This window comes from Vigna angularis, chromosome 2 (assembly GCF_016808095.1).
Source record: "Vigna angularis cultivar LongXiaoDou No.4 chromosome 2, ASM1680809v1, whole genome shotgun sequence".
In the NCBI taxonomy this organism is placed as follows: domain Eukaryota; kingdom Viridiplantae; phylum Streptophyta; class Magnoliopsida; order Fabales; family Fabaceae; genus Vigna; species Vigna angularis.
This window is the reverse complement of record NC_068971.1, coordinates 18,889,511-18,961,599: the sequence shown is the minus strand read 5'-3', so window position 1 is coordinate 18,961,599 and position 72,089 is coordinate 18,889,511. Positions and strand designations below refer to the sequence as shown.

Genomic DNA, 72,089 nt, shown 5'->3' with positions numbered 1-72,089 from the left:
ACGACTCACGGCCTAGTTAGTTATATGATTTAGTGATTATTTAATACTTGTGAACAAATTCTTGTGGTTTCAAATGCAAAAGACAATAATTAAATATGTATGCATGAGTTTGATCAATGGAAAAGAGGAAAACAAACACGGAATGAATTATATGGATGAGTATGTTGTTGGGGAAATCAATTTCATCTTACCCACTCTCATATATTTTAAGAATTCATCATTCTTTTCATCAATGTTAATGTCACTCTCTAAATCAGCTTGCGGAGAAAGCCTATCCTTAATTAGAAGTTCATACAATTCCTAGCATCCCTAATAATTAATTCTGAAGCACAGAAGCTTAAAGGCAACCAACCCTCATATCCTATGTCTAGGTGATATTACTTTTTGGGAGAAATTCCCCGGATCTAGATTTTACCGTATGTGTCTGATGAAAAATTTATGAACACCGAAAAACGGCGCCACAAACTTGTTTAACAATCGGCAAGTGTGACCGAATCGTATCAAGTAATAAAACTAGGTAAGACCAAGTATCGTTTTCCCAAAGGACTCACGGCCTAGTTAGTTATCTAATCTGTTGATTATTTAAGACTTGTGAACGATTGATTGTAGGTTTTTAATGCAAAAGACAATAATTAAACATGTATGCATGAGTTTGATCAATGGCAAAAAGAGTAAAACAAACACGTACTGAATTATATGGATGAGTATGTTGTTGGGGTTATCAATTTCATCTTATCCACTCTCATATACTTTAGGAATTCATCAATCATTTCATCAATGCTAATGCCACTCTCTAAATTACCTTGTCAAGAAGGCCTATCCTTAATTACGAGTTCATACAATTCCTAGCATTCCTAGTAATTAGTTCTGAAGTGCAGGAGCTTAAAGGCAACCAATATGCTATTGGGAGAAATTCCCCGGATCTAGACTTCCCCATACGTTCCCATATCGACAAAATCAATGATCATGGCAATGAATGCGTTAAACAAAGCAAGCATTAAGCAAAGAGGAAAAACCCTAACTAATGATGAAAGAAAGCATGTATCTTAAAGTAAGATGTTAAAACATTAATTCCATATATGAGAGTTTCACAAGACTACATTGATTCCCCAACAACAATACAAGGTTTAGTTCACCATATTCATGGTGAAACTAGATGAATAATAATGAAAGAATGAAAGATAAAACCCTAGAAGGATGAAGAGGTAGCCTGAGCATCCAAGATCTTCCTTCAAAGGGGTGGAAAAGAGAGTGTTTGCTTCGTCCCAGCCGAAGATACAAACCCTAGGAACACCTAAAGCTTATATATTGTTTGTAATAATAAAGAAAATTAGGCCCAAGCCCAAAATAGTGTCGCTCAGCGGTAAACTACCGCTCAGCGGTAAGTGCGTGAGTTGCTTTCCTCCCCTCAGCGGCCTTTGCACCCCTCAGCGGAGCCAACGTAGGTTTCTGAGTGCCGCTCAGTGGTAAACTGCCGCTGAGCGGTGGTTGCGGCTTCTCCTTTTGCACTTTTTGATGTCTTTTCTGATTCCATTTCTATCCTTCTTCACTTCTTTCACCAAATTCACCTTAAAACCTGCATAAAACACTGAAATCAAGCATAAACCTGTCCAGCTCTCTTATTTCTAAAAATATAACCAAAAGCATGATTTCAAGCTAGTTTCTAAGTGTTAAAGGTTGCTTTTATTATCAAATTTAAGCATGAAAATAACAGTTTTTCAATTGTTATCACAACCCCAAACTTAGAACTTTGCTTGTCCTCAAGCAAACAAAATGTAACTCAATCTTCTACCAATCTGTACAATGGTTCATTCATTCAAAAATCCTCTTTTCAAGATAAGTAAAAACTTCAATTAAACTCATGACAAAGATTTCAATCAAGACATGCACATGCTATGGGTGTTCACAAAATCACTTAATATCCAACAAATGCTATTTTTCATGAATGATCAATCAACTAAGCATGGATGTTCATGTTCTCATGGAATCTTTCCTCACTAGGTAAAGTGTTTCTCTCAAACACAAGTGTATAAGAGGTAATCACTCATTCACTCTACTATCACAGTGTCACATGAATTGACTTTGCCTTTCATTTAACCACAATCAAATAAATTCACAAGCATGCATCATCACAAGGACTTTTTCTATGGCTTATAATGTGGCTGGGCTAACAAGAAATTTGGTTTTTCTATATCACAAAACCCTTCAGTTAAGAGAATCATATAAACACAATCATTCTTACTTTTCCCAACTTTCCTTTGCATTGAGCTTTGTTTTTTTTCTTTTCTTTTCTTTCTATTTTCACATACTTAATTCTTAGCTCTTAGCTCAATGCTTTCAATTTCCCTTTCTATTTTCCAACAACCCCAAACTTGAACATTTATCAATACCACAAAATATTTTCTACTTAACTCAAGGTAAAGCTCTCAACAAGGGTTTTAAATTTATGTTCAAGGCTAAGGGTTCAAATGATAGAACACATAGTGTTCTCTTTTAGTGGCTTATTTCATGCAATTTGGCTAATATAAGGGTTTCCAACAAACGGCCTTGATCATATAATGCAAACAAGCAAGTAATCCAATCATAGAAAACCGGGGCAAAGTTATTCATGCTTCCAAAGTAATAACTTCAAAGTAATAACTCTGGAGCTCAAAACCTCACATAAAAGCTCATTCACATTTGACATACACATCCTGCTTAATATCACAATCACAATCATAATAACTTGCATTTGTTCACAAATCTTGTGAACCACCTGTATAAGCATGTAATATGCACATCTCAACATCAATCTATATCAAAGCATCATTCAAGCATTACTTATCAAACATTCACAATCATCAGAAAACCATCATAACAGATAAAGTTTCCAGTTGAGTACATCAAACCCTATTCTAATAACAATGAATGATAAAACAAATCCTGCTCTATTGCTTTGAAAAACTCATCCCCATCAATGATGCTCTCTCCCAACCCCAAACTTAAATGGACAACAAGTGAGAAAGTGAGTGGAAAAGAAATTTTCTCAAAAGGGATGAGGGAAAAGTTGTAGAAAACCTTGGAAAAGTGTTTAGGAGTGTGCAGAGAAGAATCTGAAAATAGAGGCCAGGGCGCAGCTTAGAGTATAAAAATACCCCTAATGGGCTCGGGTTCCGCTGAGGGGCAACCTAAGCCCCTTCTGCGACACCACCGCTCAGCGGCACTTACGGGAAGTGCTCTCCTTCTTCTTAGCTTAACCTAAATGCGTCCTAAACATACCCCTCACTGGCTCCCTGCAATACAATTCTCAGATCACTCATGCACAACCCTATTATGCAACCAAAGCAGGATCAAAACAAAAAATACAGAAAAATCAATCAACTGGGTTGCCTCCTAGGTAGCGCTTGTTTAACGTCACGAGCCTGACCCAAAATCCTCCAGCACCCTTCAGTAAGTGCAAATCTTCCTTACCAACACCCATTAGTAGGTGTATACAAACATAGTATCCTTCAGTAGATACTCTTCCGCCTAACATCCATCAGTAGATTTGAACCCTGTAACAAACTTATAACAAAAACAAAAATACCCAAAAGTTCAAAATTACATCACCAAATCAAAAATTAAAAGTTCTTAAATCACTGGGTTGCCTCCCAGCAAGCGCTCTTTTAACGTCATTAGCTTGACCCAATAAAGCTCATGTTCTTTCTTCTTTTTCTTCTTTCTACCGAACTTCTTCAGAAATTTAATCAAACCAGGAACCTGTTGCAATGTCTCAATCATAGGAACTTTAATCTCCAATTTCTTGAACATTTCCATAAAGCACTCAAATTCCTTCTTCCTATGATACTTCTTTGGATGAGGAAGAGGTTTTTCATATGATTCTTTCTTTTTTTCTCTCGTCCTCTTTTTCTTTTCTCTCACTTTCTTTTTCTTCACACAAATTTTCTCTTCTTCTTTCTCTTCTCTCTCTTTTCTCTCTTCTTTTTCCAACTCAACTTTTTCAACATTTACACTCACCAGCACTTGACATTCTTCCCTGGGGTTAACCTCAGTATTAGCACCAAAATCCGTGTCAAGCCTTTCTTCCAACTGCTTGGTCATCTGCCCCATTTGAATCTTCAAGTTCTTAATAACAGCTTCAGTGCTCTTTTGAGAAGATTCAGTTTTCTGTATAAATTGCTGAAGAGTTTCTTCCATCCTTATTGATCTTTCATTAAGTATAGAAATCTGTGGCCATAAGGTTGGTTGTTGTTGTGGCTTGTTAAATTGCCCAGTTTGTCCATGACCAATGCTTGGGTGTGGTTTCCACCCTTGATTGAAATTCTCCTGACTGTATGGAAATTGATTGGCCATGAAGTTAACATGCTCTAAAGCTTCTGCTGGAAAGGCGCATTGACCATTGATATGGTCACCCCCACATAATTCACACATCAATTCACACATCTGTGGTTGAACCTGTGCAACAGTCTTTAACTCTTTTGGCACTTGTTCAAGTATCTTTGTGAGATTCTCCAATTGTTGAGTTATTAACTTGTTCTGAGCTATCAAGGCATCATTGGATTGCAATTGTAGAACTCCTTTTTGTTGAATAGGAGCTCCTCTTTCACTGTTCCACTTATTGTCATTAGTAGTCATGTTTTCAATTATTTCTGTGGTTGCCTTTGGAGTCTTCCATTTGATATTGCCTCCAGCTGAGGCGTCAAGCATCATCATGGTTTGTGAACCAAGACCTCCAAGGAAGATTAGGACTACTTCTCCTTCGTCAAATCCATGCGTGGGAGTCTTTCTTAATAGGCTTTTGTACCTGTCCCATGCATGACCTAGTGTTTCCTCCATGCCTTGTCTAAATGAAGAGATCTCTTGCTTCCCTTTGTTGATTTTAAAGCTTTGTTGCTGCCATTGTTGTTGTGGTTGATTCTCAAATTGTCCGGCAGCTTGCCAAAATTGGCTTTGATCCATGCTTGAGTCAGGTTCCCACTAGTGGTTGAGATTACTTTGGTAGAATTGAGTGCCCATATAGTTAAATTCTTGACCAAATTGCATTCTGCAGACATTAGGCACAAAACCCTAAAAACAATTGCTAGCACAAAAAGATATAAAAGAAGATATAAGATCAGAGAAAAGAAAATAAAATAAAATAAAAACAGAAAACAGAAAAATAAAAACAGAAAAATAAAAACCGAAAAAAAAACAGAAAAATAAAATAATAACCAAAAAATAAAATAAAATAAAATAAAAACTGAAAAATATAAACAGAAAATAAAAATTCGAAATTTAAATTAAAAATTCAAAAACAAGTCAAAGATAATCAATAGTCAAACAAATAAACCAGTTAAACCACGAGTCCCCGGCAACGGCACCAAAAACTTGATGACAAATTTATGAACACCGAAAAACGGCGCCACAAACTTGTTTAACAATCGGCAAGTGTGACCGAATCGTATCAAGTAATAAAACTAGGTAAGACCAAGTATCGTTTTCCCAAAGGACTCACGGCCTAGTTAGTTATCTGATCTGTTGATTATTTAAGACTTATGAATGATTGATTGTAGGTTTTTAATGCAAAAGACAATAATTAAACATGTATGCATGAGTTTGATCAATGGCAAAAAGAGTAAAACAAACACGTACTGAATTATATGGATGAGTATGTTGTTGGGGTTATCAATTTCATCTTATCCACTCTCATATACTTTAGGAATTCATCAATCTTTTCATCAATGTTAATGCCACTCTCTAAATTACCTTGTCAAGAAGGCCTATCCTTAATTACGAGTTCATACAATTCCTAGCATTCCTAGTAATTAGTTTTGAAGTGCAGGAGCTTAAAGGCAACCAATATGCTATTGGGAGAAATTCCCCGGATCTAGACTTACCCGTACGTTCCCATATCGACAAAATCAATGATCATGGCAATGAATGAGTTAAACAAAGCAAGCATTAAGCAAAGAGGAAAAACCCTAACTAATGATGAAAGAAAGCATGTATCTTAAAGTAAGATGTTAAAACATTAATTCCATATATGAGAGTTTCACAAGACTACATTGATTCCCCAACAACAATACAAGGTTTAGTTCACCATATTCATGGTGAAACTAGATGAATAATAATGAAAGAATGAAAGATAAAACCCTAGAAGGATGAAGAGGTAGCCTGAGCATCCAAGATCGTCCTTCAAAGGGGTGGAAAAGAGAGTGTTGGCTTCGTCCCAGCCGAAGATACAAACCCTAGGAACACCTAAAGCTTATATAATGTTCGTAATAATAAAGAAAATTAGGCCCAAGCCCAAAATAGTGCCGCTCAACGGTAAACTACCGCTCAACGGTAAGTGCGTGAGTTGCTTTCCTCCCCTCAGCGGCCTTTGCACCCCTCAGCGGAGCCAACATAGGTTTCTGAGTGCCGCTCAGCGGTAAACTACCGCTGAGCGGTGGTTGCGGCTTCTCCTTTTGCACTTTTTGATGTCTTTTCTGATTCCATTTCTATCCTTCTTCACATCTTTCACCAAATTCACCTTAAAACCTGCATAAAACACTGAAATCAAGCATAAACCTGTCCAGCTCTCTTATTTCTAAAAATATAACCAAAAGCATGATTTCAAGCTAGTTTCTATGTGTTAAAGGTTGCTTTTAGTATCAAATTTAAGTATGAAAATAACAGTTTTTCAATTGTTATCAGTGTCCATATCACTAAAATCAATAATCATGACATCGAATGAGTTAAACAATGCATGCTTTGAGCAAAGAGGAAAAAGCCTAACTAATGATGAAAGAAAGCATGTATCAAATATATGATGTTTAAACACAAATTCCATATATGAGAGTTTCACAAGATTACATTGATTCCCCAACAACAAGAAGAGTTTAGTTCACCATATTCATGGTGAAACTAGATGAACAATAATGAAATAATGAAAGATAGAACCCTCGAAAGATGAGATGGTAGCCTTAGCATCCAAGATCTTCCTCCAAGGGGTGGAAAGGTGTGTGTTTACTTCGTCTCCAGCCAAAGATACAAACCCTAGGAAGTCCTAAAGCTTATATACTATTCGAAATATTACAGAAAAGTGGGCCTAAGTGATAACAGTTGAAAAACTGTTATTTTCATGCTTAAAATTGAAACAAAAAGCAACCTTTACACTTAGAAACTAGCTTGAAATCATGCCTTTATCCATATTTTCAGAAATAAGAGAGCTGGACAGGTTTATGCTTGATTTCAGTGTTTTTGTGCAGGTTTTAAGGTGAATTTAGTGAAAGAAGTGAAGAAGGAGAGAGTTGAAAGTGAATTTAATGGTTTTGTGCAAGATTCCCTTGATTTTGTAGGGTAATTGAATGATTTGAAAGAAGAATTGAAGTACCGAATGATTGGAATGCTGAAAAGTCAACCAGAAACCAGAAAAGTCAACCAGTCAACAAGAATACGAAAAAAGTCAACCAGACGAGTTTTGGGCCAGGTTTATGCGATTTTATGATCTATTTGGGCCTGGACCCGTTTTCTATTATTTTTATGTCCTATTTAAAGACCTAGATGTCTTAGGGTTGATATCTTTGGCTGGAACGAAGCAAACACTCTCTCTTCCACCCCTTTGAAGGAGGATCTTGGATGCTCAGGCTACCTCTTCACCTTTTTAGGGTTTTATCTTTCATTCTTTCATTATTGTTCATCTAGGTTCACCATGAATATGGTGAACTAAACCTTGTATGTTTGTTGGGGAATCAATGTAATCTTTTAAAGCTCTCATATATGGAATTTGTGCTTGCATCTTAATCTAAGACTTATGCTTTCTTTCATCATTAGTTAGGGTTTTTCCTCTTTGCTCAAAGCTTGCTTTGTTTAACTCATTCAATGCATGATTATTGGTTTTGTCGATACGGAAACGTACAGGGAAGTCTAGATCTGGGGAATTTCTCCCAATAGGTATATTGGTTGCCTTAAGCTCCTGTGCTAAATAAACTAATTATTAGGGATGCTAGGAATCGTATGAACTCGTAATTAGGGAGAAGCCTTCTTTGAAAGGTAATTTAGAGAGTGGCATTAACAATGATGAATTGAATGTTGAATTCCTAAAATATATGAGAGTGGATAAGATGAAATTGACCCCCAACAACATACTCATTCATTTATTCCATTGAAAGTGTTTGTATTTTGCTTTAGCCATTGATCACCCTAATGCATACATGTTTATTTTCGTCTTTTGCATATAAAATCCAATTATTTCGTTCTTAAGTCTTAGCTAATCAACGAATCACATAACTAAACTAGGCCGTGAGTCCTTTGGGAGAACGATACTTAGTCTTACCGAGTTATTACTTGAAACGATTCGGTCATACTTGCCGATTGTAAAACAAGTTTGTGACATCAGATTTTGGTGTTCATAAATTTGTCCATGATGTTTTTGGCGCCGTTGCCGGGGACTCGTGGTTTAACTGGTTAATTTGTGTGATTATTGATTATCTTTGACTTTAATTTTGAATTTCTGTTTTTATTTTCTGTTTTTATTTTTTCGGTTTTTATTTTATTTTATTTTATCTTATCTTATTTTATTTTATTTTATTTTATTTTATTTTATTTGATTTTATTTGATTTTATTTTATATTATTTGATTTGATTTTATTTTATATTATCTTATTTGATTTTATTTTATTTTATTTTATTTTATTTGATTTGATTTGATTTTATTTTATTTGATTTTATCTTATTTGATTTTATTTTATTTTCTGTTTTTATTTTATTTTCTGTTTTTATTTTATTTTCTGTTTTTATTTTATTTTTTTGTTTTTATTTCCTATCTTCTTATCTTTTCAATTATATCCTTTGATTTTTTTATCTTCTCCATCTTTTTGTGCTAACAAATATTTTCTAGAGTTTTGTGCCTAATGTTTACAGGATGCAATTCGAACAAGAATTTAATAGGCACTCAATTCTACTAAGGTTATTTCAACCACTGGTGGGATCTCACTCAAGCATAGATAATGATCAATTTTGGCAAGCTGTGAAACAATTTAAGAATCTACCACCACAACAAAGGTAGAAAAAACCCTCTCTATCGGGAAGAAGGATAACGTTGGAGGAGGCAGTTCAACAGTACATACAGATACCTGATTGTGATCACAAAACCACTCAAGCTGCCGAAGAATTTGATAGGCCGCCACCACAACAATGGCAGCAACAACCCTCTCCATCAGTAAATTTGGATGACACCCTTCAACAATTTTTGAAAAATTCTGACTCTACTCAAAAAAGCATTGAAGAATCATGTAAAAGGATGGAGATGCACCTTCGTTTCATTAGTCAAAAATTGAATGTTAAGGTTAATACTGAAGTTAACCTTAAGGAGGAAGGTCAAGCCATTGTCACTGAAAGTGACAAGATTTTTGCTGAGAAAAAAAATAGAGAGAGATGAGGAAAAGATAGAGAGAGAAGAAAAAGAAGAGTTGAGTGAGAAAGATAAAGATGATGAAAAAGAAAAAGAAGTGGTTGAGAGAGAAGAGATGAAGAAAATTTGTGTGAAAATAAAGAAGTTGAGAAGAAAAAGAGAAGGGAAGAAAAAAATAAGAGAAAAGAAAAAGAGAAAATTTGGGGAGAGGAAGCATAAGAAAAAGAAGATGAGAGGAAAGAAGAAGGAATCATATGAAAAATCCCTTCCTCATCTAAAGAAGAATCATAGGAAGGAAAAGAAATTTAAGTGCTTTATGGAAATCTTCAAGAAATTGGAGATTAAAGTTCTTATGATTGAGACACTACAACAGGTTCCTGGTTTGATCAAATTTCCGAAGAAGTTCAATAGAAAGAAGAAAAAGAAGAAGGAACTTGAGCTTTACTGGGTCAAGCTAATGACGTTAAAAGAGCGCTTGCTGGGAGGCAACCCAGTGGATTTAAAAACTTTTGATTTGGTTTTGTAGCTTTTAATTTGTGGACATTATTTTGTAAATATTTTGTTGGATACAGCATCTACTGAAGGATGCTAGGTGGTTAAGTATCTACTGAAGGATACTAAGTTTGTAACACCTACTGATGGGTGTTGGTGAGAAAATTTTGCACCTACTGATGGGTGCTGGTAAGTCTGTAACACCTACTGATGGGTGTTGGTAAGTTTGAAACACCTACTGATGGGTGTTGGTGGATTTTGGGTCAGGCTCGTGACGTTAAACAAGCGCTACCTGGGAGGCAACCCAATTGATTGAATGTTTTTGTTTGTTTTATTTTAGTTAGGGTTTGCATAAGTATTTTAAACATTGAATTGCAGGGAACCAGTGAGGGGCATGTCTAGGAGGCACGTAGGTTAAGAGAAGAAGGAGAAGAGCACATCACGAAAGTGCCGTTGAGCGGTACTCTCCCAGATGGGCTTTAGTTCCCCTTAGCGGGACCCGAGCCCATTAGGGTATTTTTATACCCTAAGCTACGCATAAGCTTCTATTTTCAGGCTCTTCTCTGCACACACACTCCCACATACCTTTTCCAAGGTTGTCCACATCTTTTCCCTCTTCCCTCTTGAGAAAATCTCCCTTTCACTCACTTTCTCACTAGTTTTCCATCTAAGTTTGGGGTTGGGAGAGAGCATCATTGAAGGGGATGATTTCTTCATTGTGGTTTACTAATGCTTAACAATGTATCTTTTGGTTTTGTGAATTATGTTTGATGCAGGGATGGCCTCCTCATCGGGCAAAAGGAATCAAGACTATAAGATCCAAGAAAAGGAGGATACAGATGATAGCTCAGATTGATGAGGAGCTGAGATAGCATTTACTGATGAATGCTATCATGAACTTATGCTTTTGTTGGTTTAAGTTTTCTGAACTTATTTATTTTTGTTTTAGATTAGGGTTGATGTACTCTATTGGAAACCTGGTTTGTTATGATGGTTTGCTATTAACTGTGATTGTGTGATAAGTAATGCTTGATGATGATTATTGATTGATTGATCTTGAGATAGATGTGCACATAAAATGCTTATACAGGTGATTCACAAGCTTTGTGAACAAATGCAGGATATAATGATTGTGATTGTGAAATTAAGCAGGATGTGTATGTCAAATGTGAATGAGCTTATATGTGAGGTTTTGAGCTCCAGAGTTGTTATTGATTGAATGCTATTACTTTGGAAACATGAATGATTTTGCCCAGGTTTTCTATGATTGAATCAATTGCTTGTTTTGCATCATATGATCAAGGCCGTTTGTTGGAACCCTTTTTATTGGCCAAATTCATGAAGTTAGCCCACTAAAAGAGAACACTTTGTGTTCTATCCTTTGAACCCTTAGCCTTGAACATACACTGAAACCCTTGATTGAAAATCTTTACCTTGAGTTAAGTAGAAGATCTTGTGTGGTATTGTTAAATGTTCAAGTTTGGGGTTGTTGGGAAAACATGAAAAAGGAAAAGCATTTAGCTAAGAGCTAAAAAGTAAGAATATGCAAAGAAAAAAAAGAAAAAGAAAAGAAAAGAAAAAGAAGCAAAGCTCAATGCAAATGCAAAGGCAAGTTGGGAAGAATAAGAATAATTGTGTTGTTATGACTCTCTTAACTCAAGGATTTTGTGATCCAGAAAAACCAATTTTCTTGTTAGCCAAGCCACATTATAAGCCATTGAAAAGTCCTTGCGATGATGCATGCTTGTGAATGTTTTTGATTGTGGTAAAATGAAAGGCAAAGTTGATTCATGTAACATTGTGATAGTGGAGTGAATGAGTGAAACACTTTACCTCTTATACACTTGTGTGTTGAGTGAAACACTTTACCTAGTGAGGAAATATTCCATAAGCACATGAACATCCATGCTTAATTGATTGATCATTCATGAAAAATAGCATTTGTTGGAATTTAAATGACTTTGTGAACACTAAAGCATGTGCACATCTTGATTGAACTCTTGGTCATAAGTTTGAGTGAAGTTGTTACTTATCTTGAAAAAGAGGATTTTTGAATGAGTTAACCATCATATGAATTGGTTGAAGATTGAGTTACATCTTGTTTGCTTGAGGACAGGCAAAGTTCTAAGTTTGGGGTTGTGATAACAGTTGAAAAACTGTTATTTTCATGCTTAAAATTGACACAAAAAGCAACCTTTACACTTAGAAACTAGCTTGAAATCATGCTTTTATCCATATTTTCATAAATAAGAGAGCTGGACAGGTTTATGCTTGATTTCAGTGTTTTTGTGCAGGTTTTAAGGTGAATTTAGTGAAAGAAGTGAAGAAGGAGAGAGTTGAAAGTGAATTTAATGATTTTGTGCAAGATTCCCTTGATTTTGTAGGCTAATTGAATGATTTGAAAGAAGAATTGAATTACCGAATGATTGGAATGCTGAAAAGTCAACCAGAAACCAGAAAAGTCAACCAGTCAACCAGAAAAGTCAACCAGTCAACCAGTCAACCAGAATACGAAAAAATTCAACCAGACGAGTTTTGGGCCAGTTTTATGCGATTTTATGATCTGTTTGGGCCTGGACCCGTTTTCTATTATTTTTATGTCCTATTTAAAGACCTAGATGTCTTAGGGTTGGTATCTTTGGCTGGAACGAAGCAAACACAATGATGAATTGAATGTTGAATTCCTAAAATATATGAGAGTGGATAAGATGAAATTGACCCCCAACAACATACTCATTCATTTATTCCATTGAAAGTGTTTGTATTTTGCTTTAGCCATTGATCACCCTCATGTATACATGTTTATTTTCGTCTTTTGCATATAAAATCCAATTATTTCGTTCTTAAGTCTTAGCTAATCAACGAATCACATAACTAAACTAGGCCGTGAGTCCTTTGGGAGAACGATACTTGGTCTTACCGAGTTATTACTTGAAATGATTCGGTCATACTTGCCGATTGTAAAACAAGTTTGTGACATCATATTTTGGTGTTCATAAATTTGTCCATCACTAAGCCCAAAATACCACCGCTCAGCGGTACCAGCGCGTAGTCAATTCTCCCCTCAGCTGCACTTTCACCCCTCAGCGGAGCCAACGGGTGTTCTTGAGTGCCACTCAGCAGTAAACTGGCACTGAGCGGTACTTGCGGCTTCTCTTCTTTTGCACTTTTTGAGTTCTTTTCTGATTCCATCTCTATCCTTCTTCACTTCTTTCATCAAATTCACCTTAAAACCTGCATAAAACATTGAAATCAAGCATAAACCTGTCCAACTCTCTTATTTCTAAAAATATGAACAAAAGCATGATTCTAAGCTAGTTTGTAAGTGTTAAAGGTTGCTTTTAGTATCAATTTTAAGCATGAAAATAACAGTTTTTCAACTGTTATCACAACCCCAAACTTAGAACTTTGCTTGTCCTCAAGCAAACAAGATGTAACTCAATCTTCTACCAATCAATACAATGGTTCACTCCATTCAAAAATCCTCTTTTCAACATAAGTAAGTACTCAATTAAGCTCATGACAAAAACTTCAATGAAGACATTCACATGCTTTAGTGTTCACACAATCACCTAATATCCAACAAATGCTATTTTTCATGAATGATCAATCAACTAAGCATGGATGTTCATGTGCTCATGGAATCTTTCCTTACTAGATAAAGTGTTTCACTCAAACACACAAGTGTATAAGAGGTAATCACTCATTCACTCTACTATCACAATGTCACAACAATTTACTTTGCCTTTCATTTAACCATAATCAAATACATTCACAAGCATGCATCATCCCAAGGACTTTTCAATGGCTTATAATGTGGCTGGGCTAACAAGAAAATTGGTTTTGCTTTGAGTTAAAAGAATCATATGAACACAATCATTCTTACTTATTCCCAACTTTCCTTTGCATTGAGCTTTGCTTTTTCTTCTCTTTTCTTTCTCTTTTTCTTTTTCTTTTCACATACTTAGTTTTTAGCTCTTAGCTCAAGGCTTTCAATTTCCCTTTATAACTTCCCAACAACCCCAAACTTGAATATTTATCAATACCATCAGATATTTTCTACTTAACTCAAGCTAAAGCTTTTCACAAGGGGTTTTCAAATCATGTTCAAGGCTAAAGGTTCAAATGATAGAACACAAAGTGCTCTCTTTTGTGGGTTAAAATCATGCATTTGGCTAATACGAGGGTTACCAACAAATGGCCTTGATCATATGATGCAAACAAGCAATTGATTCAATCATAGAAAACCTGGGCAAAATCATTCATGCTTTCAAAGTAATAGCATTCAATCACAAAAACTCCGGAGCTCAAAACCTCACATATAAGCTCATTCACATTCCACATATACACATCCTGCTTAGTATCATAATCACAATCACAACATCTTGCATTTGTTCACAAAGCTTGTGAATCACCTTTATAAGCATATAATGTGCACAACTTAACATCCATCATCATCAAATCATCATTAAGCATTACTTATCAAACAACAATCATACACAAACCATCATAGCAGACAACGTTCAGATTGAGTACATCAAACCCTATTCTAAAAAAAAAAAGTAAATAAGTTCATAAATATAAAACCAAACAAAAGCATAAATTCTGCTCTAGTGCTGATAGCATTCATCAGTAAATGTTATCTCAGCTCCTCATCAGTCTGAGTTGTCATCTGCATTTTTCTCTTCTTCCTCATCATCATTAGCATCATCTTCTTCCATCTCCATAGCTGAAGCATCAGCTGCTCCAGCTCTGCCGCTTTGGGCCTGCTCCTCTGGCCAAGCTACTACATTATGGAACTCCTCCATAGTCCACATGTGTGCTGGAGGTGTATCATACATTCCAACAATCATCTCAGTTGTGGCCACTTGCCCTCTGTGGATAGACTGCAACTGTGCACCTATAAGAGACATATACATGTCCCTCATTTGGAAAGGTTCTGCTTCATGTGTCTCTGCAGATGCCTGACTCTGTGCTTGTCCTCTTTCTCTTTGAGTACGCATGGTGGAACTGGCTGAGCTGGCTCCTCACCTCCACAGTATTGTCTATAATAGGCCTCATCAATTGCTTTCCTTGGCCTCTCAAATGGTGGAGCAGAAGTATCCACCCCAGCTATTTTGCATAAGTGTTTTATCAAAGAAGGATGTCCTAATGGTGCTTTGCTGTTTGTTGTGTTAGCACACATACTTATCTCATTTGCTATTACCTGTCCAATATTGACATTCAAATTCCTGATCGCACAGTAAAGGAGGAGTGTCATGCTAAGAGTGATGTCAGAAACATGAGAACATGGCTAAATATTGCCATGCAAAAATGCCATCCAATACTTTGCAAGAGGATTCAAATCAGTCCTCCTAATGCTTACCACAGAACCAGTTCTGTGGCTCTGAAAATGTCCTCCATGTACACACAAAACACTCTCCACATGATCAAAATCACTGCCCTCTTCCATACATAGAGCAAACTGGCACTGCTCACCAGCCCATACAGTACCCAAGAAGCTGTTGATAGAGTCAGGATCATACGTAATAGCGTGGCCTCTGACATAGCCTAGGTAATCCTGAACCGGATAATCACCAATCTTCCTTGCATTGGTGTAAAATTCTTTCACCACAGCTATATTGGCTGGTGCTGGGTATGTGGCTAGCTTCCCCCAATTCCTTCCCAACAATTGCTCTCCAAACTGAGGAGCAAAGTTAGGTATCATTCCAACTTTCCTCTCCAAAAGGAGCCTCCTATCTTGGACCACCTTAAAATTCTTTTCATGTTTGGGAGATAGGAACCTACTAGAGTGGGGTTGTTCTGGTTCCTTTTCTTTCCTTTTGGATGCCATGGTCTTCACTCTTTTGCCTGAAGAGGATGCCATTACTACATCAAACCCAGGTTACAAAACCACAAGACATGTTGTTAATCATTAGTAAACCACAAACAACTCCCTATTTCCAAGCTAAACCACCGCTGAGGGTCAAAATCACCCCTTAGCGCCACCAGTGCGTCAATGCAGTACACAATTCAGCAAAAATTTAAACTCTGTCAGAATGCCGCTCAGCGGCAATTTACCCCTGAGCGGTGATTCTGCAGATCTTTGAAAAATCACTTTTAACCTTTCCTAACTCCACCCACATAAAATTTTCATGCTTCCAGATCAAAATCAATCAGTTCAATTGGTTCAAACATCAATTTATTCATCAAATCATGCATAGGAATCAAAACCGCTAAAATTTTATGCTTCAACAATCAAATTCATGCTCAAGAACCCTAGAATGAAAAACGCTTGACTTACTTGGGTGGAGATGCTAAATGAGTAGAGAATGCTTTCAACTTGTGAAGAACAATGATGCTCTCTCCCAACCCCAAACTTAGATAGAAAACTAGTGAGAAAGTGAGTGGAAAGGAGATTTCCTTCAAGAGGAATGAAGGGGAAATTGTAAAGAACCTTTGGAAAAGTATGAAGGAGGGTGTGTGTAGAGAAGAATCTGAAAATAGAGGCCAAGGCGCGAAATACCCTAATGGGCTCGGGTTTCGCTAAGGGGCAACCTAAGCCCATCTACGACGCTACCGCTCTGCGGCACTTTCGTGAAGTGCTCTTCTTCTTCCTAGCTTACCCTAGGTGCCTTCTACTCATGCCCCTTACTTGCTCCTTGCAATAAAACTCTCATATCACTCATGCATCCTGATAGACGGGGCCCAAGCCCAATTAGTTTAATGTAGTATTTCTTTTACTTTTATTAAAACATGTGTAAAAGGTGTTAGACATGTGCTAGATAGGAGGGATTTTTAGTCCTATATATAGCCATGTCACCACCTCTTGTAAGATACTTTTGTAGATAATGAATTGTTATTCTGTTGAGAACACTCCAGAGCAATTCTACCTTGAAAGTCAAGGCTAGAGAATCCCAAAGGATCTCCTCTAGCCACCTTCCCTCCACCACGCAACCATTTTTATTCCACTCTGCCTCAGCCGCGTGCATTGCTTATGCCATCGCTGCCACGCAAGCTTATTTCCTCGCGAGTTTCCCTCAGCACAACACTGCATCTTCATTTCGCGAATCTTCATCTACTTCACTCTCGAGAGAAAGCTCTTCCACCACGAACCACATCGTTTCCGCAGACCTCCCCGTAAATCATTTTCCACCGATTAATTCCCTTCTCGCCGACTAAAATCACTTCCTCACCGTTTAAATCCGCTTCCACATCACACCCTAGGTTTTCCACCGAACAAACCTCCAATCCTAGGGATCCTAATTCTTCCGCTGCCTCATCTGTTTCTCCTTGGCAGAATCTGAGGATTCACGGGTCAAATCGTTTCTTCAGCTGCTTCTCGGTATTTCCTCTCGATCAAATCCAGATTTCACGTCGTCTCCGGATTCAGCTCAAGCCGTCAGCTATCACATCCAAAGCCCTATCATGCAACTAAAGCAGAACAAACAAAAAATATAAACAATCAACTGGGTTGCCTCCCAGGTAGCGCTTGTTTAACGTCACGAGCCTGACCCAAACATCTACCAACACCCATCAGTAGGTGTCAAACCTAGTATCTTTCAGTAGATACTTTCATCTAGCATCCTTCAGTAGATGCTATATCCAAAAATTTACAGAAGTAATGTCCCAAATTTATAAAAATTTACAAAACCAAAATAAAAACAAAAGAAAAATTGTCCTCAAATCACTGGAATGCCTTCCAGCAAGCGCTCTTTTAACGTCACTAGCTTGACCCAATAAAGCTCATGTTCCATCTTCATGGTTGATGTTCATATCACACCAACTCATCAACTGCTTTCGGTCCACTTTTCTAACTCTTCTGGAATGTGGTGATTCTATCTCTATCATCTTATTTTCTTTGTAGTCTTTCACAACCCACAACTTGTTTTTGAATTTCACAGGTTAACCAAGTTGGAGTCGTTCTTGCATCAAGTCATCATGGACCTTTCTTTCTTTCCCAATCTTTTCTTCTTCCTATACCTGAAACAAAAAACAATGTTTACCTTTGACCTTTGGCTTTTCATCTTGATGGCTAGTCATGAGTACATCTTGATATGTAGCTTTATGACTAGCTTCTTCCTCCTGGATTTGCTCCTCTTCTTTGAAGACATCTACAACAACTTTTTCTTCTAGGTCTTGGAATACCACTATGCCTTCATCCACATCAATGATGACTTTGGCCGTTTTCATAAACGGTCTTCCGAGAATAATGGGTATCCTTTCATCCTCCATGTCCATCACCACAAAGTCCACCAAGAACTGTAGTTTGCCTACACAAACTATATCATCCTCTGCTATACCATAGGGATTCTTTGAGGATCCATCTGCCATCAATAAATTCATCTTTATAGGCTTCACATCAAGATCACTAATCTGCTCAAGTAAGGAATAAGGCATCAAGTTAACACTTGATCCTAAATCACGAAAAGCCTTACTTATCCTTTTCTTCCCTATAACGCATGGAATGGAGAAACCTCCTGGATCCTTTGCTTTTGGAGGGAATGGCTTCTTTTTAACAACTTTATACTTTTTTGTCTCATCATCTCTACGTCTTTTCTTTGTAGAGACTTCTTCCTCAAGCTTTGTATAAACTGCAATGTGCTGTAATACCTCCTTAAAAGGTACATCATCATCCAACATCTTAAAAATTTTTGTAAAATCAAATTGTTTCTCATGATCTGTTGGAAAAGGGAGAATGTCTTCACTCTTTATCTCTCTTATCTCTTCTTTTTCTGTTCTCTCTTCTTTTTCTTTTTCTCTCTTTTTTCTCTCTTCTTTTTCTTTCTCTCTTTCTAACTCAACTATTTCAACATTTGCACTCACTAACACCTTACATTCTTCCCTGGGGTTAACCTCAGTATTAGCCCCAAAATTTTTTCCAGGCCTTTCTTCCAACTGCTTAGTAATTTGGCCTATTTGCATCTCCAAGTTCTTAATAGCAGCATCAGTGCTCTTTTGAGTGGATTCAGTTATCTGTATGAATTGCTGAAGAGTTTCTTCCATCCTTATTGATCTTTCATTAAGTGTAGCAATTTGTTGCCTTAAGGTTGGTTGTTGTTGTTGCTTATTGAATTGCCCTGATTGTCCAGCTTTCCCACTTTGTCCTTGACCAATACTTGGGTGTGGTTTCCACCCTTGATTGAAATTCCCCTGACGGTATGCATATTGATTGGCCATAAAGTTAACATCCTCTAAAGCTTCTACTGGAAAGGCGCATTGACCATTGATATGGTCACCACCACATAATTCACACATCTGTGGTTGAATCTCTGCAACAGTCTTTAACTCTTTTGGCAATTGTGCAAGTGCCTTGGTGAGATTCTCCAATTTGTTGAGTTATTATCTTGTTGTGAGCTAGCAAGGCGTCATTGGATTGCAACTGTAGAACTCCTTTTTGTTGAATAGGAGCTCCTCTTTCATTGTTCAGCTCATTATCATTAGTTGCCATGTTTTCAATTATTTCCGTGGCTTCCTCTGGAGTCTTCCATTTGATATTGCCTCCAGCTGAGGCGTCTAGCATCAACTTGGTTTGTGAACCAAGTCCTCCAAGGAAGAATAGGACTACTTCCACTTCGTCAAATCCATGCGTGGGAGTCTTTCTTAATAGGCTTTTGTATCTATCCCATGCATGACCTAGTAATTCCTCCATGCCTTGCTTAAAAGATGATATCTCTTGCTTCCCTTTATTTACCTTGGACTGTGGGAAGTATTTGTTCAAGAACTTTGTCACTACATCTTCCCACTCTGTAAAGCTCCCTTCTGGAAAAGAATTCAACCAAAGCTTAGCGTTGCCTCCCAATGAGAATGGAAACAGGCTAAGTTTGATTTCTTCGTCAGGCACGCCATTTATCTTCACTGTATTGCAAATTTCATTAAATGTTGTGAGGTGCTTGATAACAGTTGAAAAATTGTTATTTTCATGCTTAAAATTGATACTAAAAGCAACCTTTAACACTTAGAAACTAGCTTGGAATCATGCTTTTGTTCATATTTTTTGAAATAAGAGAGCTGGACAGGTTTATGTTTGATTTCAGTGTTTTATGCAGGTTTTAAGGTGAATTTAGTGAAAGAAGTGAAGAAGGATAGAGATGGTATCAGAAGTGAAGAAGGAGAAGTCGCAACTACCGCTCAGCGGCAGTTTACTGCTGAGCGGCACTCAAGAACTCACGTTGGATCCGCTGAGGGGTGAAAATGCCGCTGAGGGGAAGAATCAACTCACGCACTTACCGTTGAGCGGTAGTTTACCGCTGAGCGACACTCTTTTGGGCTTAGGCCCACTTTTCTGTAATTTTACGAATAGTATATAAGCTTTAGGTGTTCATAGGGTTTGTATCTTTGGCTGGAGATGAAGCAAACACACTTTTTCACCCCTTGGAGGAAGATCTTGGATGCTTAGGCTACTTTCTCATCTTTCTAGGGTTCTCTCTTTCATTCTTTCATTATTGTTCATCTAGATTCACCATGAATATGGTGAACTAAACCTTGTGTTGTTGTTGGGGAATCAATATAGTCTTGTGAAACTCTAATATATGGAATTAATGTTTTAACATCTTATTTTAAGATACATGCTTTCTTTCATCATTAGTTAGGGTTTTTCCTCTTTGCTTAAAGCTTGCATTGTTTAACTCATTCAATGCCATGATTATTGATTTTGTCGATATGGGAACGTACGGGGAAATCTAGATCCGGGGAATTCCTCCCAATAGCATATTGCCTAGGCATAGGAATATGAGGGTTGGTTGCCGTTAAGCTTCTGCACTTCAGAATTAATTATTAGGGATGCTAGGAATTGTATGAACTCGTAATTAAGGATAGGCCTTCTTGCAAGGTGATTTAGAGAGTGGCATTAGCATTTGATGAAAAGAATGATGAATTCATAAAGTATATGAGAGTGGATAAGATGAAATTGATAACCCCAACAACATACTAATCCATCTAATTCATTAAAGTGTTTGTATTCCTCTTTTCCATTGATCAAATTCATGCATACATGTTTAATTACTGTCTTTTGCATTAAAAACCTAAAATCAATTGTTTACAAGTCTTAAATAATCAACAAATCATATAGCTAACTAGGCCGTGAGTCCTTTCGGAAAACGATACTTGGTCTTACCTAGTTTTATTACTTGATAGGATTCGGTCACACTTGCCGAGGGTTAAACAAGTTTGTGGCGCCATTTTTCGGTGTTCATAAATTTGTCATCAAGTTTTTGGCGCCGTTGTCGGGGACTCGTGGTTTAACTAGTTCATTTGTGTGATTATTGATTATCTTTGACTTGAATTTTGAATTTTGAAATTTGAATTTCTGTTTTTATTTTTCTGTTTTTATTTTTTCGGTTATTATTTTTATTTTATTTTTCAGTTTTTATTTTTTTCTATTTTTATTTTCTGTTTTTATTTTATCTTCTTATCTCTGATCTTATATCTTCTTTTATATCTTTTTCTGCTAACCAATTCTTCTAGGGATTTGTTTTCTTGTGTATGCAGGAAGCAATCCGAACTAGGAGCAAGAAAACTGTAGAACCTCTTCTTGAAGGCTTAGACGAGAGTAGACGGAGGAGAAGAATCCGTACATCTAGAGAACTTTTTCCTTCTCCGGAAACTCTGTTACAACCATCACCACAAAGTTCTGACCATAGCATTGAGGAGATGGAGAATAATAATATCAGACGAAATCTTGCTGATTATACTAATGTAGCTGGACCTCAGTATTTCAATAGCATAGCAAGACCAAGAGTCAATGCGGCTAATATGGAGGTGAAACCAGCATTAATCCAACTGGTTAAGAGTAACCAATTTAATGGGTTGTCTCACAAAAGCCCATATGAGTACCTCACAACGTTTAACGAGATTTGTAACATAGTAAAGATAAATGGGGTGCCGGACGAAGCAATTAAACTGACCCTGTTTCCATTCCCATTAGGAGGCAACGCTAAGCTTTGGTTGAACTCTTTCCCAGAAGGAAGCTTTACAGAGTGGGAAGCAGTGGTGACAAAGTTCCTAAAGAAATACTTTCCACAATCAAACGTAAATAAAGGAAAGGAAGAGATTTCATCTTTCAGGCAAGGTATGGAGGAATCACTAGGTCATGCATGGGACAAATATAAAAGCTTACTAAGAAAAACTCCCACGCATGGTTTTGACGAAGTGGAAGTAGTCCTGATCTTCCTTGGAGGTCTTGGTTCACAAACCAAGATGATGCTTGACGCCTCAGCTGGAGGAAATATCAAATGGAAAGCTCCAAAGGAAGCTACAGAAATAATTGAAAATATGGCTACTAGTGATAATGAGCTGAACAGTGAAAGAGGAGCTCCTATTCAACAAAAAGGAGTTCTACAGTTGCAATCCAGTGATGCCTTGCTAGCACAGAACAAGATACTAACTCAACAACTTGAGACTCTCACAAAAACACTTGCACAACTGCCAAAAGAGTTAAAGACTGTTGCACAGGTTCAATCACAGTTGTGTGAATTATGTGGAGGTGACTATATCAATGGTCAATGCGCCTTTCCAGCAAAAGCTTTAGAGGATGTTAACTTCATGGCCAATCAATTTCCATACCGTCAGGGGAATTTCAATCAAGGGTGGAAACCACACCCAAGTATTGGTCAAGGACAAAGTGGGCAAGCTGGACAAACTGGGCAATTTAACAAGCAACAACAACAACCAACCTTATGGCAACATATTTCTATACTTAATGAAAGATCAATAAGGATGGAAGAAACTCTTCAGCAATTTATACATAAAACTGAATCTTCTCAAAAGAGCACTGATGCTGCTATTAAGAACTTGGAGATTCAAATGGGTCAGATTACCAAGCAGTTGGAAGAAAGGCCTGACAAAAATTTTGGGGCTAATACTGAGGTTAACCCCTGGGAAGAATGTAAAGTGTTGGAGAGTACAAATGATGAAACAGTTGAGTTAGACAGAGAGAAAGAAAAAGGAGAGGAAGAAAAAGAAAAGAGAGAAAATAGAGAAAAAGAAAAAGAAGAGAGAAAAGAGAAAGGAGAGAGAAGAGAGATAAAGAGTAAAGATATTTTTCCTTTTCCAATAAATCATGAGAAACAATTTGATTTTACAAAATTATTCAATATGGTGGACAATGATGTACCTTGGAAGGAGATATTACAGCATATTGCAGTTTATACTAAACCTGAGGAAGAAGTATCTACAAAGAAAAGACGTAGAGATGATGATACAAAGAAGTATAAAGCTGTTAAAAAGGAGTCATTCCCTCCAAAAGCAAAAGATCCAGGAGGTTTCTCCATTCCATGCACAATAGGAAAGAAAAGGATAAAGAAGGCTTTACTTGATTTAGGATCAAGTGTTAACTTGATACCTTATTCATTACTGGAGCAGATTGGTGATGTTGATGTGAAGCCTATAAAGGTTAACTTAGTAATGGCAGATGGATCCTCAAAGGAACCCTATGGATTAGCAGAGGATATTATAGTTTGTGTAGGCAAACTACAGCTCTTGGCAGACTTTGTGGTGATGGAGATGGAGACTGAAAAGATACCCATTATTCTCGGAAGACCGTTTATGAAAACAGCCAAAGCCATCATAGATGTGAATGAAGGTATAGTGGTGCTCCAAGACCGAGAAGAAAGGGTTGTTGTAGATGTCTTCAAAGAAGAGAGGCAGATGCAGGAGGAAGAAGCTAGTCATAAGGCGGCATTTCAAGATGTACTCATGACTAGCCCTGAAGATGAAAAGCCCAAGGTTAAAGGTAAACATTGTTTGTTGTTTCAGGTACAGGAAGAAGAAAGGATTGGAAGAGGAAGAAAAGTTCATGATGACTGGATGACAGAACGACTCCAACTTGGTACACCTATGAGATTCAAAAACAAGTTGTGGGTTGTGAAAGGCTACAAATAAAATGAGATGATAGAGATAGAGTCTCCACATTCTAGAAGAATCAAAAAAGTTTACCGGAAGCAGTTGAAGAGTTGGTGGGATATAAACATCAACCATGAAGAAGGAACTTGAACTTTATTGCGTCAAGCTAATGACGTTAAAGGAGCGCTTGCTGGAAGGCATTCCAATGATTTGAGGACAATTTTTCTTTTGATTTTATTTTTGTTTTGAAATTTTTGATCAGTTGGACATTATTTCTGTAAAAATTTTGGGTATAGCATCTACTGAAAGATGCTAGGTGGTTAAGTATCTACTGAACGATAATAGGCTCGTGACGTTAAACAAGCGCTACCTGGGAGGCAACCCAGTTGATTGATTATATTTTTGTTTGTTTTACTTTAGTTGCATAATAGGGTTGTGCATGAGTAATCTGAGAATTTTATTGTAGGGAGCCAGTGAGGGGCATGAGTAGAAGGCACCTAGGGTAAGCTAGGGAGAAGAAGAGCACTTGCCGAGAGTGTCGCTGAGCGACAAACTACCGCTGAGCGGTAGTGTCGCAGACTGGGCTTAGGTTGCCCCTTAGCGGAACCCGAGCCCATTAGGGTATTTTTATACCCTAAGCTGCGCCTTGGCCTCTCTTTTTAGATTCTTCTCTGCACACACACTCCTACAGACTTTTCAAAGGTTTTCTACAACTTTTCCCTCATCCCTTTTGAGAAAATCTCTTTTCCACTCACTTTCTCACTAGTTGTCCATCTAAGTTTGGGGTTGGAAGAGAGCATCATAGCTTGAAAGCATTCTCCATTCATCTAGCATCTCCACCCAAGTAAGTCAATCATTTTTCATTCTAGGGTTCTTGAGTATGAATTTAATTGGTGAAGCATGAATTTTTAGGGGTTTTGATTTTTATGCATGATTCAATGATTTAATTGTTGTTTGAACCGATTGAACTGGATGATTTTGATCTGGAAAACTGAAAATTGCATTTGGGTGGAGTTAAGACAGGTTAAAAATGCATTTTTCAAAAATCTGCAGAGTCACCGCTCAAGGGTAAACTGTCGCTGAGCAGCACTCTGACAGACATGCTGTTTTTGCTGAGTTGTGTACTGGATTACTGCACTGGTGGCGCTGAGGGGTGATTTTGACCCTCAGCAGTGGTTTAGCTTCGAAATAAGGTGTTGTTTAATGGTTTACTAATGATTAACAATAGGTTTTGTGGTTTTGTAATTTGTGTTTGATGTAGGAATGTCATCCTCTTCAGGCAAAAGAATGAAGACCATGGCTTCCAAAAGAAAAGAAAAGGAACCAGAACAACCCCATTCTAGTAGATTCCTATCTCGCAAACATGAGAAGCACTTTAAGGTGGTCCAAGATAGGAGACTCCTTATGGAGAGGAAGGTTGGAATGATCCCTAACTTTGCTCCTCAATTTGGAGAACAATTGTTGGGAAATGATTGGGGGAAGCTAGCCACATACTCTACACCTGCCAATATAGTTGTGGTGAAAGAATTCTACGCCAATGCAAGGAAGATTGGTGATTATCCAGCTGAGAATTACCTAGGCTATGTCAGAGGCCATGCTATTAGGTATGATCCTGATTCCATCAACAACTTCTTGGACACTGTGTGGGCTGGTGAGCAGTGCTAGTTTGCTCTATGTATGGAAGAAGGCACTGATTTTGATGATGTGGAGAGAGTTTTATGTGTACCTGGAGGACATTTTCAGAGGAATAGAACTGGCTCTGTGGTAAACATTAGGAGGACTGATTTGACTCCTCTTACAAAGTATTGGATGGCATTTTCTCATGCCAACACTCAGCCATGTTCTCATGTGTCAGACATCACTCTTAACAGGGCACTCCTCCTTTACTGTGCAATCAGGAACTTGAATGTCAATATTGGACAGGTAATAGCTGATGAGATAAGGGTGTGTGCCAACACAGCAAACAACAAAGCACCCTTAGGACATCCTTCTTTGATTACACACCTCTGCAAGATAGCTGGGGTGGATACTTCTACTCCACCATTTGAAAGGCCAAGGAAAGCAATTGATGAGGCCTATTACAGACAATACTGTGGAGGTGAGGAGGCAGCTCAGCCAGTTCCACCACGCCGTACTCGGAGAGAAAGAGGGCAAGCACAAAGTCAGGCATCTGCTGAGACACATGAAGCATAACCTTTCCAGATGAGGGACATGTACATGTCTCTTATAGGTGCACAGTTACAGTCTATCCACAGAGGGCAGGTGGCCACTGTTGAGATGATTATTGGAATGTATCTTACACCTCCAGCACACAGGTGGACTATTGAGGAGTTTCATAATGTGGTAGCCTGGCCAGAAGAGCAGGTACAAGGAGACAGAGCTGAAGCAGCTGAAGCTTCAGCTATGGAGATGGATGAAGATAATGCTGATGATGATGAGGATGATGCATTTGAGGATGCTGAAGATGAGGAAGAAGAGGAGGATACAGATGACAGCTCAGATTGATGAGGAGCTGAGATAGCATTTACTGATGAATGTTATCATAACTAAAGCAGGACTTATGTTTTTGTTTGATTTTCTGAACTTATTTGTTTTTGTTTTTAGAATAGGGTTTGATGTACTCAATTGGAAACTTTGTCTGTTATGATGGTTTGCTTATGATTGATGTTTGATAAGTAATGCTTGATGATGCTTTGATATTGATTGATGTTGAGATGTGCACATTATATGCTTATATAGGTGATTCACAAGCTTTGTGAACAAATACATGATGTTATGATTGTGATTATGATACTAAGCAGGATGTGTACATGTGGAATGTGAATGAGCTTATATGTGAGGTTTTGAGCTCCAGAATTTTTGTGATTGAATGTTATTACTTTGAAAGCATGAATGACTTTGCCCAGGTTTTCTATGATTGAATTAATTGCTTGTTTGCATCATATGATCAAGGCCATTTGTTGGTAACCCTTGTATTAGCCAATTTCATGAAATGAGCCACTAAAAGAGAACACTATGTGTTCTATCCTTTGAACCCCTAGCCTTGAACATGATTTGAAAACCCTTGTTGAAAACCTTTACCTTGAGTTAAGTAGAAAATATTTTGTGGTATTGACAAATGTTCAAGTTTGGGGTTGTTGGAAAATAGAAAGGGAAATTGAAAGCATTGAGTTAAGAGCTAAGAATTAAGTATGTGAAAAGAGAAAGAAAAAGAGAAAGAAAAGAAAAGAAAAAGCAAAGGTCAATGCAAAAGAAAGTTGGGTAAAAGTAAGAATGATTGTGTTTGTATGATTCTCTTAACTCAAGGGTTCTTGTTAGCCCAGCCACATTATAAGCCATTGAAAAGTCCTTGTGAGGATGCATGCTTGAGAATTTATTTGATTGTGGTTAAATGAAAGGCAAAGTCAATTCATGTGACATTGTGATAGTAGAGCGAATGAGTGATTACCTCTTATACACTTGTATTTGAGTGAAACACTTTACTTAGTGAGGAAATATTCCATGAGCACATGAACATCCATGCTTAGTTGATTGATCATTCATGAAAAATAACATATGTTGGATATTAAGTGACTTTGTGAACACTAAAGCATGTGTATGTCTTGATTGAAGTCTTTGTCATGAGCTTAATTGAAGTTTTTACTTATCTTGAAAAGAGGATTTTGTAATGGAGTAAACCATTGTATTGATTGGTAGAAGATTGAGTTACATCTTGTTTGCTTGAGGACAAGCAAAGTTCTAAGTTTGGGGTTGTGATAACAGTTGAAAAACTGTTATTTTCATGCTTAAAATTGATACTAAAAGCAATCTTTAACAATTAGAAACTAGCTTGGAATCATGCTTTTGTTCATATTTTTGGAAATAAGAGATTTGGATAGGTTTATGCTTGATTTCAGTGTTTTATGCAGGTTTTAAGGTGAATTTGGTGAAAGAAGTGAAGAAGGAAAGAGATCGAATCAGAAAAGAACTCAAAAAGTGCAAAAGGAGAAGCCGCAAGTCCCGCTCAGCGGCAGTTTACCGCTGAGCGGCACTCAGAAACACTCGTTGGCTCCGCTGAGGGGTGAAAATGCAGCTGAGGGGAAAATTGACTTTGCGCTAGTGCCGCTGAGCGGCAGTTTACCGTTGAGCAGTGGTCTTTTGGGCTTAGGCCCACTTTTCTATAATATTACGAATATTATATAAGCTTTAGGTCTTCCTAGGGTTTGTATCTTTGGCTGGAGACGAAGCAAACACACATTTTTTCACCCCTTGGAGGAAGATCTTGGATGCTTAGGCTACCTTCTCATCTTTCTAGGGTTCTATCTTTCATTCTTCCATTATTGTTCATCTAGATTCACCATGAATATGGTCAACTAAACCTTGTATCGTTGTTGGGGAATCAATGTAGTCTTGTGAAACTCTCATATATGGAATTTATGTTTTAACATCTTATTTTAAGATACATGCTTTCTTTCATTATTAAGATACATGTATCAATTTTAAGATAGCTGGGGTGGACACTTCTGCTCCACCATTTGAAAGGCCAAGAAAAGCCATTGATGAGGCATATTACAGACAGTACTATGGAGGTGAGGAGGCAGCTCAGCCAGTTCCACCACGCCGTGCTCGCAGAGAAAGAGGGCAAGCACAGAGCCAGACATCTGCTGAGACACATGAAGCAGAACCGTTCCAGATGAGGGACATGTACATGTCTCTTATAGGTGCTTAGTTACAGTCCATTCATAGAGGGCAAGTGGCTACTGCTGAGATGATTGTGGGGATGTATGATACACCTCCAGCTCACAGGTGGACTATGGAGGAATTCCATAATGTGGTAGCTTGGCCAGAGGAGCCGGTGCAAGGAGGAGGAGTTGAAGCAGCTGAAGCTTCAGTTAGGGAGATGGAAGAAGATGAAGCTGATGATGATGATGCATTTAAATGTTTGGGGTTGTGATAACAGTTGAAAAACTGTTATTTTCATGCTTAAAATTGATACTAAAAGCAACCTTTAACCCTTAGAAACTAGCTTGAAATCATGCTTTTGTTCATATTTTCATAAATAAGAGAGCTGGACAGGTTTATGCTTGATTTCAGTGTTTTTGTGCAGGTTTTAAGGTGAATTTGGTGAAAGAAGTGAAGAAGGAGAGATATGGAATCAGAAAAGACATAAAAAAGTGCAAAAGGAGGAGCCGCAACTACCGCTCAACGGCAGTTTACCGTTGAGCGGCACTCAAGAGTTCACGGGGGATCCACTGAGGGGCAAAATGGCCGCTGAGGGGAAGAAACCAACTCACGCACTTACCGCTGAGCGGTACTTTACCGCTGAGCGGTACTTTACCGCTGAGCGGCACTTTTATGGGCTTGGGCTTAATTTTTCTGTAATTTACGAATAGTATATAAGCTTTAGGGTTTCCTAGGATTTGTATCTTTGGCTGGGACGAAGCAAACACTCTCTTTTCCACCCCTTTGAAGGAGGATTTTGGATGCTCAGGCTACCTCTTCACCTTTCTAGGGTTTTATCTTTCATTCTTTCATTATTATTCATCTAGTTTCGCCATGAATATGGTGAACTAAACCTTGTATTGTTGTTGGGGAATCAATGTAGTCTTATGAAACTCTCATATATGGAATTTGTTTTTACATCTTATATTTAAGACCTATGCTTTCTTTCATCATTAGTTAGGGTTTTTCCTCTTTGCTCAATGCTTGCTTTGTTTAACTCATTCAATGCATGAGAGTGGATAAGATGAAATTGATAACCCCAATAACATACTCATCCATATATTCCATTGAAGTGTTTGTATTTTGTTTCAGCCATTGATCAAATTCATGCATACATGTTTATTTTCTATTTTGCATATTAAACTCCACTTATTTCGTTCTTAAGTCTTAAATAATCAACGAATCACATAACTAAACTAGGCTGTGAGTCCTTTGGGAGAACGATACTTGGTCTTACCGAGTTTATTACTTGAAACGATTCGGTCACACTTGCCGATTGTTAAACAAGTTTGTGGCGCCGTATTTCGGTGTTCATAAATTTGTCATCACCGCACGATAGTCGTTAGTTTTCCCCTTTCTTTTCCTGAGCTAAGTTTGGATAACATATCCGCCCGGGTATTTTCCTCCCTCGGGATATGCTGGATGTCGATCTGGTCGAACACCCTTGCCAGCTCTGTCACGCGATGAAAGTATCGCATCAAGTGTTCTTCCTTCACCTGAAAGTCACCGTTCATCTGGCCGACGACCAGTTGGGAGTCCGTCCGACAGGTGATTCTTTTCGCCCCCATGTCTCTTGCCAGCTCTAGGCCGGCCTCCAGGGCTTCATACTCTGCTTGATTATTGGATACCTTGAACTTAAATATCAAGGAGTGCTCCAACAGGAATCCGTTAGGGCCCGCCAACACGACGCCGGCCCCACAAACTGATCTGCCGGACGCCCCATCCACGTACCAATTCCACTCGTCCCGGCTGGTGGGAGGTAGCTCGGCTGCGAAGTCAGCGAGGTGTTGGCCCCTGACCGACCCTCTCGGTTCGTAGCGTAGGCCGAACTCGGACAATTCTACCGCCCATGCCACCATGCGCCCCGCCAGGTCCGGCTTCCTTAGGATTTTTGAGATGGGGAAATCAGTTCTGACGACGATTTGGTGGCTTTGGAAATATGGCCGGAGGCGCCTTGACGCATTTAATAAAGCGAGCGCCACCTTTTCCGCTTGTTGATATCGGGTCTCTCGGTCCAGGAGCGTGCGGCTGACGAAGTATACCAGCTTTGGTTGGGGCCGTTCCTGCGTTAACACGACACTGATGGCCGATTCTGACATGCTCAGGAAGATATGCAAGTCCTCCCCTAGCGCCGGACGGTTCATGACGAATGGGTTAAGTAGGATGGTTTTGACATCCTGGAAAGCTCGTTCGCACTCGGCGTCCCATACCGAGCCGACCCCCTTCTTCATTCTCCGTAGGATGGGTCTAACTCGTTCGGCTAACTTTGGAATGAAACGGGACAATGCTGTGAACCGTCCAACGAGTCTTTGTACTTCTTTAAGGGTGGCCGGGCTCTGCATCTGCAATATCGCTTCGCACTTGTCGGGATTAGCTTCAATTCCCCTAGACGTAAGCATGAAGCCTAAGAACTTCCCGGCGGCTACCCCGAACGTACATTTGGCCGGGTTCAAGCGCATCCCGAATTTTTTGACTTGGTGAAAAACTTCCTCGAAGTCCTTTATGTGGCCACTACCGTCCGCCGATCGGACGACTATGTCGTCCACATAGACGTCCATGCATCTGCCAATTTGCTCTTGGAAGATTCGGTCCATTAATCGTTGGTAAGTGGCCCTGGCGTTCTTCAGGCCAAAGGGCATCACCTCGTAGCAGAAGTTTGCCCGCTCCGTCATGAAGGTCGTCTTCTCTCGGTCAGGCCCACACATCGGTATCTGGTTATACCCAGAATATGCATCCAGGAAGCTTAGTATCCGGTGTCCGGACGCGCCGTCTACCAACGCGTCAATGCTAGGCAGGGGATGAGAGTCTTTCGGGCAGGCTTTGTTTAGGTCAGTGTAATCCGTGCACATTCGCCACTTCCTGCTGGCCTTTTTTACCATAACCATGTTGGCCAGCCAAGTGGTATAGGTGACCTCTCTGATAAAGTCGGCCGTCTTTAGTTTCCCGATCTCCTCCTCGACAACTTTTCTTTTCTCATCTCCCAGCCTTCGCTTCTTCTGTGCCACCGGACGGGCCTCTTTAAACATTGCTAGCTTGTGAGACATGACTGATGGGTGAATCCCCGGCATGTCGGCGGTCGTCCACGCGAACAGGTCCCTATTCTTCCACAGGAGCGACCTAAGTTCTTTTTCCATCTCAAGTTCCAATCCTCTCGCCATGATAGTCGTCTGAGTGGGCTCCTTTCCTACTAGGATCGGCTGGGTCTCTCCCATAGGTTCCAGCCGGTCTTCCGTGTTCGTCCTCAGGTCGAGGTCGGCCATGGCGACTTCGGAGCCGGTTGCCCTCCTTTTCCTTTGGTGGGTGTACAGCTTCAGACCGGCGGCATAGCATTCCCGAGCCGTCTTCTTATCCGCTCGGACCGTGCATATGGTTCCCTTTTCGGAAGGGTACTTCATCGTGAGGTGGGGCGTGGACACGATCGCCCCAAACGCGTTCAGACATGGCCGGCCGAGCAACACATTGTACGAGGTGTTGGCTTCGACCAAAAGATATCGGACTCTCTTCTCTTCGCTGGATCGTCCGGTTCCCAGCCTCGTCCTTAACTCCACATAACCACGGGTGTCAACCCTCTCTCCCGCGAAGCCTACAATTTGGCCGTTGTAAGGGACGATGAGATCCTCCGAGATATCCATCTGCTGGAAAGTTTTCCAGTAGAGGATATTCACTGAGCTCCCCTGATCTACCAAGACCTTGCTGACGCCGTAGCGGGCGATCTCGGCCGTTATCACCATTGGGTCGTCCTGGTCGGGATCGGGTGCGTGGAAGTCTTAATCCGAGAACGTGATGGGAGGCATAGTGCGCCGGGGCCTATCTACTGAGTGCACGGACTGTAGGGTCCTTAACTCCACATAACCACGGGTGTCAACCCTCTCTCCCGCGAAGCCTACAATTTGGCCGTTGTAAGGGACGATGAGATCCTCCGAGATATCCATCTGCTGGAAAGTTTTCCAGTAGAGGATATTCACTGAGCTCCCCTGATCTACCAAGACCTTGCTGACGCCGTAGCGGGCGATCTCGGCCGTTATCACCATTGGGTCGTCCTGGTCGGGATCGGGTGCGTGGAAGTCTTAATCCGAGAACGTGATGGGAGGCATAGTGCGCCGGGGCCTATCTACTGAGTGCACGGACTGTAGGGTCCTTAACTCCACATAACCACGGGTGTCAACCCTCTCTCCCGCGAAGCCTACAATTTGGCCGTTGTAAGGGACGATGAGATCCTCCGAGATATCCATCTGCTGGAAAGTTTTCCAGTAGAGGATATTCACTGAGCTCCCCTGATCTACCAAGACCTTGCTGACGCCGTAGCGGGCGATCTCGGCCGTTATCACCATTGGGTCGTCCTGGTCGGGATCGGGTGCGTGGAAGTCTTAATCCGAGAACGTGATGGGAGGCATAGTGCGCCGGGGCCTATCTACTGAGTGCACGGACTGTAGGGCTCGTATATGGCGCTTTCGGGCGGACGATGATGATCCTCCCCCGGCAAATCCCCCTGATATCGTGTTGATGTGCCCCCGTAGTGGACGTTCGCGACTTCTGTTGCGGCTTCGGCTTCGTCTTCGCTCGGAGCGAGGACGTTCAGTCCGGTCGTTCCTAGGTCTGTTGGACCTGTATGCTGGTCGTCTAGCAGTCCTCTCGGCGGGCGCCTGAGGACGGTCGTCCCGTATATACTTCTTTAGCTTTCCCGCCTGGATCAGCTCTTCAATTTTGTCCTTCAAGGTCACACACTCCTCGGTGGTATGACCCATATTCTTGTGGTAGGCGCAGTGTTTACTTCCATCCGCACAGGATGGTGTGGGTCTCTTCATAGGTTCTGGGAGCAGATCTGCGCTGAGCGCCTTGATAACGGTTGAAAAACCGTTATTTTTATGCTTAAAATTGATACCAAAAGCAACCTTTAAGACTTAAAAACTAGCTTGAACTCATATTTTTGCTTTAGTTTTGTGAATAAGAGAGTTGAAAGTGAATTTAATGGTTTTGTGCAAGATTCCCTTGATTTTGTAGGCTAATTGAATGATTTGAAAGAAGAATTGAAGTACCGAATGATTGGAATGCTGAAAAGTCAACCAGAAACCAGAAAAGTCAACCAGTCAACCAGAAAAGTCAACCAGTCAACCAGAATACGAAAAAAGTCAACCAGACGAGTTTTGGGCCAGTTTTATGCGATTTTATGATCTGTTTGGGCCTGGACCCGTTTTCTATTATTTTTATGTCCTATTTAAAGACCTAGATGTCTTAGGGTTGGTATCTTTGGCAGAAACAAAGCAAACACTCTCTCTTCCACCCCTTTGAAGGAGGATCTTGGATGCTCAGGCTACCTCTTCACCCTTCTAGGGTTTTATCTTTCATTCTTTCATTATTGTTCATCTAGGTTCACCATGAATATGGTGAACTAAACCTTGTATGTTTGTTGGGGAATCAATTTAATCTTTTGAAGCTCTCATATATGGAATTTGTGCTTACATCTTAATCTAAGATTTATGCTTTCTTTCATCATTAGTTAGGGTTTTTCCTCTTTGCTTAATGCTTGCTTTGTTTAACTCATTCAATGCATGATTATTGATTTTGTCGATACGGGAACGTACGGGGAAGTCTAGATCCGGGGAATTGCTCCCAATATTATATTGGTTGTCGTTAAGCTCCTGATGAACTAATTATTAGGAATGCTAGGAATTGTATGAACTCGTAACTAGGGAGAAGCCTTCTTGAAAGGTACTTTAGAGAGTGGCATTAACAATGATGATTTGAATGTTGAATTCCTAAAATATATGAGAGTGGATAAGATGAAATTGAACCCCAACAACATATTCATATATATTTCATTGAAAGTGCTTGTCTTTTGCTTTTGCCATTGATCAACCTCATGCATACATGTTTATTTTTGTCTTTTGCATATTAAAATCCAATTATTTCGTTCTTAAGTCTTAGCTAATCAACAAATCACATAACTAAACTAGGCCGTGAGTCCTTTGGGAGAACGATACTTGGTCTTACCGAGTTTATTACTTGAAACGATTCGGTCATACTTGCCGATTGTTCAACAAGTTTGTGACATCACATTTTGGTGTTCATAAATTTTTCCATCACGCCTCCCGAAGGATCTTTTCTCGGGGGGCGTTCAGAGGGGTGTATTGCTGGAAACAGGGCCCTCAGCGCGGTTCCTTCTGCCTGTTGCCGCCCGGTTTTCCTACCGAATTACCGGGTTTCCCCCCGTCCGCCTTCTCGCTCCTCAGCTCCTGACTTTCCTTTTTGTAGGATAACTTCATCTCCTCAACCCTTATCTCGTCTGTCGCGCGTTTCCTTAGCTCCTCCATAGTCTTAGGGGCTCGCCGACAAACGCTGTCTTTGAATGGTCCGGGCTTGAGGGCGAGCTCCGGACTTAACGCCTTCACTCGTCGTACGATTTTCTGATACCGGTCCATGAACGCTCTCAGCGTTTCTTCCTTTCCCTACTTCAGGGTGACCAACTCAAACACGGTCAAGTCTTGTGTGCTGTTAGCCGCGAATCGCCGGATAAATAGCTGCTTCAGTCCGACGAAATTTTCTATGGAATTGGGAGGCAGAGTGTTGAACCATTCGAGGGCCTCGTCTTCCAAAGATAACGAGAACGCTCGGCACCAGATGGCGTCATTCCCCGTTCTGAACGCCATCGCGTTCGAGAAGGTTTTGATGTGGGCCTCAGGATCGGTGGTCCCATCATACATTTTGAATTGCGGTGCAATGAACTGTTCAGAAATTTGCACGTCCATTATGTTTTGGGCGAAGGGGAGTAATAGCGTGGAGGAAGGCTCTGGCTTGACCACCATCCGCCTATCCTCGGCCGCACTCTCCGCGTGCACTGACTTGGCCTTACTACCTTCGGCCTCGGTACCAGTCGGCCTCCAGGTTTTGTCGCGTCCGGTATTTTGTTCCGAACGTTCCTCCGCGGCGGCCTTCCCCTTCTCCTTCGCCAGCTCGCCCCCGTCTCTCCCGGCAATCTCCCGGCTTATTCGAGCTTCACAGTCGGCCTTTACCGCCGCCATTTCGTCTTCATGACGCTGTTGCATCTCGTCCATCTTTTGTTGTAGAACTCTGATCATCTCAATCGGGTCGTCCATGCTCATATTTCTCGTGGTCACCTTTGGATTTTTAAAATCACACGGCCCCATGGTGGGCGCCAAATGTTTCGGATGTGAGGGGCTGTGTTGGTCCCACGTCTCCACGTCACTCTCTGCTCGTATTTCGTACGTCTGATCCTCTGTACTCACTCCTCGATTATCTCCTCAGTCCGCTGGTGGGAGACCTGCAAAAGATTCTCCGATGCCAAAGTCAGTTGAGAGCTATGGCGTTTTTCTCAGATAGTAATAAATGTGCAATAAATGCAACCTATCTACCACTCACCCTGGATCTGTATTTATAGTTTTCGCTATGGCTTGGGATTAGTGAAAAGTTAATCACGGCCCAATTCAGCCCAATAGCTTTTAACCCCTACTTACCTTAAGCTAAGTTGATTAGTAACGCGGCCGGCCGTCCTCATAGGTCTTATCCTCATGACCGGCCGGCCCTGACGGGTCCACGGTCTGGGCGGCCGACTTCGGGCGAGTCTTGATTATGGGCACACGGGCGTCCGCCCTACACTAGTGCAGCGAGGGGCTTTTACCGCGGTTATTTTTCACTATACATCGCGGTTTACAAACCGCGGCATATGCAGCCGCGGTAGTAAGTTAGAGACTTTAGGCCGCGGTTATGACAGCGGTATATCGGTTGTGGAATATGCCGCGGTTGTCTACGGAACCGCTGCCTAAATTCAATTTTTTTTTAAAAAAAAAAAATTATACACTATATGCCGCGGTTCAACCGCGGCAAAATACTCACGTATATGCCGCGGTTAGTGCTAAAACCGCGGCCATATGTCTGATTTTTTAAAAAAACGAAACACTATATGCCGCGGTTGTGGTTAGAACCGCGGCATATTCCCCTGCAGTTTTTTAAAATTGCAGGTCTGTTTTTGTGATATCCACTACCACAAAAACAGACCTGCATATAAAAACATGTACACAGATTCAATTTGAACATAACAAACACATGTTCAAATGTATTTCAACATCAAATAAAGTACAAAGTCTAAGAAAATTCAATCTAATCAAATGCAATGTTTAAATCTAAGAGCTATTGTATAATCTAATTATATACTTCGCAGCAGCGTTCCTAATGAATAATAGTGACTTCTCAGGAACTGGTGTAGTAGTCTTGAATCTCTGCAAAAGACAATTCATATTAATTAGTGTATATGAATTCAACATTTGGGAAAAAATCAAAATTTGTTAAAGTTAAATATTACCGTTTCCCAGCGACTTGTGATGTGAGAACGAACAATATGGGTCATCCAATACATTACATAGTATCCACACTCATATGACCCATTTTGTCTGTTACACTACAATATATCATCACAGTTGATAATAGTTAGTGAATAACATTAAAATAAAACAATTATAACAAAGTATGACTTTAGCATATGTCAAACCTTGAGAGAAATCCAAGCAATCTTTCTACTATTAACAATTGATCTCCCACCCATCATCATACTTGCTGGAATAGAACTGTATATAAAAAAAGGTTTTAGCATTCATTTATATAACAAAGAAAGTCCAAACATTGAGGTTCTTACCAATCAATTGCTTGTTTGAGTTGTGTGGGAGGAGGCCTGTGCAATGAGCAGAACCACAAAGCATAGTTGTCTTGCATAGACATAACAAGAAGTTGCCAATGGCGCCTGAAATTCATAATAACGTAACTATTAAATATTAAAATCACATATGGAACATTATTATGTTAACAAAGTTCACTTACCCGGATATATAAGGCAAAAAGTATATTTTCTTGCCCCTTCCAAAACTCCTTATCAGACTCATGTTGATATGCTCAAAATCATTTGATTCATGAATTGATTGAGGATCAATGAATCCATAATCATCAGAACGCCCCAACTTATTACTGACCCCAGACATATACCTGAAATCAAAAATTAACTTTGATATAAGGATACTTGATATATAAATCATTTTTATATATAAATAATTGGTCATAAACTTACATCGTCCATAGTTGAATAATTGAAATATTCAACTCTTGTGTTCCCGACGCAAGCTCACGGACATCTTGGCTATTAAGGTATATTGGGACCTCAAAGCCTGTCCCAAATACATTAGCATCATACTCAACCTCCAAAGGATTATCATCAAGGATGTCAGCAAGTAGATGCAATGAAGAAAGAGGGTCACCTCAGATAGAGGAATCTTCTGTTGTGCCCGCGTCTGTTGTTACATGAAAAGATAAGTTTTGACATCAAAAACCTTTAAAATTGAGAAGTGTAAAGAAGAATTTCATACCGAGGGGTCAGAAACTGGTTTAACCAAAAATTTAGGCCAAGTGATAAACGAATTATATGCTTGTTCCATAGTGAAAATCTCTTCCGTGGACAGAGGAACCGAGGCATCTGGTATGATCATTTCATCCACTGAGACCTTCACCTCATCCTCTAATAGTTGCATACCATGACATACAGTCGCTGACCTAAACTCTGTTCCACGAGCTACCAGCACCATCTCAGTATCCTCTAAAATGTATAGCAGACATGGACTACCATCGTCCATGTCATCCTCTGGGATGGCTGATGCGGAACAACTTCCTTTGCCGCTTCTCCTTGTCAGAGTAAATGTTAGATTATACAAGAGATAGAAATAATTGCACATAAATGTTTATTAAGTTTACCTGTGGGAGGGGGAGGGATAACATGTTCCTGATCAATAGGAGATGGCACCGGGCGCATGCTCTGAAGCTGCTGCTGGTATAACATCTGGAATTCAGCCCTCACCTCGGCCCTGATCTCCTCTCTAAGGTCTTGTCGGACCTTTTTTGTGATCTCTTCTGTCATCCTTTGTGTATCGCTGTATGAATATGAAGGCTGACGAGAAGAGCTCCCAAAATAATCTGTAATTCCTACTCCAGGACCTGCAGCACGTACACGTCCAGGGTGCTCAAGTCGTCCAATTGCAGCAGCAAGAATATCCTGGCGACCCTCTGGAGTGAATTGGCCTTGGGAGCTCTGCTCAACCAAGGCGTCCTGTAACATTACAAAACACCATTATTCTTTAAATAGTTTAATGTAGTATTTTAGGAACAGTGATAACTTACAATTCTTTCAGAAATCTCTCGTGCAGTGTCGGAAGAGTAGGTGCCCGATGGTCGCATACGGGCCAACTTCCATTTCTCATGTCTAGACGGTGGAGAAGGAGGCTGAGGAGGGCTACCACCCTGAGATGGTGGTATAGCATCTGCCTTTTGCTTGAGGATTTTCTCCTCAAGCTTCCTATACCCACCACGAGATAATAGGTGGGGGTTTTTGTTGTGAGCACTTGTTCCTTGTGCTTTGCTTCTAATTGACTGTCACATACACATTAATTAATTAGTTCATATGATATATATTTGTTAATGAGGAATTGAATAATATGAACTACACTAACCTGCCATTCCTCTGACATCCGACTCTCTTTAAAAAGCCGCCAAGTCTCCTCATCAATGGACTTATATGCACTACATGGACTTTTATGTTTAAGGTGTCCAAAGATGTATCTTGATGTCAACTTGCTTTTAAAGTTTCTGAAATTTTCTGCAACAGTTGACAAACACTTATTTCTAAGTGTTGTGACATTTGGAATGTCAAATGTCAGCTGAAAAAAACATAATAAAGTTGTATTAGTACAAAATTATCAATATAAACAAATTTTAATTCAAATGCTATTAACTAACTTACCAATATATCTTTCCAAATAATGTTCCGATCAACCTCGGACACATGATCAAAAGATGGAATGAGAATGCTAATCTTATCACGTGCCACCACCCCAAGGTATGATCGGAAGTCATCTGCATGGGGGCCAGTTGCCACACCCGTGGTGACATTCACATTCACCGGAGTTCTTTCACCACTATTTTTCCTGATCAATAGTTGTTTCATCCTAGTGGGTCCTCTAGTGGATCTGGTTGGGGGAGCCTCATCCCTTGAAGAATGTGGATGATCATCCATATATCTGTCAAAATAAATAACAACATTAAATTTTATTTCAAGACTTATGTAATATCATATAAATTAACAAAACATGTAATAGTAATCATAGGAAATGTATAAAAGGAAAACTTATGTTATATTAATAAAATACTTATACAGAAATTGAAAATTCATACATAAAGATATGGATTCATCATATGTATATTCCCTCATCATGATCTGACCGAATTGCATGTACATCATCGTCAACTAGAGATTGGTCATCCAAATTTGTTGTAGTTTGAAATGAATGGTTGTCAGCAATATAAATATTAATCAGATTGTCTTCGTTAACTTCAATTTGTTTTTTGCCTTGAAGAGCAACATACCAATGGTCAGACGCAGGATCTTTGACATAAAAAACTTGAGATGCTTGATGTACCATGATAAACGGTTCGTCTCGGTAACCCACCTTGCGAAAATCAACCAGTGTCATACCCGAGTCATCTATTTTCACACCACTCTTATTGTCAAGCCACTTACACTTGAACAATGGAACAAAAAAACTTGGTGTAATCAACCTCCCATATCTCTTCTATTATACCATAATATCTCATTGATCCAAGTACAGGAGATTGATCTTTTGATGTGGAAAATTGAAGTGACTCAGCTTCTAAACTGACTCCACTATTTTGTACTGTGCTTTTATCATCCAAAGTCTTCGTATAGAATGTGCAATTATTGACTTCATAACCTGTACAACACACGACATCAAACTTCAAACCATTTGCAAGCCACAATAAAGTTTCAGAAGAATGTGGTTCTTTGTCAATTTCGGATTTGAACCAAGACATAAATGTTTTGTTATGCTCCATCAATTGCCATTTCTCTGATTGTCTTGGATTTTTATTCTTAACAATGGCTTTGTGTGCTTCCAAAAAAGGGATCACCTCATCTGTGTTGTTCAATATATAAAGATGCGCTTGCAACAATTCTTCGCGATCTTTTGTCACCACATTGACACCTCGGATGCTTTTACTTGTAGAAAATTTATTCAACCATGCTGTGCGAGGAACTCCTATTGGATTCGTTGATGTCATGTAATCTGAACAAAACTCGATACTTTCTTCAACAATATACCTTTCAATCATCGAACCTTCAGGACGATATGGATTTTTAACGTACCCTTTCAAAATCTTCATATAACGCTCAATAGGATACATCCATCTTAAGTATACCGGTCCGCACAACTTGATTTCTCTAACCAAATGAACAAGTAAATGTACCATGATGTCAAAAAAAGATGGAGGGAAAAACATCTCTAGTTGACACAAGATGATAACAATCTCGCCTTGAAGTTCATCTAACTTTGTAGGATCGATGGCTTTACTACATATTGACGAGAAAAATGAACACAACCTGTTTATGGTGTGCCTAACATTTTTGGGCAAAATTCCACGAATAGCCACCGGTAACAACTGTTGCATTAAGACGTGACAATCGTGAGACTTCATGCCAACAAGCTTTAAGTCCTGCATTGACACTAAACTCTTCATATTTGAAGAGTATCCTTGTGGTACTTTGATACTCTTTAAACATACACAAAAACTTATCTTCTCTTGTCTAGACATTGTGTAACATGCAGGGGGCAAATAAGTACGTTTACCAATCTCCTTGGGTGCCAACTCTTCTCGGATATTCATGTCAACCAAATCCAAACGAGCATTCACTCCATCTTTTGTCTTTCCCTGAATGTTGAGTAATGTACCAATCAAGCTATCACACACATTCTTTTCTACATGCATCACATCTATGCAATGTCGAACATCTAACTTTGACCAATATGGAAGATCAAAGAATATTGATTTCTTCTTCCAAGGGGTCGTTACAGATGTCTTCTTCGATGTTTTCCCAAATACATGATGTATTTTATTAACTTTTTCAAGAACTTCAAGGCCAGTAAGTGGATTTGGTGCTTCGTCCCTCTCTTGATCTCCATTGAATGCTTTTTTTAACCTTCGATATGGATGATTACGTTTTAGAAATCTCCGATGACGCAGATACACCGTCTTTCTTCCATGTTTCAATTGATGAGCTGTAGTGTTTTCTTCACATATAGGACACGCTTTATGACCCTTGACACTGTATCCTGACAAATTACCATAAGCAGGAAAGTCATTAATGGTGCAAAATAACATTGCACGCATCAACAAAGTCTCTGAAGCGAATGCATCAAATATTTCAACCCCATCAACCCACAAAACCTTCAAGTCTTCAACTAGTGGGCTTAGATAAACATCTATGTCATTTCCAGGCTGCTTTGGACCAGATATCATCATAGACAACATCATGTACTTCCTCTTCATGCACAATGCAGGAGATAAGTTGTAAATTATCAATATAACTGGCCAACAACTGTGATTGGTACTCAGATTACCAAATGGGTTCATTCCATCAGTGGCTAAACCAAGCCTAAGATTTCTACACTCTTTACCAAATTCGGGGAATTGTCGATCAATATTTTTCCATTGCTTTGAATCAACTGGATGACGAAGCAGCCCGTCAATTTTTCTCTCATCTACATGCCATCTAAGATTTTTAGCATCTTTGGGATTCGCAAACAAACGCTTAAGCCTGGGCACTATTGGAAGGTACCAAACTACTTTCAAAGCAGATCCATTTTTTTCTATCTGACCATTATCTTCACTATTGTTTTTTGACTTGTATCGTGATAAGCCACATTTTGGACACTTTGTCAAAAATTCAAACTCTTTCCTATACAAAATGCAGTCATTGGGACAAGCATGTATCCTTTTATACTCCATACCCATTGGACAAAGAATTTTCTTCGCATCATAATTACGAGTGGGCAGTGTATTTCCATCTGGCAACATTTCATTCAACAACGTCAACAGTTCTGTAAAACTCTTATCAGTCCATCCATTGCTCGCCTTCAAATTCATGAGCCTTAACACCGCTGATAAACGTGTGAACTTAGTTGAACCGACATACAAAGGTGTTTCCACATCAGTCGACATCGTCTCATACACATGAGCTTTGGCAAAATTTTCTGCTCCAACATCGCGGATCATGTCCTCCAATTTGTCTTCATCCGGTCGATCTTCTTCCATGGTGGAATCAGTAACATTTACACTTTGAGAGTCAGTGGGAAAATGCATTTCTTCGCCGTGCCATATCCATGTTGTATAGCATCTTAGAAAACCATCACATATAAGATGTTCTCTAATTTGAGTTGCGTTCAACTTTCTCCCATTCAAACAGTTCACACAAGGACATCTAAACTTCACTTCATCATCACTTCTCCCCTCATTACGTTGCGCAAATTGTATAAATTCCTCTACACCTCTCTCGTACTCAGCACTAATACGTGGTAAATTAATCCAATTTCGATCCATATTCCTAAATATTACATAAAAAGATAAGCTACTAAAAATCAAACTTGCAATTTCATACATATCATTGAAACTTAGTGAATAATATTTTAAGGTTTATAAATAATACAAGAACTACAACACACATTACCAAAACTATAGCAAAAACCATACCATACATTACCAAAACTATGGCAATTTCATACATTACCAAAATTAAACCATATCATGCATTACCAAAATTAAAGCAAAAACTATACCATACATTACCAAAACTATAGAAACTTCATACATTACCAAAACTATAGCATTATACAAAAACTAATGAAGAAATCATGTTAAGAATGCAAAAGGGCATAAATACCTGGAAGAGGAACGACGAAAACGCTTGGTGCAAAAAAAACGAAATCGCAGCGGAGAGGGAATGACGCGTTTCAAACGATTTTGATCGGCTAAAACTGTTTTTTATCGTCAAAAATGAATAATGACCGAACAATTTTAAGTTTAAACGATGAAAAATGAGGTATCGGAGATGATGGGAGTCGGAGGGAGAACAAAAACGCGAAACAGAGACGCACGCGAAGAAGACGACACTGTTCCAAGTTTTAATTTTTTAACTCTGAACTGGGGAATCTACCGCGGTTCACTACTTAACCGCGGTATAATATGGGTATATGCCGCGGTTTCACGTCCAACCGCGGCATATACGGATTAAAAAAATTATCCTAAATGGCATTTTTGAAATTATTTTCAATTTATATGCCGCGGTTCAGCGGGCAACCGCGGTATATACCTAGAAATATTTCAAATTCATTTTAAATTAATTTCAGGTAGGAGAATATGTCGCGGTTGCTCGTAGAACCGCGACATATCCCCCTGTAACGTGCTGAATACAACTGTCTCCCCAACTGCCTTTTGGGGAATTACAGTAGATGACAGGGGTATATGCCGCGGTTGCTCTGGCAAACCGCGGCATATACCCCTGTAACGTTTGAAATTCTCTGACTGGCAGAGAAGTTGAGAAGTTACTGCGGTATATGCCGCGGTTTCGCAGAGCAACCGCGGCATATACCCTTGTAACTTTTTAAATTCTCTGACTCAGTCAGCGCCTGGAATAAATTGGCATGGGTATATGTCGCGGTTGTCCAGAGAACTGCGGCATATACTCTGTTATTTAATTTTTTATTCACACGTGGCGTCAAAGGGGATGGTTGACTGGTGTATATGTCGCGGTTCCCCTCTGAACCGCGGCATATGTTTTCGATTTATTTACATAACTACCACCGCGCACCATTATGCTGCGGTTTCCGGTGAACCGTGGCATAATGTGCGCTGTAAAAACCAATTTTTTACTAGTGCTACCATACCTACCTTTCCCAGCAATAAGTGATTATGGGCATACGGGCGTCGCCCTATCGTTCCTAACCCTTCCCAACAGTTAGTAGAAGGGTAGTTTCCTAGGTCCCATACGGTGATGTGGGCGACCGGTCCTTTTGGTGGTCCAATGACGTGGATGTCCTTCCGTACGGCGTCCGATCCCTGCTGGTACATTTTCCAAAATGTTGAGAGTTGTTTCGAGATGGACTGACCTGGTTTGATGTAGATCAGAGCTTAGAGTTGACACGAGGAGAAAAAACTGCATGCAAACATTCCCAGACATTTAAATTAGTATGAGATATTTTGTGAATATTTAAGTAAAAAAAATAATCTTTAATAAACATATTTCTTAACAATATGTATTCATAAACTATTTGGATCTATTGATAAACAAGAATATAATAAAAAAACATAAGAGTATAATAACAAATAAAATAAGAGATTCTTCGTTATTTTAGAAAGGTTATTATTTTATAAGAATTTCGTAATCGAATCTTAATTAATATTTATTTGTCCTTTTTAGGTTGATAATGATAATATATATTTTGGAGCACGATAAATAGATGTACATATATAACTATTTTCTTATCATGAGTAAAACTAATCTACTATCTTGTTCTATATATATTAAATATTCTCATCATGTTAACTTATACTTATATTTTAAATGTTTTTAATGAATACCTTTATTAGTTGAAATTAAAGAGAGAGGTGAAGAATTCAAGAAAATAATAATAATAATAATAATAAAATACGGAAACTAAATTATGATTAAAATCAATTTTAATTTCAATAAAAGGATTACGTTATTTTTTTAGGGGTATTTAAGAGCGCTACATATATTACCAAAACCTACATTGCTAATCACAACTTGTAAAAATCACATCCATGGTTATTAGTAATATTACCTGCTTCCTTGAAAATCTTCATCCCATAACTATGAATTAACTACCATCCAAGAGACACTATTTATAGCACAAAGAAAGAATAAAGATATTTTAAGCAAATTAATTTATTAAATGAAATGACCTATGTTTAACTGATTATTTTAATTGCTATGAGCACGCTCATTCAAAAACGTTGGGCACGAAATACTTGATATCAAGTATTCAAATTTTATAACATACCTGTTTTTAGATAGGATTTGAGTCCCGTTTTGTTGTCTTTTTGTCACTCCAAGAGAATAAGATGCACTGCAAATACTCTCTGACGTCCAAGTTAATTGATCTATGATGTAATCAAATATATCAAGGATTATGAATTTAGTATCTCTTAACGATAAGGTTATATTTATAGAATTAATAAGGGATCATGGACCTCTTATATCAGAATAATACTTATTTAAAAATATAATAAATAATAGTTACATAATAAATAATAACTAAAAATCTAAATTACTAATATTTAGTTATAAGAGAGTGCAGTCCAAATAAACGTAGATTTTGGATTTCTTTTACGATAGAGGGTGTTGTTGGAGTACACTCTCAATATATTTATTAGGCCGGATAATAACATTATATTTTATAAAATAACATAATCAATAACCTTTTATTATGAAACAATTATATATTTAACTTTTATTTTAAATTTATCATAAAAAATAAATGGTAAAAGTAGATGTTAGCTTTTAAATTCTGTGATATAACAATGAAGTCGGGGTCTAAAACTCAATGTAACTTTTGTTAATAAGACAAATAACTATGTTGCTGCTACCAGGAGGAATAATAATAAACGTAAAGAGATTTTATCATTTTAGCAATTCCATTAGAAAATGTACATTTCAAGTTGTTTTAAGGAAAATGAAGCCGAAGGTGAGTGATAAATGTTGGAAGTAAACCTTTCAAAATAAGTTTGAAAGGAACTAGTATAAAAATAAGTTTGTTTTATTATTGGTTTAATACATCATTTGGTTTCTATTTCTGGGGGTTTTTCAAAGTAGTCCAACGTTTTAAAAAAGTTCAGTAAGACTTCATATTTCATTAAAAAATGTTTAACATGGTCCTTTTCACTACAAAAAAGAAGGGCATTACCGAAGGCCAGAAGCCCTCGGAAACAGCCCAAAACCGTCAGTAAAAGATAATTACTGAAGGCTTATCGACGGTCAAAGAGCCCTCGGTAAATCCCTTGTCGCTAACATTTACCGAGGGCTTTTGCCCTTCGGTAATTACCGAGGGCCAAAAGCCTTCGGTAATTACCGAGGGCCAAAAGCCTTCGGTAATTTTCGAAGGGCGAATTTTCTGCTGTCCAGTAACCAATTATGGTGTAGTTTATGATCTACTTTGGTGTAGTTTATAAATGTAAGTAGAAGTCATAGATATTGGGAGAAAATTACCATACTGCTGGAAATGTACATCAAAGGTATATTTTTTCAACCAATATGAGAAGTAACGGTAGCAAAACATACCTAAATCCAACTTTCATAATAGTATCAACCAATAGAAACTCTAATCTTCTCTAATTATTATGTACTAAAATTCCTAATTCTATTTCCAGAAAGAAAAAGGACAGCTAGTAAATTTTCTTCATACAACATACTCACACTACAACCAAATTTATCATACTTTGATTAGCATGTCAAAAGTTAGAAATAGAGCATCATTCTCGGTTCCTCCAATATTCCACTATATTTCCAGAAATCATATATTTTCAATCATACATAACAACCACAAATTCTATCCTAGCATCAATTCACACATAATGACTTTTCAAGAATCTCGAAACCATTCATAAAACTACAACAACCAAGGAATATGCAATGCTATAATCATTTCCCTACATCATATTTTCATCCAACATATTCAAGTATATATTAATTCCGCATCAACATTATGTTGTTTAAAGATGATCCTTATATAAGTTTTCCAAACACCTAATCACATCCAGTCACGGTCTAAACATCATAAAACCCAGTGCACTAAAATATATATATATATATATATATATATATATATATATATATATATATATATATATATACCAACCAGAAAAATACACATAATAAACCATAAATTTCTAGTAAGTTGCATTTATTTCATCTCTCGATAGTCGACCTTGCATCAGAAGTTGTTCCAACTTATCACGGCCAAGCGAGTGCCCAGTAAAAAGCATAGGAACATTTAAGGCGCCAGCTAAAAGAGCAGCAGAGTCACCTGCATCTGCATAATGTCCATGGATGGCGACTGGTCAGATAGCATGCCCGCTGCCAATCTGTTCCCCAAGAGATTTGGACATCTGTATAATGTGGTTAAGTGCTCCGTCAACAAATTCAGGAATGTATGGCCAGAGAAGTTCTTTCGGAATATATTTATCTCTCGGACCAAATGGAATACAAACAATATAAGAACCACTACTCTCTCCCATGTCATCTCCATAATCATCCACGTCTCTTGGTGTCAACATTTCTGTTGGCTCCGCATAACTCCAGTCTACATCCGGAGCCGCCACTTGTCTAGTTAGCAAATCAACCCGATAAACTCCTGACATAGACCCCAATGCCTTCGCTAGTTCCACCACATACTTAACCTATTCAGCAGAAACAAAGACAGATGGAAAGATTTTTGTTTGCATATACTGGCAGTGTGAAAAAACAAAAGGAAGACAAAGATCCTTTTTGGATAAGTTTTTCCCTGAACACTGGCAGAAAAAGAAAACTAAAAAAAGTTGGAATAAACTTTCTATCAAAAGCTGAAACGATCGAGTTGTTTTAAATAAGTCTATTTTGTATATAAATTAAAATCAGCATTTCGAAGAAATTAAAAAACAAATAAAAATGAAAGCGCTACCTGACCACCAGTATCAGAATCACGTCCTAGCTCCATATTCTCACCTCGTATTAGGCCATGAATTCTGCACACATATGCCCCTTCTTGTTAAAATCAAATAACGAAATCAAACCAATCATAGCTTAATCTAATCAGCGAATACACAGATTACACTCTGCACAGCAGAATAAAGAAACAAACAGTCTAACTTCAATATCAATCTACTTATCACCAGAGGTCGATTCAATTACACATTCATTACAATAAAAACAAAAGCAAAAAGACAGAGGTGAAGGACACCTACCTGACGAGTACAATGTAGAGCTTCTTCCCTTTTTGACTGTTGGCCCAAGTCTAAGTATAGTTTTCAAATTTTGATTTTTCTTTAACTGTAATAATTTCAGTTTGGAAAAACACCCTTCATTCCATCGAAGCAAGTTTCAATCAAGGTTTGGATATTGTAAGTTTCCTTAATAATTATATGAAAACTACGAGATATATATATATATATATATATATATATATATATATATATATATATATATATATATATATCCAGAGTCATAAAATTTATAAAAGGGTCTGTAACATGGTTTTGGATTTATTAAACATTAATTTCTTTTTCAAAATGTATCAAGAAAGATTCTCATGAAACTAAAATTAGAAATATTACATTCTCATATATTTGATATAAAAGTTTTGCAAGCATATTCCATGAAATCATTAATTGCCAAAAATATAACTATTTATGTTTTTCTTACTTGTTGTTCTTATAGTAAAATATAGGAATATTATACACTTTTAAGATGGTGGAAATGATTTTCTTTAATAATTAACTTGTCGTTCATTCTTGACGACACTGAATATATATGCATTGAGTGTTATGATTTATGTATTTTTGTGGAAGAATTGAAATATAGGAATATTATACTCTGCACAGCAGAATAAAGAAACAAACAGTCTAACTTCAATATCAATCCACTTATCATCAGAGCTCGATTCAATTACACATTCATTACAATAAAAACAAAAGCAAAAAGACAAAGGTGAAGGACACCTACCTAACGAGTACAATGTAGAGCTTCTTCCCTTTCTGACTGTTGGCCCAAGTCTCCATGGCATCTGCCACTAGTAAAAAATTGGGTTTTTACAGCGCACATTATGCCACGGTTCACTGGAAACCGCAGCATAATGGTGCGCGGTGGCAGTTTTGTAAGTAAATCGAAACAATATGCCGCGGTTCAGAGCGGACCCGCGGCATATACTCCAGTCAACCATCCCCTTTGACGCCACGTCTGAATAAAAAATTAAATAACAGAGTATATGCCGCGATTATCCAGAGAACCGCGGCATATACCCATGCCAATTTATTGCAGGGGCTAACTGAGTCAGAGAATTTCAGAAGTTACAAGGGTATATGCCGCGATTGCTCTAAGAAACCGCGGCATATACCGCAGTAACTTCTAAACTTCTCCGTCAGTCAGAGAATTTCAGAAGTTACAGGGGTATATGCCGCGGTTTCTCAGAGCAACCGCGGCATATACCCCCTGTCATCTACTAATATTCCCCAAAAGGCAGTTGGGGAGACAGTTGTATTCAGCACGTTACAGGGGTATATGCCGCGGTTCTCAGAGTAACCGCGACCTATTCTCCAACCTGAAATAAATTTAAAATGAATTTGTAATATTTAGAGGAATATACCGCGGTTGCCCGCTGAACCGCTGCATATAGTTTAAAAATAGGTTTAATACGTATTTTGGTCCCTCTTTTCGTAGGGTCTGTTCAAATTGGTCCTACTTTTTTTCAAAAGTTCACTAAGATCCCACTTTTCACAAAAACGATGCACGTTAGTCCTTTTTTAGGTTTAATACGTGTTTTGGTCTCTCTTTTGGTGAGCTGTACATTTTTCGTTGAGGTGAACTTTTGAGGGATCAAAATGTACAGCTCACCAAAATACGAAAAGTTCACTAAGAGGGATCAAAATAGGGATCAAAATAGGAAACTTTTGAAAAAAAGTAGGACCAATTTGAACAGACCCTACGAAAAGAGGGACCAAAACACGTATTAAACCTAAAAAAGGACTAACGTGCATCGATTTTGCGAAAAGTGGGATCTTAGTGAACTTTTGAAAAAAAGTAGGACCAATTTGAACAGACCCTACGAAAAGAGGGACCAAAATACGTATTAAACCTTAAAAATAATTTCAAAAATGCCATTTAGGTTAATTTTTTTAATCAGTATTGGCCGCGGTTCATTGTGAAACCGCGGCATATAACCATCTTATACCGCGGTTAAGTAGTGAACCGCGGTAGATTCCCCAATCAGAGTTAAAAAATAAAACTTTGGAACAGTGTCGTCTTCTTCTTCACGCAGTTTCGCGTTTTTGCACCGTTTTCTTCTCCCGCGACCACCCATCTCAGTCCTTCGTTTTTGCACCGTTTAAACTCAAAATTGTTCGATCATTTCTCGTTTTTTACGATAAGAAACAGTTTTAGCCGATCAAAATCGTTTGAAACGCTTGTCATTCCTCTCCGCTGCCATTTCCCTTTGTTGCATCAAGCTTTTTCGCCGCCCCTGTTCCAGGTATTTATGCCCTTGTGCATTCTTAACATGATTTCTTCATTAGTTTTTGCATAATAACAATTGCTATAGTTTTGGTAATGTATGAAATTACTATAGTTTTGGTAATGTATGGTATAGGTTTTGCTATAGTTTTGGTAATGTGTGTTGTAGTTCTTGCATTATTTATAAACCTTAAAATATTATTCACTAAGTTTCAATGATATGTATGAAATTGCAAGTTTGATTTTTAGTAGCTTATCTTTTTATGTAATATTTAGGAATATGGATCGAAATTGGATTAATTTACCACGTATTAGTGCTGAGTACGAGAGAGGTGTAGAGGAATTTATACAATTTGCGCAACGTAATGAGGGGAGAAGTGATGATGAAGTGAAGTTTAGATGTCCTTGTGTGAACTGTTTGAATGGGAGAAAGTTGAACGCAACTCAAATTAGAGAACATCTTATATGTGATGGTTTTCTAAGATGCTATACAACATGGATATGGCACGGCGAAGAAATGAATTTTCCCACCGACTCTCAAACTGTAAATGTTACTGATTCCACCATGGAAGAAGATCGACCGGATGAAGACAAATTGGAGGACATGATCCGCGATGTTGGAGCAGAAAATTTTGCCAAAGCTCGTGTGTATAAGACGATGTCGACTGATGCGGAAACACCTTTGTATGTCGGTTCAACTAAGTTCACACGTTTGTCAGCGGTGTTAAGGCTCATGAATTTGAAGGCAAGCAATGGATGGACTGATAAGAGTTTTACATAACTGTTGACGTTGTTGAATGAAATGTTGCCAGATGGAAATACACTGCCCACTCGTAATTATGATGCGAAGAAAATTCTTTGTCCAATGGGTATGGAGTATAAAAGGATACATGCTTGTCCCAATGACTGCATTTTGTATAGGAAAGAGTTTGAATTTTTGACAAAGTGTCCAAAATGTGGCTTATCATGATACAAGTCAAAAAACAATAGTGAAGATAATGGTCAGATAGAAAAAAATGGATCTGCTTTGAAAGTAGTTTGGTACCTTCCAATAGTGCCCAGACTTAAGCGTTTTTTTGCGAATCCCAAAGATGCTAAAAACCTTAGATGGCATGCAGATGAGAGAAAAATTGACGGGCTGCTTCGTCATCCAGCTGATTCAAAGCAATGGAAAAATATTGATCGACAATTCCCCGAATTTGGTAAAGAGTGTAGAAATCTTAGGCTTGGTTTAGCCACTGATGGAATGAACCCATTTGGTAATCTGAGTACCAATCACAGTTGTTGGCCAGTTATATTGATAATTTACAACTTATCTCCTGCATTGTGCATGAAGAGGAAATTCATGATGTTGTCTATGATGATATCTGGTCCAAAGTAGCCTGGAAATGACATAGATGTTTATCTAAGCCCACTAGTTGAAGACTTGAAGGTTTTGTGGGTTGGTGGGGTTGAAATATTTGATGCATTCGCTTCAGAGACTTTTATGATGCGTGCAATGTTATTTTGCACCATTAATGACTTTCCTGCTTATGGTAATTTGTCAGGATACAGTGTCAAGGGTCATAAAGCGTGCCCTATATGTGAAGAAAACACTACAGCTCATCAATTGAAACATGGAAGAAAGACGGTGTATCTGCGTCATCGGAGATTCCTAAAACGTAATCATCCATATCGAAGGTTAAAAAAAGCATTCAATGGAGATCAAGAGAGGGACGAAGCACCAAATCCACTTACTGGCCTTCAAGTTCTTGAAAAAGTTAATAAAATACATCATGTATTTGGGAAAACATCCAAGAAGTCATTTGTAACGACCCCTTGGAAGAAGAAATCAATATTCTTTGATCTTCCATATTGGTCAAAGTTAGATGTTCGACATTGCATAGATGTGATGTATGTAGAAAAGAATGTGTGTGATAGCTTGATTGGTACATTACTCAACATTCAGGGAAAGACAAAAGATGGAGTGAATGCTCGTTTGGATTTTGTTGACATGAATATCCGAGAAGAGTTGGCACCGAAGGAGATTGGTAAACGTACTTATTTACCCCCTGCATGTTACACAATGTCTAAACAAGAGAAGATATGTTTTTGTGTATGTTTAAAGAGTATCAAAGTACCACAAGGATACTCTTCAAATATGAAGAGTTTAGTGTCAATGCACGACTTAAAGCTTGTTGGCATGAAGTCTCACGATTGTCACGTCTTAATGCAATAGTTGTTACCGGTGGCTATTCGTGGAATTTTGCCCAAAAATGTTAGGCACACCATAAACAGGTTGTGTTCATTTTTCTCGTCAATATGTAGTAAAGTCATCGATCCTACAAAGTTAGATGAACTTCAAGGCGAGATTGTTATCATCTTATGTCAACTAGAGATGTTTTTCCCTCCATCTTTTTTTGACATCATGGTACATTTACTTGTTCATTTGGTTAGAGAAATCAAGTTGTGCGGACCGGTATACTTAAGATGGATGTATCCTATTGAGCGTTATATGAAGATTTTGAAAGGGTACGTTAAAAATCCATATCGTCCTGAAGGTTCGATGATTGAAAGGTATATTGTTGAAGAAAGTATCGAGTTTTGTTCAGATTACATGACATCAACGAATCCAATAGGAGTTCCTCGCACAGCATGGTTGAATAAATTTTCTACAAGTAAAAGCATTCGAGGTGTCAATGTGGTGACAAAAGATCGCGAAGAATTGTTGCAAGCGCATCTTTATATATTGAACAACACAGATGAGGTGATCCCTTTTTTGGAAGCACACAAAGCCATTGTTAAGAATAAAAATCCAAGACAATCAGAGAAATGGCAATTGATGGAGCATAACAAAACATTTATGTCTTGGTTCAAATCTAAAATTGACAAAGAGCCACATTCTTCTGAAACTTTATTGTGGCTTGCAAATGGTTTGAAGTTTGATGTCGTGTGTTGTACAGGTTATGAAGTCAATAATTGCACATTCTATACAAAGACTTTGGATGATAAAAGCACAGTACAAAATAGTGGAGTCAGTTTAGAAGCTGAGTCACTTCAATTTTCCACATCAAAAGATCAATCTCCTGTACTTGGATCAATGAGATATTATGGTATAATAGAAGAGATATGGGAGGTTGATTACACCAAGTTTTTTGTTCCATTGTTCAAGTGTAAGTGGTTTGACAATAAGAGTGGTGTGAAAATAAATGACTCGCGTATGACACTGGTTGATTTTCGCAAGGTGGGTTACCGAGACGAACCGTTTATCATGGTACATCAAGCATCTCAAGTTTTTTATGTCAAAGATCCTGCGTCTGACCATTGGTATGTTGCTCTTCAAGGCAAAAAACAAATTGAAGTTAACGAAGACAATCTGATTAATATTTATATTGCTGACAACCATTCATTTCAAACTACAACAAATTTGGATGACCAATCTCTAGTTGACGATGATGTACATGCAATTCGGTCAGATCATGATGAGGGAATATACATATGATGAATCCATATCTTTATGTATGAATTTTCAATTTCTGTATAAGTATTTTATTAATATAACATAAGTTTTCCTTTTATACACTTCCTATGATTACTATTACATGTTTTGTTAATTTATATGACATTACATAAGTCTTGAAATAAAATTTAATGTTGTTATTTATTTTGACAGATATATGGCTGATCATCCACATTCTTCAAGGGATGAGGCTCCCCCAACCAGATCCACTAAAGGACCCACTAGGATGAAACAACTATTGATCAGGAAAAATAGTGGTGAAAGAACTCCGATAAATGTGAATGTCACCACGGGTGTGGCAACTGGCCCCCATGCAGATGACTTCCGATCATACCTTGGAGTACTGGCACGTGATAAGATTAGCATTCTCATTCCATCTTTTGATCATGTGTCCGAGGTTGATCGGAACATTATTTGGAAAGATATATTGGTAAGTTAGTTAATAGCATTTGAATTAAAATTTGTTTATATTGATAATTTTGTACTAATACAACTTTATTATGTTTTTTTCATATGACATTTGACATTCCAAATGTCACAACACTTAGAAATAAGTGTTTGTCAACTGTTGCAGAAAATTTCAGAAACTTTAAAAGCAAGTTGACATCAAGATACATCTTTGGACATCTTAAACATAAAAGTCCATGTAGTTCATATAAGTCCATTGATGAGGAGACTTGGCGGCTTTTTAAAGAGAGTCGGATGTTAGAGGAATGGCAGGTTAGTGTAGTTCATATTATTCAATTCCTCATTAACAAATATATATCATATGAACTAATTAATTAATGTGTATGTGACAGTCAATTAGAAGCAAAGCACAAGGAACAAGTGCTCACAACAAAAACCCCCACCTATTATCTCGTGGTGGGTATAGGAAGCTTGAGGAGAAAATCCTCAAGCAAAAGGCAGATGCTATACCACCATCTCAGGGTGGTAGCCCTCCTCAGCCTCCTTCTCCACCGTCTAGACATGAGAAATGGAAGTTGGCCCGTATGCGACCATCGGGCACCTACTCTTCCGATACTGCACAAGAGATTTCTGAAAGAATTGTAAGTTATCACTATTCCTAAAATAATAAATATTGTCATTATACATACTACATTAAACTATTTAAAGAATAATGATGTTTTGTAATGTTACAGGACGCCTTGGTTGAGCAGAGCTCCCAAGGCCAATTCACTCCAGAGGGTCGCCAGGATATTCTTGCTGATGCGATTGGACGACCTGAGCACCCTAGACGTGTACGTGCTGCAGGTCTTGGAGTAGGAATTATAGATTATTTTGGGAGCTCTTCTCCTCAGCCTTCATATTCATACAGTGATACACAAAGGATGACAGAAGAGATCACAAAAAAGGTCTGACAAGACCTTAGAGAGGAAATCAGGGCCGAGGTGAGGGCTGAATTCCAAATGCTATACCAGCAGCAGTTTCAGAGCATGTGCCCGGTGTCGTCTCCTATAGAGGAACATGTTATCCCTCCCCCTCCCACAGGTAAACTTAATAAACATTTATGTGCAATTATTTCTATCTTTTGTATAATCTAACATTTACTCTGACAGGGAGAAGCGGGAAAGGAAGTTGTTCCGCATCAGCCATCCCAGAGGATGACATGGACGATGGTAGTCCATGTCTGCTATACATTTTAGAGGATACTGAGATGGTGCTGGTAGCTCGTGGAACAGAGTTTAGGTCAGCGACTGTATGTCATAGTATGCAACTATTAGAGGATGAGGTGAAGGTCTCAGTGGATGAAATGATCATACCAGATGCCTCGGTTCCTCTGTCCACGGAAGAGATTTTCACTATGGAACAAGCATATAAGTCGTTTATCAGTTGGCCTAAATTTTTGGTTAAACCAATTTCTGACCCCTCGGTATGAAATTCTTCTTTACACTTCTCAATTTTAAAGGTTTTTGATGTCAAAACTTATCTTATCTTTTCATGTAACAACAGACACAGGCACAAGAGAAGATTCCTCTATCTGAGGATGACCCTCTTTCTTCATTGCATCTACTTGCTGACATCCTTGATGATAAGCCTTTGCAGGTTGAGTATGATGCTAATGTATTTGGGACAGGCTTTGAGGTCCCAATATACCTTAATAACCAAGATGTTCGTGAGCTTGCGTCGGGAACACAAGAGTTGAATATTTCAATTATTCAACTATGGACGATGTAAGTCTATGACCAATTATTTATATATAAAATTGATTTATATATCAAGTATCCTTATATCAAAGTTAATTTTTGATTTCAGGTATATGTCTGGGGTCAGTAATAAGTTGGGACGTTCTGATGATTATGGATTCATTGATCCCCAATCAATTCATGAATCAAATGATTTTGAGCAGATCAACATGAGTCTGATAAGAAGTTTTGGAAGGGGCAAGAAAATATACTTTTTGCCTTATATATCCGGGTAAGTGAACTTTGTTAACATAATAATGTTCCATATGTGATTTTAATATTTAATAGTTACGTTATTATGAATTTCAGGTGCCATTGGCAACTTCTTGTTATGTCTATGCAAGACAGCTATGCTTTGTGGTTCTGCTCATTGCACAGGCCTCCTCCCACACAACTCAAACAAGCAATTGATTGGTAAGAACCTCAATGTTTGGACTTTCTTTGTTATATAAATGAATGCTAAAACCTTTTTTTATATACAGTTCTATTCCAGCAAGTATGATGATGGGTGGGAGATCAATTGTTAATAGTAGAAAGATTGCTTGGATTTCTCTCAAGGTTTGACATATGCTAAAGTCATACTTTGTTATAATTGTTTTATTTTAATGTTATTCACTAACTATTATCAACTGTGATGATATATTGTAGTGTAACAGACAAAATGGGTCATATGAGTGCGGATACTATGTAATGTATTGGATGACCCATATTGTTCGTTCTCACATCACAAGTCGCTGGGAAACGGTAATATTTAACTTTAACAAATTTTGATATTTTCCCAAATGTTGAATTCATATACACTAATTAATATGAATTGTCTTTTGCAGAGATTCAAGACTACTACACCAGTTCCTGAGAAGTCACTATTATTCATTAGGAACGCTGCTGCGAAGTATATAATTAGATTATACAATAGCTCTTAGATTTAAACATTGCATTTGATTAGATTGAATTTTCTTAGACTTTATACTTTATTTGATGTTGAAATACATTTGAACATGTGTTTGTTATGTTCAAATTGAATTTGTGTACATGTTTTTATATGCAGGTCTGTTTTTGTGGTAGTGGATATCACAAAAACAGACCTGCAATTTTAAAAAACTGCAGGGGAATATGCCGCGGTTGTAACCACAACCGCGACATATAATGTTTCGTTTTTTTTTAAAATGAGACATATGGCCGCGGTTAGTGCTAAAACCACGGCATATACTAGAGTCTTTTGCCGCGGTTCAACCGCGGCATATAGTGGACAAATTTTTTTTTTTTAAAAAAAATGGATTTAGGCAGCGGTTCCTTCGACAACCGCGGCATATTCCGCAACCTATATATCGCGGTTAGAACCGCGGCCTAAAGTCTCTGACTTACTACCGCGGCTGAATATGCCGCGGTTCGTAAACCGCGATGTATAGTGAAAAATAACCACGGTAAAATCCCCTCGCTGTACTAGTGTGTAGAACTGATTCTGGGAAGCCTGGCTTTGTTGGCATCGCCGTGAGCTGACGCGTCACTGACCGGATCTCCCTTCTCTCCTTCCGACAAGTCCTCCGACATATTTGCGGTGGCTTCCCTCCGCCCTCGCTCGCGCTCGAGGCGGCGCTTGTTCACTCTCTGCGCCGCCTCACTCTCCAACTACTCAAATCCATCACAACACACACAGCACGATCAATAGACATCATCAAGCAGAAAAATCACAACACATAATTGATAATAATTATAATCGACGGGATTGAGAATCGAGAATCGAGAATCAAGAATTGAGAATTGAGAGTCGATGATCGAACCTGCTTCTTCTGGCGAGCGAGGTTCCAAATCCGCCAGCACATGTTCTCCAACCTGGTGTTCCTCTCCTGAGGACTCCTAGTGGATGAAGCCTATAAAACGAAAAGGAGAAGATCATCGGAAAGAAGTGAATGAGCGGAATCAGAAAGAAAGGGAGAGCGAAAGAGCATACCCGAACCCATGAGCGGTAGAGATCGGTCTCATCAAAGCCGATGACCTCTTCGACGAAGTAGCGAGTAGGACTGAACCTACCTCTCTCTCTGAGAAGCAGAGAGGACTTGGAACCTGTCGCAACACTCACAAGGACCAAAACCCCCGAACCCTAGCTGCAAACCAGCCACCAACGAACCGCCGTCAGCGTCCGCAACAATAACCACTTCAAACCGCCTTAGGACGACAACCCACGCTTTAAACCAAAAAACTGCTTCGAATAGAGAGTAGGAAATGGAAGAGCGCCACCCAACAACGAACCTCCGTCAGCGTCCACACCACCAAACTCGCGCCATCAAACCACAACATCGAACCGGCTGACCGCCACGAAGGTCGCAACCCTAAGTCAAGGAGTGAGTTTCGACAAAAGGGAGGGAGGTTGTTCTACTTTTGGGAAATTTGAAGAACAAATGCTCAAATTTTGAAGTTAAAGCATCGAAGATATTACCGAAGAGCAAAAGCCTTCGGTATTTAATTTCACCAATACATTACCGAAGGCCGTCGGTAATTAACCTTCGGTAATACGCGCTTTTATTGTAGTGTTTTGGCTTACGATTTTTAAAACATAACGGTGCAATTGCCACAGTGGGGATAACTGAATGACCTGTGCACTTTAATGAATACATGTCAATGTGAAGTGAATTGACTTGGTAAAAATATTTAAATTTTAAGTTATTGGTTAAAATAAAGGGGTTAAGGTTGGTTAGGGTTCGTGCAACTTTTTCCCTTTTTTGAACAAAGTGGTTGTGGGCAGATAAAAATGGCTTCTTCCTAGGTTTGTTGTTCTTGTTCCAATACAGGGTCTGGAAAAATTTGACACTCCTTCTCCAATTCATCTCCAAAAGAACCCTCGTTACTCTCAACCATTAGTCTTCTTTCAAATTCAGACAGCATTTTTCAATATCCCAATTTGATCACCACTCTCCAATCACCAACCCCATACAGTTAAACCATATCACTACCCACCAGTAGAAATTAAACCCTAACCCGACAAACCCAAAAACTCAACATTTTCCACCATAAAACGTAAACCTCTAGGCCCCATGTTAACAACTTCACAAAAATATAACTGGCAGTTACTGGAAGAAAAAAAAAACAAGCTTTCCTTATCAAAGTGACTTCTGAAGCTGAAACAAAACCACCCAAGAATCAAACACAAAAACAAGACAACAAAATTCACTCTATGTTTTCCAGAATTAGTTCTCATAATTATAGACAAGAAATTCCTAGGAAGACATGTTTTCTAAGGGATAATATATACAGAAGAATAAAATGAAGGTGGGAAAGAACATGGGGGAAGGGAGAGAAGGGAGTGAAGAAATGGTGCAGTGAGATAAAAAAAAGAAAACAGTGATAGAGATCAATCCGACGGCGATTGGTTCTTACAAGAACCCTTAGGGTTTTGTTCCATTTAGAGGCAGATTAAATGTAGATGGAGGTAGGAAGCAAACCAAGGCCAAACCAAGCTAAACATATTTGGTTTCTATTTTCTTTTTTAGCTTATGTTTTTATTTGTGAATCTGAGAAATATCCAAAATATATTTGTGAATCTGAGAAGAATAATTTAAACATTTCCAAGTCATCTCACTTTACATTCCACGTATTAATCAAAGTGCACGTGTCATTCAGTTTTTGCCATGGTGACAATTGCACCGTTATATTTTTAACGTCGTAAGCCAAAAGGACTATGTTGAACATTTTTTACCGAAATATGAGGTCTTACTGAACTTTTTTAAAACTTAGGACTACTTGAAACAAAAACCCCAAAAATAGGAACCAAATGATGTATTAAACCTTTATTATTTTTGTTTTAAAAAGTTTTCTCAAATATTGTTAAAAATACTTAAGTGTTTAAATATTTATTGTAGAGCATTTAGTCTATGTAAAAGAACAAGAATATTTATTTATTAAAAGTTTTAAAAATTTTATTCATCCAGTACCCACTCCCTCTTCCTTTTAGAGTTTTTTCTATGTTATACTATCGTCAGGATCATTTTGTCTCGATCTTTATTTTGGACGGATATGTCTCCATCTTCAATTTAGACTAATCTATCTCAACCTTTATTGATTTTATGAAATTACACTCAAAAGTAAAATACATCATTGACGTAATAGAAAAAGTATATTATCTTAAGAAAGTTATTGAATTTTTAATATGTCTAATAAAATTAGATAGTTATATATATATATATATATATATATATATATATATTAAATTATACATGTTTTTTAAAACAACTCAAATTTAATAAAACGTGAAAAGAAGAATAGGTTTTGGTTTTCTAAAAAACTAATATCTATTCTATTACATGTTTCGGTTCCACGACATAAGAACCTAGAAAATAAAGTATTAGAGTAGATAGGTGTATTAAAATAATGAGACCGAATATTTTATTTTAAAATAATCTTATAATATAAATGGAATTTTATAAAATTCGTCTCATTATCTAAAACACTGTCTATCTCTCTAAACTCTTTTCTCTTCATTCTCTCTCACTTTTCTCTACAAATTCTCACGCTTGAATTCTCTGTTTGACGATCAGGAGGTACCCAAACGATCACTACGTCAAGGGCTACAAATCTGACCAATCAATTGGGGGAATTGAGCGGGTAAGCGGTTACCCTTTTCTCTAGCGTCTAGGGTTCTTGATTCTGCGAAATGATTCTATTTGCATGGATCAAGAGTTCCTTTCCTTCAATTTCTAAGTCAAATAAGGTTCTAAAGGTTCTCTTATATCACAATACGATGATTTGTAGTTGTTTTTATAGATTCCTTGCGGTGCAAGTCACAGTCGGGGTATTTTTAGAATGGCAAGGTTTCTAGAGGTAAGGGAAGCTAGTTAGCTCTTTTAAAATTGTAATATGCTGCATGAATTTGATAATGATTATGTTTAAGTTGTTTAAATTGAAGAAAATGTAATCTTGTAAGTAGTAATTTGATGGAATTCATGTTTGTATGTTGATGACTGTTGATCATGTGCGGAATATGTTATATATGTGTTCATAAGGTTTTAGCTGATGTGGTTGAGCTGAATTATACAAAAATTTGACTGTTATAGTGGAAGAGAATTACTTATTAGTGGTTGTCATGTCTAAAGTGGAGGTTTATGGTAGTGAAATGGGAGAAATGCGTGGTTGAACTGATTGGGTGAGGTTGGGGTTGTTTTTGAACTAGTTTGGATTTGTTTAATACTTAGTGATGTTAAAGAATTGAGTTAGTAGGGTGGTGGTGGTAATAAGGTAGAGTTCTACTTGTGTTATAACTCAATTTTGAGGAAGTAAGGTAGTGAAAACTTGAGTTTGAGGTTTGATAACGATTGAAAAATCGTTATTTTTATACTTAATTTTGATATTAAAAACAACCTTTATGACTTAGAAAGTAGCTTGATATCATGTTTTTGCTTAAGTTTTGGAAATAAGAGAGTTGGATGGGTTTTATTCTTGGTTTTCCTTGTTTTTGGAGGAATTAAGATGAATTAGATGAAAAAAGTTGAAGTTGTTAGCAAAATGATGAAGATGAAGTTTTGATGATATCCAAATCAAGTCAAGATCAACCAAGACTCATGAAGAATGATCTTTTGAAGACTTGTAATCTTTTGTAATAATTGTATGAACATAGGAAAGTTAGTAGTTTTATGTATACATTCAAAAGTGATGTAAAAATAAGCCAAACAGCAAAAACTGTGCAGTGCTAATCGATTAACAGAGGGTGTTAATCGATTGTTCCAGTGCGCCATGAAGAAGCCCTGCATTGAGCTGTTAATCGATTAACAAGGGGTGTTAATCGATTAACGTTAATCGATTAACAAGGGCTGTTAATCGATTAACACAGGAGCCGTTTGAAAAACTAGCCGTTTTAAGAGCCGTTGGACTATCCGTTGGGGTGCTAATCGATTAACTACTGTAGCTAATCGATTAACACAGTAAGAAAGGCTGAAAACGAAAAATGGAAGAGTCTTTGGATGAGTCTATAAATAGACTCTCATTTCCTCTCAAAAAAAAAAAAACCAACTAGAGAAACTCTTCCCTTGTGCTCAAATACTCTGAAACTCTTGAGAATTGTGTGCTCTTGCTCAGCTAAGGAAACTCTGTTTGTAGAGTTGGTGGAATACTTCTACGGTGATAGAGGAATAGCTGATTCATCCTTGGTGTGTCTAAGGAGGTGTTCGGAAGAGGAAGTTCATCCTTCGTGAAGCATTCAAAGGAGGTGGTCATCCTTTGTGAAGAATTCAAAGGAGGTGTAAGTTGGTTCATCCTTCGTGAAGTATTCGGAGGAAGTGTTTCATCCTTTGTGAAGATTCAAAGGAGGTGTTGTCTCATCTCTTGTGGCATCAAGAGAGGTGGTTTCTAAACTTTTACAAATTGTATCTTTGTGATTGTAGTTTGTAATTGTTTTGTGATTAGTGAAAGGTTTATCTTGTTTTGAGATAAGCGACTGGACGTAGGATTGGTAAGATCCGAACCAGGATAAAATCATCTGTGCAAATTTCTCTCTACCTTACTCTTGCATTATTTGTCTTTATTAATTGCTAAGTAAGTTTAATTGAGTAGAAATTAAAAGGCACACGTTAGTATTGAAAACCCTCTTGGTTTGTTATTCCACGCTAATCATTCCGCTGCAGCCGCCTCTGACAGAAGTAGTAAGGAGTTGGACTCAGGAAAGGAAGTAAAAGTGCACAAAAGAAGAGCCGCAGTCATCGCTGAGCGTAAATTTTACCGTTGAGTGGCATTCTGAAGCACCGTAGTCACCGATGAGGCTTAAAACTACCGCTGAGCGTCATTCTGTAGAACCGTACTTATCGTTGAGCGCAATTTTGCCGCTGAGCGCCGATTAATTGGGCTTGGGCCTATTTTCTGTAATTTTTAATAAACTATATAAGGTTTTAGTCGACCTAGGGTTGATATCTTTGGACAGAAAGAGGCGAAATCACACTTTCTTCACCCCTTGGAGGCAGATTTTGGATGCGGAAGCTCCTTTCTTCAAATTCTAGGGTTCTATCTTTCATTCTTTTTATTATTTTCATCTGGTTTGACCATGTCTATGTTGAACTAAACCTTCATTGTTGTTGGGGAACCAATGTAATCCTTTGAAACTCTCATGTATTGAATTGGTTTTATATTTTATATGCTTTGCTTCATTAATTGTTAGGGTTTTTCTTCTATGCTCTATGCATGCTTTGTTTAACTCATTCAATTGCATGATCATTGATGTTATTTATATGGACACATATATGTAAATCTAGAACTGAGGAAATTCTCCCAAGAGCAATGTTACCAAGAGATAGGGATAAGAGGATTGGTTGCCTTTAAGCTTCTGTGCGAATGTAATGCATGAATAATGGCTAGGGAGACAAGACATTGTAAACTAGTGATTAGGATTAGGCTTTCTTCACCAAGACATCGGGTTTAAGGTAAATTAGAAAGTGGCATTAACATTAATGAAGAAAGATGAATTCATGAATACATGAGAGTGGATAGGATGAGTCGGAAACCCCAACAACATAATCATTCATATTTTACATCAATCTCTTTTGCTTCTTTCAATCCAATTGATCAAAACTTGCATTCATGTTTATTTTACGCAACTCAAACACAATGATTTTATTTGCAAGTCTAATTTAATCAAGAAGTCACATAATTGTCTAGGACGTGAGTCCTTTGGGAAACGATTGTTAAACCCTCGGCAAGTGTAACCGAATCGTATCAAGTAATAAACCTGGTAAAACCAAGTATCGTTCTCCCAAAGGACTCACGACCTAGACAGTTGTGTGGTTTGTTGATTAGCTAAGACTTGTAAAACCGATTGATTAAGATTTAAATGCAAGTACTCAAAAATAAATATGTATGCATGAATTGATCAATGGTAAGAAGAAACAAAACACGTGAATTGAAATATATGGATGATTATGTTGTTGGGGTTTATCAATTTCATCCTTATTCACTCTCATGTATTCTTGAATTCTTCTTTCCTTTCATTAATGTTAATGCCACTATCTAAATTACGTTAAACCCAATGTCTCGGCGAAGAAAGCCTAATCATGTCTCCCTAGCAACTAATCATGTATTATAGTGAATAGAAGCTTAAGGCAACCAACCATCATACTCCTATGTCTAGGTTTATACTATTGTTGGGAGAGATTCCCCAGATCTAGATTCCCCCGTATGTGTCCATATCGACAAAACCAATAATCATTATATCGAATGAGTTAAACAATGCATGCTTTGAGCAAAGAGGAAAAACCCTAACAATTAATGAAAGAAAGCATGTATCTTATAAAAGATCTTAAAGAACAAATTCAATACATGAGAGTTTCTAAAGGACTACATTGATTCCCCAACAACAAAATAAGTTTAGTTCACCATATTCATGGTGAAACTAGATGAAATACAATGGAAGAGTGAAAGAATAAACCCTAGAAAGGTGAGAAAGGAGCCTTAGCATTCAAAATCCTCCTCCAAAGGGTGAAAGAGTGTGTGATGGGGCTGTCGCGGCCCATACAAATTTGATGTGCATTAAGAATGCAATATAGTGCTAGGAAGTGACTCCTAAGTCGCCTCTCAAGGACCAAATGTGGTTCAGGTAATAGGTCGAACACGTAGTGGGGGGGATTTGAAAATGTTTTTGTGATTAGAAATGAACTAAAATAAAATTGAAATTAAACACAACCGAACATAATTGAAAGCATTAAAGTGAATGAAAACACTGGAATAAAATATTCAATGCTAAGTTGAGTGGACAGTAAAATGAAATGAAAATGCAACGATTAAGCTAAAGAAATGAATATTGGAGCAACTAGCAATGCCATTTACTATTGAAACAGTGCAAAGAAAAAAAAATGCATTAATAGTAAAGTAACCAGAATTTCTTTTGGGGTTTTTTTTTACTGGTCGTAACAGCTACACCTATTCCACTTGAATGAAGATTGGATCCACGTGCTTCCCAAAAAAAAAATCAGCGCTTCCTACATTGTCTTCACCGTGTGCACTCCAAAAGAAAATCAACGAGTAAGTGAAATAGAATGAAAATGTGCTCTCCTTGCTGGACTTGACAACACCTACTCCCACCTAATCTACTTCTCATTCCATAAAAACAAAAGCAAAGCTCTTTTCTTCCAGCAGCCGTAACATCTTCAACTAAATAAATTAGCTCCTTCTAAAAGAAAATGAACGTCACCTCCTCCACCAACGTGCTGCTGCTTCCCCTTCGTGAAGCCACACACTTCTCCCAGGACATCACCGTGCAGCCTTCCAAGTGTAGATGAAGCAGCGTGTGTGGTGCTCCCTGGACGCATGCTTACAAAAAGAAAGTGAAAAAGTCTTCTCGGTGGCGGCTGCTCTCCTACGTCTCTACATCACTCATGTGCATCTTAAAATGAAGAAAATGAATGCTCATTAACGTGTTGGACGTCGTGCACACCGTTACAGCATCCACTCCTCTCCGTCAACATGTTGGAATCAAAAGAAGAAAAGAACATTCAATAAAAATGTGTTGTACCGAAAATGAAAAGGGGTGGAAAGAAATGAAACCAAAATGAAAATGGCAATGTGTAAAATCAGCAATAATCACCAGCGTTCACATTTTTTCCCAAATAAAAACGTTCCCAGCCAAAGATAAAAAACATGAGGGTGGCGGCTGGTTGCCCCTAAAATTAACGTTCACCTCCTTTTATATGTGGGGTAGTGCTACACCAAAAAACCTAGGGTGCCAAGTCACTCACCCCCACTTTTGAGTCTAGTCTACTTTGCCCAAAAATTGACCCAAAGTGTAAAAGTTGATCTAAAAATTCTAAACTACTAAATTACACTATAATTAATTCTAAAATGTCTATGTGGAGAGTTTTGAATTACGTGACATCCCTTCTAATGTCCCCAAAATATTATCTAACAATTTCCCTGCAATTAATAATGCAAATAATTAACCTCAGATAATCCAAATTAATTAAAATAAGAATTTCTGGTCAAATTAAGCACAATTAGTAAAAACGGGAAATAATGGACATTCAAGCACAATTCCCTGATTAAATCTAGCATAATATGTCAGAGGCGGCTGCAGCGGAATGGTTAGCGTGGAATAACAAACCAAGAGGGTTTTTAATTCAAACGTGTGCCTTTTAATTTCTACTCAATTAAACTTACTTAGCAATTAATATTGACAAATAAAGAGAGTAAGGTTGAGAGAAATTTGCACAGATGATTTTATCCTGGTTCGGATCTTACCAATCCTACGTCCAGTCGCTTATCTCAAAACAAGATAAACAGTTTCACTAACACAAAACAATTACAAACTACAATCACAAAGATACAATTTGTAAGAGTTTAGAAACCACCTCTCTTGATACCACAAGAGATGAAACTACACCTCCTTTGAGTCTTCACAAAGGATGAACACCTCCTCCGAATACTTCACGAAGGATGAACACCTCCTCCGAATACTTCACGAAGGATGATTCTCTTCCGAACACCTCCTTAGACACACCAAGGATGAACCGGCTATTTCCTCTGTCACCGTAGCAGCACTTCACCAGCTCCACAGACAAGAGTTTCACAAGCCGAACAAGAACACACAAGTCTCAAGAATTTCTGAGTATTTTGAGCACAAGGGAAGAGTTTCTGTGTCTCTAGTTGTTTTTCTTGAGAGAAAATGAGAGTCTATTTATAGACTCATCCAAAGGCTCTTCCATTTACTAAAAGACAAACTTAACGGCTAGTTTCTCCAACGGCCATAAACGGCTAGTTTGTCCAACGGTCATAAATGGCTAGTTTGTCCAACGGTCATAAACGGCTAGTTTCTTCAATAGTCATAAACGGCTAGTTTCTTCAACGACTAGTTTCTCCCACGTCCGTGTTAAGTGCGATACTCTTACCGTTAACCGTCACTATTCACGTGAATAGTGTTACTATTCATGTGAATAGTACTATAGTGTTTTGTTGCAATGATTTACTATAGTAATTTTACAAAACACTTTTCTTTTTCTGATCTAAGTCCTAGACACTAAACTACAATTATTACAAAAGCTTTCCAAAGCAATACAAGTCTTCATAACATCTTGAATCTTGATTTCTCTTGATTTGGACATCATCAAAACTTCATCTTCATCATTTTGCTAACATAATAAGCTAAGCGAAATCAAGAAAATATTGACTCATCAGTGTGTTTCTGCTTCGTCCCAGCCAAAGATGACTGACTTAGGTTAACTAAAACCTTATATAGTATTCTAAAAATTACAGAAAAGTAGGCCCAAGCCCATAAAAGTGGCACTCAGCGGCAATAGCGCGTCTTCTATTCTGCCCCTCAGCTGCATTTTTACCCCTCAGCGGTGCCAATGGGTCCTTGAAAGTGTCGCTCAGCGGTAATTAGCGCTGAGCGATACTTGCGGCTTCTCTTCTTTTGCACTTTTTGTGTCCTTTACTGATTTCATCTCTATCCCACTTCACTTCTTTTATCAAATTCATCTCAAAACCTGCAAAAACAAGGAAATCAAGCATAAAACTTGTCCAACTCTCTTATTTCCAAAAACATAAGCGAAAACATGATTTCAAGCTAGTTTCTAAGTCTTAAAGGTTGCTTTTGATATAAATTTTAAGTGTAAAAATAATAGTTTTTCAACTGTTATCACAACCCCAAACTTAGAACTTTGCTTGTCCTCAAGCAAATAAGATGTAACTCAATCTTCCACCAATGCATACAATGGTTCACCACATTCAAAAATCCTTCTTTCAAGACAAGTAATTACTCAATTTAGCTCATCACAAAGACTTCAATCAAGATGTGCACATGCTTTAATGTTCACACAATCATATAAGATCCAACCAATGCTATTTTCATGAATGACCAATCAACTAAGCATGGATGTCCTTATGTGTTCATGGAATCTTTCCTTACTAGATAAAGTGTTTCACTTAAACACACAAGTGTATAAGAGATATTCACTCATTCACTCTACTATCACAATGTCACATGAATTAACTTTGCCTTTCATTTAACCACAATCAAAAACACTTACAAGCAAGCATCATCACAAGGACTTTTCTATGGCTTATAATGTGGCTAGGCTAACAAGAAAAATAGGTTTTTTCTGGATCACAAAACCCTTGAGTTAAGAGAATCATCTAAACACAACCATTCTTACTTATTCCCAACTTTCCTTTCCATTGAGCTTTTCTTTTTCTTTTTTTAACTTTTAGCTCAATGCTTTTTATTTTCCCTTTCTAAACTTCCAAAAAACCCCAAATTTGAACATTTATCAATACCACAAAATGTTTTCAACTTTACACAAGGTAAAGCTTTTCAAAGAGGGTTTTCTATCTTGTTCAAGGTTACAGGTTCAAAGGATAGAACACATAGTGTTCTCTTTCGATTGAGTTAAAATCATACATTTGGCTAACAAAAGGGTTACCAACAAATGACCTTGATCATATGATGCAAACAAGCAAATAATTCAATCATAGAAAACCTGGGCAAAGTCATTCATGCTTTCAGAGTAATAGCATTCAATCACAACAACTCTAGAGCTCAAAATATCACATATAAGCTCATTCACATTCCACATACACATCTTGCTTAGCATCATAATCACAATCACAACATCATGCATTTGTTCACAAAGCTTGTGAACCATATGTATAAGCATATAATGTGCACAATCCCAACATCAATCAATATCAAAGCATCATCAAGCGTTACTTATCAGACAACAGTCACAAGCAAACCATCATAACAGATAAAGTTTCAAATTGAGTACATCAACCCTATTCTAAAAAACAAAAGCAAATAAGTTCAATATTACAAAACCAAAGATAGAAAAGATCCTACTCTAGTGCTGATAGCATCCATCAGTAGATGCTATCTCAGCTCCTAATCAGCCTGTGCTGTCATCTGTATCTTCCTCCTCTTCATTATCTTCAGCATCCTCAAATGTGTCATCATCATCATCATCATCTTCATCTTCCTCCATAGCTGAAGCTTCAACTACTCCAGCTCTACTCCTTGACAACGGTTGAAAAACCATTATTTTTATGCTTAAAATTGATACCAAAAGCAACCTTTAAGACTTAGAAACTAGCTTGAACTCATATTTTTGCTTTAGTTTTGTGAATAAGAGAGTTGAAGGTGAATTTAATGGTTTTGTGCAAGATTCCCTTGATTTTGTAGGCTAATTGAATGATTTGAAAGAAGAATTGAAGTACCGAATGATTGGAATGCTGAAAAGTCAACCAGAAACCAGAAAAGTCAACCAGTCAACCAGAAAAGTCAACCAGTCAACCAGAATGCAGAAAAAGTTGTGACCGAGTGGCGCTGAGCGGTAATTTTGCGTTGAGCGGTAGTTTTCGGGTGCTGAAATCACCGCTGAGGGGGCAAAACAACAGATGGGGGCAAAATGGATCATGCGCTAGTACTGCTCAGCGGTAAAATACCGCTGAGCGCCATTCTGTTACTTTTATGGGTTTGGGCCTAATTTTCTGTATATTTTACACTAGTATATAAGCTTTAGGACGTCCTAGGGTTGGATCTTTGGCTGGAGAAGACGCAAAACACACTTTTCACCCCTTGGGGGTAGAATTGGAGATGGTGACGGCTCTCCTCTTCTCTTTCTAGGGTTTTTCTATCTCTTCCATTCTTTCATTATTGTTCATCTAGTTTCACCATGAATATGGTGAACTAAACTCTTCTTGTTGTTGGGGAATCAATGTAATCTTTTGAAGCTCTCATATATGGAAGTTTGTGTTTAAACATCATATTTATGTGATAATAGTTGAAAAACTGTTATTTTCATGCTTAAATTTGATACTAAAAGCAACCTTTAACACTTAGAAACTAGCTTGAAATCATGCTTTTGGTTATATTTTTAGAAATAAGAGAGCTGGACAGGTTTATGCTTGATTTCAGTGTTTTATGAAGGTTTTAAGGTGAATTTGGTGAAAGAAGTGAAGAAGGATAGAAATGGAATCAGAAAAGACATTAAAAAGTGTAAAAGGACAAGCCGCAACCACCGCTCAGCGGCAGTTTACCGCTGAGCGACACTCAAAAACTCACAATGGCTCCGTTGAGGGGTGAAAAGGCCGCTGAGGGAAGGAAACCAACTCACGCACTTACCGCTGAGCGGTAGTTTACCGCTGAGCGGTAGTTTACCGCTGAGCGGCACTATTTTGGGCTTGGGCCTAATTTTCTTTATTATTACGAACATTATATAAGCTTTAGGTGTTCCTAGGGTTTGTATCTTCGGTTGGGACGAAGCCAACACTCTCTTTTCCACCCCTTTGAAGGACGATCTTGGATGCTCAGGCTACCTCTTCATCCTTCTAGGGTTTTATCTTCCATTCTGTCATTATTATTCATCTAGTTTCACCATGAATATGGTGAACTGAACCTTGTATTGTTGTTGGGGAATCAATGTAGTCTTGTGAAACTCTCATATATGGAATTAATGTTTTAACATCTTATTTTAAGATGCATGCTTTCTTTCATCATTAGTTAGGGTTTTTCCTCTTTGCTTAATGCTTGCTTTGTTTAACTCATTCATTGCCATGATCATTGATTTTGTCGATATGGGAACGTACGGGGAAGTCTAGATCCGGGGAATTTCTTCCAATAATATATTGGTTTCCTTTAAGCTCCTGCACTTCAGAACTAATTACTAGGAATGCTAGGAATTGTATGAACTCGTAATTAAGGATAGGCCTTCTTGACAAGGTGTTTTAGAGAGTGGCATTAACATTGATGAAAAGATTGATGAATTCCTAAAGTATATGAGAGTGGATAAGATGAAATTGATAACCCCAACAACACACTCATCCATATAATTCATTCCGTGTTTGTTTTACTCTTTTTGCCATTGATCACATTCATGCATACATGTTTAATTACTGTCTTTTGCATTAAAAACCTACAATCAATCGTTCACAAGTCTTAAATAATCAACAAATCAGATAACTAACTAGGTCGTGAGTCCTTTGGGAAAACGATACTTGGTCTTACCTAGTTTTATTACTTTATACGATTCAGTCACACTTGCCGAGGGTTAAACAAGTTTGTGGCGCCATTTTTCGGTGTTCATAAATTTGTCATCATTATGATACATGCTTTCTTTCATCATTAGTTAGGGTTTTTCCTCTTTGCTCAAAGCATGCATTGTTTAACTCATTCGATGTCATGATTATTGATTTTGTCGATATGGACACGTACGTGGAAATCTAGAACTGGGGAAATTCTCCCAAAAGCAGTATTGCCTAGACATAGGGATATGAGGGTTGGTTGCCTTTAAGCTTCTGTGCTTCAGAATTAATTATTAGGGATGCTAGGAATTGTATGAACTCATAATTAAGTATAGGCTTTCTTCGCCGAGACATCGGTTTAAGGTAATTTAGAGAGTGGCATTAACATTGATGAAAAGAATGATGAATTCCTAAAATATATGAGAGTGGATAAGATGAAATTGATTACCCCAACAACATACTCATCCATATAATTCGTTCAGTGTTTGTATTCTTCTTTCCCATTGATCATCACATGCATACATGTTTACTTTTTGTCTTTTGCATTTGAAACTTATAACAATTTGTTCACAAGTCTTAAATAATCAAGAAATCATATAACTAACTAGGGCGTTGATAACAGTTGAAAAACTGTTATTTTCATGCTTAAAATTGATACTAAAAGCAACCTTTAGACTTAGAAACTAGCTTGAAATCATACTTTTATCCATATTTTCAGAAATAAGAGAGCTGGACAGGTTTATGCTTGATTTCAGTGTTTTTGTGCAGGTTTTAAGGTGAATTTAGTGAAAGAAGTGAAGAAGGAGAGAGATAGAATCAGAAAAGGAATCGAAGAGTGCAAAAAGAAGAAGTCGAAGTCACCGCTCAGCGGCATTTTACCGCTGAGCGGCACTCAAGAGGTTGCGGGAGGTCCGCTGAGGGGCAAAATGGCCGCTG

At 38.2% G+C, this 72,089-nt stretch overlaps 2 long non-coding RNA genes and 1 pseudogene across 2 annotated transcripts; 1 reads left to right on the top strand and 2 right to left on the bottom strand.

The window, feature by feature from the left end:
• Positions 1-47,119: 47,119 nt before the first annotated feature.
• LOC128195503 (probable sucrose-phosphate synthase) lies at positions 47,120-48,674 on the bottom strand (annotated as a pseudogene).
• A 7,979-nt stretch (positions 48,675-56,653) lies between these two features.
• On the top strand, positions 56,654-57,028 carry LOC128195504 (uncharacterized). The gene is made up of 3 exons (XR_008247124.1): positions 56,654-56,729; positions 56,820-56,915; positions 56,999-57,028. It is a non-coding gene; the product is annotated as an uncharacterized LOC128195504 (long non-coding RNA).
• Positions 57,029-57,688: 660 nt separating this feature from the next.
• Positions 57,689-58,653, bottom strand: LOC108327348 (uncharacterized). The gene is made up of 3 exons (XR_008247123.1): positions 58,123-58,653; positions 57,953-58,042; positions 57,689-57,800 (listed from the first exon to the last, which is right to left on the bottom strand). It is a non-coding gene; the product is annotated as an uncharacterized LOC108327348 (long non-coding RNA).
• Between the last annotated feature and the right edge of the window lie 13,436 nt (positions 58,654-72,089).